Genomic DNA, 72,089 nt, shown 5'->3' on the forward strand with positions numbered 1-72,089 from the left:
TAATCTGAATATATTGATCGGAGTTTATACTGAATGTTTCATGGTCTGAATATATCGATAGGAGTTTACACTGAATGTTTCATGGTCTGAATATTTAGATACGGATTTTATACTGAATGATTCATGGTCTGAATATTCCGATAGGAGTTTGCACTGAATGTTTTATGGTCTGAAAATTTAGATACGGAGTTTACACTGAAACTTTCATGGTCTAAATATATTGATTAGAGTTTACACTGAATGTTTCATGGTCTGAATATTTTCATTGGAGTTTACACTGAATGTTTCATGGTCTGAATATTTAGATTAGGAGTTTACACTGAATGTTTCATGGTCTGAATATATCGATAGGAGTTTACACTGAATGTTGCATGGTCTGAATACAAAGATAAGTAGTTTCCACTGTACATTTCATGTTCTGAATATACAGATGGGAGTTTACACTGTATGTTTCACGGTCTGAATATTTCGATTAGGAGTTTGCACTGAATGTTTCATGGTCTGAATATTTCGATGGGAGTTTAGACTGAATGTTTCTTGGTCTGAATATATCGATTGGAGTTTACACTGAATGTTTCATGGTATGAATATTTCGATAGGAGTTTGCACTGAATGTTTCATGTTCTGAATATATTGATAGGGGTTTACCCTGAATGTTTCATGGTCTGAATATACAGATCGGAGTTTATACTCAATGTTTCATGGTCTGAATATATAGATGGGAGTTTAGACTGAATGTTTCTAGGTCTGAATATATCGATCGTAATTTACACTGAATGTTTCATGGTATGAATATTTCGATTGGAGTTTGCACTGAATGTTTCATGGTATGAATATTTCGATAGGAGTTTACACTGAATGTTTCATGGTCTGAATATTTTGATAAGGAGTTTACACTGAATGTTTCATCGTCTGAATGTATCGATAGGAGTTTGCACTGAATGTTTCATGGTCTGAATATATCGATCGGAGTTCACAGAAGGTTTCATGGTCTGAATATATCGATAGGAGTTTGCTCTGAAAGTTTCATGATCTGAATGTATCTATTGGAGTTTACACTGAAGTTTTCATGGTCTGAACACACAGATAGGAGTTTAATCTGAATGTTTCATGGTCTGAATATAGAGAAAAGTAGTTTACATTGAATGTTTAATGATCTGAATATGCAGATCCGAGTTTATACTGAATGTTTCATGGTCTGAATGTATAAATCGGAGTTTATACTGAATGTTTCATGGACTGAACATATCGACAGGAGCTCACACTGAAGTTTCATGGTCTGAGGATATCGAACGGAGTTGCACTGAATTTTTCATGGTCTGAACATATCGATAAGGAGTTTGCACTGAATGTTTCATGATCTGAATATACAGATAAGGAATTTGCACTGAATGAATCTTGATCTGAATACACAGATCGGAGTTTACACTGAATGTTTCATGATCTGAATATATAGATCCGAGTTTATACTGAATGTTTCATGGTCTGAATGTATAAATCGGAGTTTATACTGAATGTTTCGTGGACTGAACATATCGACAGGAGCTCACACTGAAGTTTCATGGTCTGAGGATATCGATCGGAGTTTACACTGAATGTTTCATGATCTGAAAACACAGATAAGGAGATTACACTGAATGTTTAATGATCTGAATAAGTTGATCGGAGTTTATACTGAATGTTTCTTGGTCTGAACATATCGATCGTAATTTACACTGAATGTTTCATGGTATGAATATATCGATAGGAGTTTACACTGAATGTTTCATGGTCTGAATATATCGAAAGGAGTTTACACTGAATGTTTCATGGTCTGAATATATCGATAGGAGTTCACACTGAATGTTTCATGGCCTGAATATATCGAAAGGAGTTTACACTGAATGTTTCATGGTCTGAATGTATCGATAGGAGTTTACACTGAATGTTTCATGGCCTGAATATATCGAAAGGAGTTTACACTGAATGTTTCAGGGTCTGATAGTCCAGATAGGAGTTCATACTGAATGTTTCATGTTCTGAATATATTGATCGGGGTTTACCCTGAATGTTTCATGGTCTGAATATACAGATCGGAGTTTATACTCAATGTTTCATGGTCTGAATATATGGATCAGGAGTTTACACTGAATGTTTGATGGTCTGAATATATCGAAAGGAGTTTACACTGAATGTTTCATGGTCTGAATTTATCGATAGGAGTTTACACTGAATGTTTCATGGTCTGAATATTTAGATTAGGAGTTTGCACTGAATGTTTCATGGTCTGAATGTATCGATAGGAGTTTGCACTGAATGTTTCATGGTCTGAATATATCGATAGGAGTTGACATTGAATGTTTCATGGTCTGAATATATCGATCGGAGTTTGCACTGAAGTTTTCATGGTCTGAACACACAGATAGGAGTTTACACTGAATGTTTAATGATCTGAATATATAGATCCGAGTTTACACTGAATGTTTAATGATCTGAATATATAGATCCGAGTTTATACTGAATGTTTCATGGACTGAACATATCCACAGGAGCTCACACTGAAGTTTCATGGTCTGAGGATATCGATCGGAGTTGCACTGAATTTTTCATGGTCTGAACATATCGATGAGGAGTTTGCACTGAACGTTTCATGGTCTGAATATTTTGATGAGGAGTTTGCACTGAATGTTTGATGGTCTGAATATGCAGGTCGGAGTTTACACTGAATGTTTCATGATCTGAAAACATAGATAAGGAGATTACACTGAATGTTTCATGGTCTGAAAAAATCGATAGGAGTTTACACTGAATGTTTCATGGTCTGAATATTTAGATTAGGAGTTTGCACTGAATGTTTCATGGTCTGAATATACAGATGGGAGTTTAGACTGAATGTTTCTTGGTCTGAATATATCGATCGTAATTTACACTGAATGTTTCATGGTTTGAATATTTCGATTGGAGTTTACACTGAATGTTTCATGGTATGAATATTTCGATTGGAGTTTACACTGAATGTTTCATGGTCTGAATATTTTGATAAGGAGTTTACACTGAATGTTTCATCGTCTGAATGTATCGATAGGAGTTTGCACTGAATGTTTCATGGTCTGAATATATCGATCGGAGTTCACAGAAGGTTTCATGGTCTGAATATATCGATAGGAGTTTACTCTGAAGGTTTCATGATCTGAATGTATCTATTGGAGTTTACACTGAAGTTTTCATGGTCTGAACACACAGAAAGGAGTTTAAACTGAATGTTTCATGGTCTGAATATAGAGAAAAGTAGTTTACACTGAATGTTTAATGATCTGAATATATAGATCAGGAGTTTACGCTGAATGTTTCATGGTCTGAATATTTTGATCAGGAGTTTACGCTGAATGTTTCATGGTCTGAATTTTGAGATCGGAGTTCACACTGAATGGTTCATGGTCTGAATATAGAGATAGGGGTTTACACTGAATGTTTCATGGTCTGAATATTTGGATGAGGAGTTTGCACTGAATGTTTCATGGTCTGAATACACAGATGGGAGTTTACACTGAATGTTTCATGGTCTGAATATTTAGATTAGAGGTTTGCACTGAATGTTGCATGGTCTGAATATATCGATAGGAGTTTACTCTGTAGGTTTCATGGTCTGTATGTATCTATTGGAGTTTACACTGAAGTTTTCATGGTTTTAACACATAGATAGGAGTTTAAACTGAATGTTTCATGGTCTGAATATACAGAAAAGTAGTTTACACTGAATGTTTAATAATCTGAATATATAGATCCGAGTTTATACTGAATGTTTCATGGTCTGAATATATTGATCGGAGTTTGCACTGAATGTTTCATGGTCTGAATATATCGATAGGAGTTTACACTGAATGTTTCATGGTCTGAATATTTAGATACGGATTTTATACTGAATGATTCATGGTCTGAATATTCCGATAGGAGTTTGCACTGAATGTTTTATGGTCTGAATATTTAGATACGGATTTTATACTGAATGATTCATGGTCAGAATATATCGATAGGAGTTTACACTGAATGTTTCATGGTCTGAATATTTCGATCAGGAGTATCGACTGAATGTTTCATGGTCTGAATGTATCGGTAGGAGTTTACACTGAATGTTTCATGGTCTGAATATATAGATTGGAGTTTATACTGCATGTTTCATAGTCTGAATATATCGATAGGAGTTTACACTGAATGTTTCATGGTCTGAATATATAGATTGGACTGTCGACTGAATGTTTCATGGTCTGAAGAATCGATAGGAGTTGACACTGAATGGTTCATGGTCAGAATACATAGATCGGAGTTTATACTGAATGTTTCATGGTCTGAATGTACAGATATGGAGTTTACACTGAATGTTGCATGGTCTGAACATCCAGATAATGAGATTGCACTGAATGTTTCATTGTCTGAATATATCGACATGGAGTTTACACTGAATGTTTCATGGTCTGAATATATCGATAAGGAGTTTGCACTGAATGTTTCATGGTCTGAATATGCAGATAAGGAGTTTACACTGAATGTTTCATGGTCTGAATTTTTTGATAAGGAGTTTCGACTGAAAGTTTCATAGTCTGAATATATAGATAGGAGTTTACACTGAATGTTTCATGATCTGAATTTACAGATTGGAGTTTACACTGAATGTTTCATGGTCTGAATATGCAGATAAGGAGTTTACACTGAATGTTTCATGGTCTGAATATACAGATAAGGAGTTCACACTGAATGTTTTATGATCTGAATTTATCGATCGGAGTTTCCACTGAATGTTTCACAGGCTGAATATATGGAGAGGAGTTTACACTGACTGTTTCATGGTCTGAATATATCGATAAGGAGTTTGCACTGAATGTTTCATGGTCTGAACACACAGATAAGGAGATTGCACTGAATGCTTCATGGTCTGAATATTTAGATGAATAGTTTACACTGAATCTTTCATGGTCTTAATATATAGATAAGGAGTTGACACTGAATGTTTCATGAACTGAATTTTTGGATTGAAGTTCATACTGAATGTTTCATGGTCTGAATGTATAGATTGGAGTTTATACTGCATGTTTCATAGTCTGAATATATCGATAGGAGTTTACACTGAATGTTTCATGGTCTGAATATATAGATTGGACTGTCGACTGAATGTTTCATGGTCTGAAGAATCGATAGGAGTTGACACTGAATGGTTCATGGTCAGAATACATAGATCGGAGTTTATACTGAATGTTTCATGGTCTGAATATACAGATATGGAGTTTACACTGAATGTTGCATGGTCTGAACATCCAGATAATGAGATTGCACTGAATGTTTCATTGTCTGAATATATCGATATGGAGTTTACACTGAATGTTTCATGGTCTGAATATATCGATTGGAGTTTACACTGAATGTTTCATGGTCTGAATATATAGATGGTAATTTACATTGAATGTTTCATGGTCTGAATATTTAGATTAGGAGTTTGCAGTGATTGTTTCATGGTCTGAGTATATCGTTCGGAGTTTACACTGAATGTTTGATGACCTGAATATACAGATCGGAGTTTACACTGAATGTTTCATGGTCTGAATATGTAGATAAGGAGTTTATACTCAATGTTTCATGGTCTGAATATATGGATCAGGAGTTTACACTGAATGTTTGATGGTCTGAATATATCGAAAGGAGTTTACACTGAATTTTTCATGGTCTGAATATATCGATCGGCGTCAACACGAAATGTTTCATCGTCTGAAGATATTGATGGGAGTTTGCACTGAATGTTTAAGGTCTCAATATTTCGATAGGAGTTTACACTGAATGTTTCATGGTCTGAATATTTTGATAAGGAGTTTACACTGAATGTTTCATGGTCTGAACGTATCGATAGGAGTTTGCACTGAATGTTTCATGGTCTGAATATATCGATAGGAGTTTGCACTGAATGTTTCATGGTCTGAATATATCGATAGGAGTTTACACTGAAGGTTTCATGGTCTGAATGTATCTATTGGAGTTTACACTGAAGTTTTCATGGTCTGAACACACAGATAGGAGTTTAAACTGAATGTTTCATGGTCTGAATACATAGAAAAGTAGTTTACACTGAATGTTTAATGATCTGAATGTATAGATCCGAGTTTATACTGAATGTTTCATGGTCTGAATGTATAAATCGGAGTTTATATTGAATATTTCATGGACTGAACATATCGACAGGAGCTCACACTGAAGTTTCATGGTCTGAGGATATCGATCGGAGTTGCACTGAATTTTTCATGGTCTGAACATATCGATAAGGAGTTTGCACTGAACGTTTCATGGTCTGAATATTTTGATGAGGAGTTTGCACTGAATGTTTGATGGTCTGAAAACACAGATAAGGAGATTACACTGAATGTTTCATGGTCTGAAAAAATCGATAGGTGTTTACAATGAATGTGTCATGGTCTGAATATTTAGATCAGTAGTTTGCGCTGAATGTTTCATGGTCTGAATAGAAAGATAGCAGTTCACACTGAATGTTTCATGGTCTGAATATAGAGATAGGGGTTTACACTGAATGTTTCATGAACTGAATTTCTCGATAGGCGTTTACACTGAAGGTTTCATGGTCTGAGTGAATCGATCGGAGTTTACACTGAATGTTTCATGGTCTGAATATATAGATCAGGAGTTTACACTGAAACTTTCATGGTCTAAATATGTTGATTCGAGTTTACACTGAATGTTTCATGGTCTGAATATATAAATTGGAGTTTACACTGAATGTTTCAAGGTCTGAATATTTAGATCAGGAGTTTACGCTGAATGTTTCATGGTCTGAATATGCAGATAGGAGTTTGCACTGAATGTTTCATGGTCTGAATGTATCGATTCGAGTTTACACTGAATGTTTCATGGTCTGAATATAGAGATAGGAGTTTACACTGAATGTTTCATGTTCTGAATATATCGATAGGAGTTTACACTGAATGTTTCATGGTTTGAATATATTGATCGGAGTTTACACTGAATGCTTCATGGTCTGAATATAGAGATTGGAATTTACACTGAACGTTTGACGGTCTGAATATCCAAATTGGGGTTGACACTGAATGTTTCATTGTCTGAATATTTAGATAAGGAGTATCGACTGAATGTTTAATAGTCTGAATATATCGATAGGAGTTTACATTGAATGTTTCATGGTCTTAATATATCGATAGGAGTTTACTCTGAAGGTTTCATGGTCTGAATGTATCTATTGGAGTTTACTCTGAAGTTTTCATGGTCTGAACACACAGATAGGAGTTTGCACTGAAGGTTTCATGGACTGAATGTATCGATTGGAGTTTACTCTGAAGTTTTCATGGTCTGAACACACAGATAGGAGTTTACACTGAATGTTTCATGGTCTGAATATGGAGATAGGGGTTTGCACTGAATGTGTCATGGTCTGAAAAGATCGATGGGAGTTTGCACTGAATGTTTCATGAACTGAATTTCTCGATAGGGGTTTACACTGAAGGTTTCATGGTCTGAGTGCATCGATCGGAGTTTACACTGAATGTTTCATGGTCTGAATATATAGATCAGGAGTTTACACTGAAACTTTCATGGTCTAAATATGATGATTAGAGTTTACACTGAATGTTTCATGGTCTGAATATATCGATAGGAGTATACACTGAATGTTTCATGGTCTGAATATTTAGATCAGGAGTTAACGCTGAATGTTTCATGGTCTGAATACAAGATAGGAGTTTGCACTGAATGTTTCATGGTCTGAATGTATCGATTCGAGTTTACACTGAATGTTTCATGGTCTGAATATATCGATAGGAGTTTACACTGAATGTTTAATGATCTGAATATATCGATCCGAGTTCTTCTGAATGTTTCATGGTCTGAATATATTGATCGGAGTTTACACTGAATGTTTCAAGGTCTGAATATATCGATAGGAGTTTACACTGAATGTTTCATGGTCTGAATATACCGATAGGAGTTTGCACTGAATGTTTCGTGGTCTGAATATATCGATAGGAGTTTACACTGAATGTTTCATGGTCTGAATATTTAGATAACGAGTATCGACTGAATGTTTAATGGTCTGAATATATCGGTAGGAGTTTACACTGAATATTTCATGGTCTGAATATTTAGATTAGGAGTTTATACTGCATGTTTCATCGTCTGAATAATCGATAGGAGTTGACACTGAATGTTTCATGGTCAGAATACATAGATCGGAGTTTATACTGAATGTTTCATGGTCTGAATATACAGATAATGAGATTGCACTGAATGTTTCATAGTCTGAATTTTTCGATTGGAGTGTCGACTGAATGTTTCATGATCTGAACAAAAAGAGAGGAGTTCACACTGATTGTTTCTTGCTCTGAAAATATTGATTGGAGATTACACTGAATGTTTCATGATCTGAATATGCAGATATGGAGTTCACACTGAATGTTTCATGGTCTGAGTATATCGATAGGAGTTCACACAGAAGGTTTCATGGTCTGAGTACATCGATAGGAGTTTGCACTGAATGTTTCATGGTCTGAATATTTATATCAGGAGTTTGCACTGAATGTTTCACAGTCTGAATATATAGATTGGAGTTTACACTGAATGTTTCATGGTCTGAAGAAACAGATAGGTGTTTACTCTGATCGTTTCATGGTCTGAATTTACAGATAGGAGTTGACTCTGATTGTTTCATGGTCTGAATTTCGAGAAAGGAGTTTACACTGAATGTTTCATGGTCTGAATATATCGATAGGAGTTTGCACTGAATGTTTCATGGTCTGAATATATAGATAAGAGTTTACACTGAATGTTTCATGGTCTGAATATATCGATAGGAGTTTACACTGAATGTTTCATGGTCTGAATATTTAGAAAAGGAGTTTCGACTGAATGTTTCATGCTCTGAATATATCGATTGGAGTTTATACTCAATATTTCATGCTCTGAATATATAGATCGGAGTTTACACTGAATGTTTCATGGAATCATAGAATCAAAGAAGTTACAACATGGAAACAGGCCGTTCGGCCCAACATGTCCATGTCGCCCAGTTTATACCACTAAGCTAGTCCCAATTGCCTGCACTTGGCCCATATCCCTCTATACCCATCTTACCCATGTAACTGTCCAAATGCTTTTTAAAAGACAAAATTGTACCCGACTCTACTACTGCCTCTGGCAGCTCGTTCCAGACACTCACCACCCTTTGAGTGAAAAAATTGCCCCTCTGGACCTATAGATCGGAGTTTCTACTGACTGTTTCATGGTCTGAATATATAGAGAGGAGTGCACACTGAATGTTTCATGGTCTGAATATATAGATGGGAATTTACACTGAATGTTTCATGGTCTGAATATTTAGATTAGGAGTTTGCAGTGATTGTTTCATGGTCTGAGTATATCGTTCGGAGTTTACACTGAATGTTTGATCGCCTGAATATACAGATCGGAGTTTACACTGAATGATTCATGGTCTGAATATGTCGATCAGGAGTTTACACTGAATGTTTAATGGTCTGAATATATCGAAAGGAGTTTACACTGAATTTTTCATGGTCTGAATATATCGATCGGCGTCAACACGAAATGTTTCATCGTCTGAAGATATTGATGGGAGTTTACACTGAATGTTTAATGGTCTCAATATATCGATAGGAGTTTACACTGAATGTTTCATGGTCTGAATATTTCGATAGGAGTTTACACTGAATGTTTCATGGTCTGAATATTTTGATAAGGAGTTTACACTGAATGTTTCATGGTCTGAATGTATCGATAGGAGTTTGCGCTGAATGTTTCATGGTCTGAATATATCGATAGGAGTTTACACTGAAGGTTTCATGGTCTGAATGTATCTATTGGAGTTTACACTGACGTTTTCATGGTCTGAACACACAGATAGGAGTTTAAACTGAATGTTTCATGGTCTGAATACATAGAAAAGTAGTTTACACTGAATGTTTAATGATCTGAATATACAGATCCGAGTTTATACTGAATGTTTCATGGTCTGAATGTGTCAATCGGAGTTTATACTGAATATTTCATGGACTGAACATATCGACAGGAGCTCACACTGAAGTTTCATGGTCTGAGGATATCGATCGGAGTTGCACTGAATTTTTCATGGTCTGAACATATCGATAAGGAGTTTGCACTGAACGTTTCATGGTCTGAATATTTTGATGAGGAGTTTGCACTGAATGTTTGATGGTCTGAAAACACAGATAAGGAGATTACACTGAATGTTTCATGGTCTGAAAAAATCGATAGGTGTTTACAATGAATGTGTCATGGTCTGAATATTTAGATCAGTAGTTTGCGCTGAATGTTTCATGGTCTGAATAGAAAGATAGGAGTTTGCACTGAATGTTTCATGGACTGAATGTATCGATTCGAGTTCACACTGAATGTTTCATGGTCTGAATATAGAGATTGGGGTTTACACTGAATGTTTCATGAACTGAATTTCTCGATAGGCGTTTACACTGAAGGTTTCATGGTCTGAGTGAATCGATCGGAGTTTACACTGAATGTTTCATGGTCTGAATATATACGTCAGGAGTTTACACTGAAACTTTCATGGTCTAAATATGTTGATTCGAGTTTACACTGAATGTTTCATGGTCTGAATATATACATTGGAGTTTACACTGAATGTTTCAAGGTCTGAATATTTAGATCAGGAGTTTACGCTGAATGTTTCATGGTCTGAATATGCAGATAGGAGTTTGCACTGAATGTTTCATGGTCTGAATGTATCGATTCGAGTTTACACTGAATGTTTCATGGTCTGAATATAGAGATAGGAGTTTACACTGAATGTTTCATGGTCTGAATATATCGATAGGAGTTTACACTGAATGTTTCATGGTTTGAATATATTGATCGGAGTTTACACTGAATGTTTCATGGTCTGAATATAGAGATTGGAATTTACACTGAACGTTTGACGGTCTGAATATCCAAAATGGGGTTGACACTGAATGTTTCATTGTCTGAATATTGAGATAAGGAGTATCGACTGAATGTTTAATAGTCTGAATATATCGATAGGAGTTTACATTGAATGTTTCTTGGTCTGAATATATCGATAGGAGTTTACTCTGAAGGTTTCATGGTCTGAATGTATCTATTGGAGTTTACTCTGAAGTTTTCATGGTCTGAACACACAGATTGGAGTTTGCACTGAAGGTTTCATGGACTGAATGTATCGATTCGAGTTCACACTGAATGTTTCATGGTCTGAATATGGAGATAAGGGTTTGCACTGAATGTGTCATGGTCTGAAAAGATCGATGGGAGTTTGCACTGAATGTTTCATGAACTGAATTTCTCGATAGGGGTTTACACTGAAGGTTTCATGGTCTGAGTGCATCGATCGGAGTTTACACTGAAACTTTCATGGTCTAAATATGTTGATTAGAGTTTACACTGAATGTTTCATGGTCTGAATATATCGATAGTAGTATACACTGAATGTTTCATGGTCTGAATATTTAGATCAGGAGTTTACGCTGAATGTTTCATGGTCTGAATACAAGATAGGAGTTTGCACTGAATGTTTCATGGTCTGAATGTATCGATTCGAGTTTACACTGAATGTTTCATGGTCTGAATATATCGATAGGAGTTTACACTGAATGTTTAATGATCTGAATATATCGATCCGAGTTCTTCTGAATGTTTCATGGTCTGAATATATTGATCGGAGTTTACACTGAATGTTTCTTGGTCTGAATGTATCGATTGGAGTTTACACTGAACGTTTCATGGTCTGAATATTGAGATAACGAGTATCGACTGAATGTTTAATGGTCTGAATATATCGGTAGGAGTTTACACTGAATATTTCATGGTCTGAATATTTAGATTAGGAGTTTATACTGCATGTTTCATGGTCTGAATAATCGATAGGAGTTTACACTGAATGTTTCATGGTCAGAATACATAGATCGGTGTTTATACTGAATGTTTCATGGTCTGAATATACAGATAATGAGATTGCACTGAATGTTTCATGGTCTGAATTTTTCGATTGGAGTGTCGACTGAATGTTTCATGATCTGAACAAAAAGAGAGGAGTTCACACAGAAGGTTTCATGGTCTGAGTACATCGATAGGAGTTTGCACTGAATGTTTCATGGTCTGAATATTTATATCAGGAGTTTGCACTGAATGTTTCACAGTCTGAATATATGGATTGGAGTTTACACTGAATGTTTCATGGTCTGAAAGTATAGATAAGTAATTTACACTGAATGTTTCATGGTCTGAAAGTATAGATAAGTAGTTTACACTGAATGTTTCATGGTCTGAATGTGCAGATAACAAGTTTACATTGAATGTTTGATGATCTGAATATATAGATCGGAGTTTCTACTGACTGTTTCATGGTCTGAATATATAGAGAGGAGTGCACACTGAATGTTTCATCGTCTGAATATATCGATAAGGAGTTTACACTGAATGTTTCATGGTCTGAATATATCGATAGGAGTTTACACTGAATGTTTCATGGTCTGAATATATCGATTGGAGTTTACACTGAATGTTTCATGGTCTGAATATTTAGAAAAGGAGTTTTGACTGAATGTTTCATGGTCTGAATATATCGATTGGAGTTTATACTCAATATTTCATGCTCTGAATATATAGATCGGAGTTTACACTGAATGTTTCATGGTCTGAATATATAGATGGGAATTTACACTGAATGTTTCATGGTCTGAATATTTAGATTAGGAGTTTGCAGTGATTGTTTCATGGTCTGAATATATCGATAGGAGTTTACACTGAATGATTCATGGTCTGAATATTTAGAAAAGGAGTTTCGACTGAATGTTTCATGCTCTGAATATATCGATTGGAGTTTATACTCAATATTTCATGCTCTGAATATATAGATCGGAGTTTACACTGAATGTTTCATGGTCTGAATATATAGATGGGAATTTACACTGAATGTTTCATGGTCTGAATATTTAGATTAGGAGTTTGCAGTGATTGTTTCATGGTCTGAGTATATCGTTCGGAGTTTACACTGAATGTTTGATGGCCTGAATATACAGATCGGAGTTTACACTGAATGTTTCATGGTCTGAATATGTAGATAAGGAGTTTACACTGAATGTTTAATGGTCTGAATATATCGAAAGGAGTTTACACTGAATTTTTCATGGTCTGAATATATCGATCGTCGTTAACACGAAATGTTTCATCGTCTGAAGATATTGATGGGAGTTTACACTGAATGTTTAATGGTCTCAATATATCGATAGGAGTTTACACTGAATGTTTAATGGTCTGAATATTTCGATAGGAGTTTACACTGAATGTTTTTATGGTCTGAATATTTTGATAAGGAGTTTACACTGAATGTTTCATGGTCTGAATGTATCGATAGGAGTTTGCACTGAATGTTTCATGGTCTGAATATATCGATAGGAGTTTACACTGAAGGTTTCATGGTCTGAATGTATCTATTGGAGTTTACACTGAAGTTTTCATGGTCTGAACACACAGATAGGAGTTTAAACTGAATGTTTCATGGTCTGAATACATAGAAAAGTAGTTTACACTGAATGTTTAATGATCTGAATACATAGATCCGAGTTTATACTGAATGTTTCATGGTCAGAATGTATAAATCGGAGTTTATACTCAATGTTTCATGGACTGAACATATCGACAGGAGCTCACACTGAAGTTTCATGGTCTGAGGATATCGATCGGAGTTGCACTGAATTTTTCATGCTCTGAACATATCGATAAGGAGTTTGCACTGAACGTTTCATGGTCTGAATATTTTGATGAGGAGTTTGCACTGAATGTTTGATGGTCTGAATATGCAGATCGGAGTTTACACTGAATGTTTCATGGTCTGAAAACACAGATAAGGAGATTACACTGAATGTTTCATGGTCTGAAAAAATCGATAGGTGTTTACAATGAATATGTCATGGTCTGAATATTTAGATCAGTAGTTTGCGCTGAATGTTTCATGGTCTGAATAGAAAGATAGGAGTTTGCACTGAATGTTTCATGGACTGAATGTATCGATTCGAGTTCACACTGAATGTTTCATGGTCTGAATATAGAGGTCGGGGTTTACACTGAATGTTTCATGAACTGAATTTCTCGATAGGAGTTTACACTGAAGGTTTCATGGTCTGAGTGAATCGATCGGAGTTTACACTGAATGTTTCATGGTCTGAATATATAGATCAGGAGTTCACACTGAAACTTTCATGGCATAAATATGTTGATTCGAGTTTACACTGAATGTTTCATGGTCTGAATATATACATTGGAGTTTACACTGAATGTTTCATGGTCTGAATATATCGATTCGAGTTCACACTGAATGTTTCATGGTCTGAATATTGAGATCAGGAGCTTACGCTGAATGTTTCATGATCCGAATATGCAGATAGGAGTTTGCACTGAATGTTTCATGGTCTGAATATAGAGATAGGAGTTTACACTGAATGTTTCATGGTCTGAATATATCGATAGGAGTTTACACTGAATGTTTCATGGTCTGAATATAGAGATTGGAATTTACACTGAACGTTTGACGGTCTGAATATCCAAATTGGGGTTGACACTGAATGTTTCATGGTCTGAATATATCGATAGGAGTTCACACTGAATATTTCTTGGTCTGAATATTTCGATCGGAGGTTACACTGTATGTGTCATGGTCTGAATATATAGATTCGGAGTTCACACTGAATGTTTCATGGTCTGAAAATATCGATCGGAGTTTACACTGAATGTTTCATGGTCTGAATATATCGATCGGAGTTTACACTGAATGTTTCATGGTTTGAATATTTAGATAAGGAGTATCGACTGAATGTTTAATGGTCTGAATATATCGATAGGAGTTTACATTGAATGTTTCATGGTCTGAATATATCGATAGGAGTTTACTCTGAAGGTTTCATGGTCTGAATATAGAGATCGGGGTTTACACTGAATGTTTCATGAACTGAATTTCTCGATAGGAGTTTACACTGAAGGTTTCATGGTCTGAGTGAATCGATCGGAGTTTACACTGAATGTTTCATGGTCTGAATATATAGATCAGGAGTTTGCACTGAAACTTTCATGGCCTAAATATGTTGATTCGAGTTTACACTGAATGTTTCATGGTCTGAATATATACATTGGAGTTTACACTGAATGTTTCATGGTCTGAATATATCGATAGGAGTTTACACTGAATGTTTCATGGTCTGAATATTTAGATCAGGAGCTTACGCTGAATGTTTCATGATCCGAATATGCAGATAGGAGTTTGCACTGAATGTTTCATGGTCTGAATATAGAGATAGGAGTTTACACTGAATGTTTCATGGTCTGAATATATCGATAGGAGTTTACACTGAATGTTTCATGTTCTGAATATAGAGATTGGAATTTACACTGAACGTTTGACGGTCTGAATATCCAAATTGGGGTTGACACTGAATGTTTCATGGTCTGAATATATCGATAGGAGTTTACACTGAATATTTCTTGGTCTGAATATTTCGATCGGAGGTTACACTGTATGTGTCATGGTCTGAATATATAGATTCGGAGTTCACACTTAATGTTTCATGGTCTGAAAATATCGATCGGAGTTTACACTGAATGTTTCATGGTCTGAATATATCGATCGGAGTTTACACTGAATGTTTCATGGTCTGAATATTTAGATAAGGAGTATCGACTGAATGTTTAATATTCTGAATATATCGATAGGAGTTTACATTGAATGTTTCATGATCTGAATGTATCGATAGGAGTTTACTCTGAAGGTTTCATGGTCTGAATGTATCCATTGGAGTTTACACTGAAGTTTTCATGGTCTGAACACACAGATCGGAGTTTGCACTGAAGGTTTCATGGTCTGAATGCAGAGATAGGAGTTTGCACTGAATGTTTCATGGACTGAATGTATCGATTCGAGTTCACACTGAATGTTTCATGGTCTGAATATGGAGATCGGGGTTTGCACTGAATGTGTCATGGTCTGAAAAGATCGATGGGAGTTTGCACTGAATGTTTCATGAACTGAATTTCTCGATAGGGGTTTGCACTGAAGGTTTCATGGTCTGAGTGCATCGATCGGAGTTTACACTGAATGTTTCATGGTCTGAATATATAGATCAGGAGTTTACACTGAAACTTTCATGGTCTAAATATGTTGATTAGAGTTTACACTGAAAGTGTCATGGTCTGAATATATCGATAGGAGTATACACTGAATGTTTCATGGTCTGAATATTTAGATCAGGAGTTTACGCTGAATGTTTCATGGTCTGAATACAAGATAGGAGTTTACACTGAATGTTTCATGGTCTGAATGTATCGATTCGAGTTTGCACTGAATGTTTCATGGTCTGAATATATCGATCGGAGTTTACACTGAATGTTTCATGGTCTGAATATTTAGATAAGGAGTATCGACTGAATGTTTTATGGTCTGAATATATCGATAGGAGTTTGCATTGAATGTTTCATGGTCTGAATATATCGATAGGAGTTTACTCTGAAGGTTTCATGGTCTGAATGTATCTATTGGAGTTTACACTGAAGTTTTCATGGTCTTAACACACAGATAGGAGTTTGCACTGAAGGTTTCATGGTCTGAATACAGAGATAGGAGTTTGCACTGAATGTTTCATGCACTGAATGTATCGATTCGAGTTCACACTGAATGTTTCATGGTCTGAGTATGGAAATAGGGGTTTGCACTGAATGTGTCATGGTCTGAAAAGATCGATGGGAGTTTGCACTGAATGTTTCATGAACTGAATTTCTCGATAGGGGTTTACACAGAAGGTTTCATGGTCTGAGTGCATCGATCGGAGTTTACACTGAATGTTTCATGGTCTGAATATATAGATCAGGAGTTTACACTGAAACTTTCATGGTCTAAATATGTTGATTAGAGTTTACACTGAATGTTTCTTGGTCTGAATATATCGATAGGAGTATACACTGAATGTTTCATGGTCTGAATATTTAGATCAGGAGTTTACGCTGAATGTTTCATGGTCTGAATGTATCGATTCGAGTTTACACTGAATGTTTCATGGTCTGAATATAGAGATAGGGGTTTACACTGAATGTTTCATGGTCTGAATATATCGATAGGAGTTCACCCTGAATGTTTTATGGTCTGAATATATCGATAGGAGTTTACACTGAATGTTTCATGGTCTGACTGTATCGATCCGAGTTTATACTGAATGTTTCATGGTCTGAATATATTGATCGGAGTTTATACTGAATGTTTCATGGTCTGAATATATTGATCGGAGTTTACACTGAATGTTTCTTGGTCTGAATGTATCGATTGGAGTTTACACTGAATGCTTCATGGTCTGAATATAGAGATTGGAGTTTACACTGAACGTTTCACAGTCTGAATATCCAAATTGGGGTTTACACTGAATGTTTAATGGTCTGAATATTTCGATAGGAGTTTACACTGAATGTTTCATGGTCTGAATATTTTGATAAGGAGTTTACACTGAATGATTCATGGTCTGAATGTATCGATAGGAGTTTGCACTGAATGTTTCATGGTCTGAATATATCGATAGGAGTTTACACTGAAGGTTTCATGGTCTGAATGTATCTATTGGAGTTTACACTGAAGTTTTCATGGTCTGAACACACAGATAGGAGTTTAAACTGAATGTTTCATGGTCTGAATACATAGAAAAGTAGTTTACACTGAATGTTTAATGATCTGAATATATAGATCCGAGTTTATACTGAATGTTTCATGGTCTGAATGTATAATCGGAGTTCATACTGAATATTTCATGGACTGAAGTTTCATGGTCTGAGGATATCGATCGGAGTTGCACTGAATTTTTCATGGTCTGAACATATCGATAAGGAGTTTGCACTGAACGTTTCATGGTCTGAATATTTTGATGAGGAGTTTGCACTGAATGTTTGATGGTCTGAAAACACAGATAAGGAGATTACACTGAATGTTTCATGGTCTGAAAAAATCGATAGGTGTTTACAATGAATGTGTCATGGTCTGAATATTTAGATCAGTAGTTTGCGCTGAATGTTTCATGGTCTGAATAGAAAGATAGGAGTTTGAACTGAATGTTTCATGGACTGAATGTATCGATTCGAGTTCACACTGAATGTTTCATGGTCTGAATATAGAGATCGGGGTTTACACTGAATGTTTCATGAACTGAATTTCTCGATAGGAGTTTACACTGAAGGTTTCATGGTCTGAGTGAATCGATCGGAGTTCACACTGAATGTTTCATGGTCTGAATATATCGATCAGGAGGTTACACTGAAACTTTCATGGTCTAAATATGTTGATTCGAGTTTACACTGAATGTTTCTTGGTCTGAATATATCGATAGGAGTATACACTGAATGTTTCATGGTCTGAATATTTAGATCAGGAGTTTACGCTGAATGTTTCATGGTATGAATACTAGATAGGAGTTTACACTGAATGTTTCATGGCCTGAATGTATCGATTCGAGTTTACACTGAATGTTTCATGGTCTGAATATAGAGATAGGGGTTTACACTGAATGTTTCATGGTCTGAATATATCGATAGGAGTTTACCCTGAATGTTTTATGGTCTGAATATATCGATAGGAGTTTACACTGAATGTTTCATGGTCTGACTGTATCGATCCGAGTTTATACTGAATGTTTCATGGTCTGAATATATTGATCGGAGTTTATACTGAATGTTTCATGGTCTGAATATATTGATCGGAGTTTACACTGAATGTTTCTTGGTCTGAATGTATCGATTGGAGTTTACACTGAATGCTTCATGGTCTGAATATAGAGATTGGAGTTTACACTGAACGTTTCACAGTCTGAATATCCAAATTGCGGTTTACACTAAATGTTTAATGGTCTGAATATTTCGATAGGAGTTTACACTGAATGTTTCATGGTCTGAATATTTTGATAAGGAGTTTACACTGAATGTTTCATGGTCTGAATGTATCGATAGGAGTTTGCACTGAATGTTTCATGGTCTGAATATATCGATAGGAGTTTACACTGAAGGTTTCATGGTCTGAATGTATCTATTGGAGTTTACACTGAAGTTTTCATGGTCTGAACACACAGATAGGAGTTTAAACTGAATGTTTCATGGTCTGAATACATAGAAAAGTAGTTTACACTGAATGTTTAATGATCTGAATATATAGATCCGAGTTTATACTGAATGTTTCATGGTCTGAATGTATCAATCGGAGTTTATACTGAATATTTCATGGACTGAACATATCGACAGGAGCTCACACTGAAGTTTCATGGTCTGAGGATATCGATCGGAGTTGCACTGAATTTTTCATGGTCTGAACATATCGATAAGGAGTTTGCACTGAACGTTTCATGGTCTGAATATTTTGATGAGGAGTTTGCACTGAATGTTTGATGGTCTGAAAACACAGATAAGGAGATTACACTGAATGTTTCATGGTCTGAAAAAATCGATAGCTGTTTACAATGAATGTGTCATGGTCTGAATATTTAGATCAGTAGTTTGCGCTGAATGTTTCATGGTCTGAATAGAAAGATAGGAGTTTGAACTGAATGTTTCATGGAATGAATGTATCGATTCGAGTTCACACTGAATGTTTCATGGTCTGAATATAGAGATCGGGTTTACACTGAATGTTTCATGAACTGAATTTCTCGATAGGAGTTTACACTGAAGGTTTCATGGTCTGAGTGAATCGATCGGAGTTTACACTGAATGTTTCATGGTCTGAATATATAGATCAGGAGTTTACACTGAAACTTTCATGGTCTAAATATGTTGATTCGAGTTTACACTGAATGTTTCATGGTCTGAATATATACATTGGAGTTTACACTGAATGTTTCAAGGTCTGAATATTTAGATCAGGAGTTTACGCTGAATGTTTCATGGTCTGAATATGCAGATAGGAGTTTGCACTGAATGTTTCATGGTCTGAATGTATCGATTCGAGTTTACACTGAATGTTTCATGGTCTGAATATAGAGATAGGAGTTTACACTGAATGTTTCATGGTCTGAATATATCGATAGGAGTTTACACTGAATGTTTCATGGTTTTGAATATATTGATCGGAGTTTACACTGAATGTTTCATGGTCTGAATATAGAGATTGGAATTTACACTGAACGTTTGACGGTCTGAATATCCAAAATGTGGTTGACACTGAATGTTTCATTGTCTGAATATTTAGATAAGGAGTATCGACTGAATGTTTAATAGTCTGAATATATCGATAGGAGTTTACATTGAATGTTTCTTGGTCTGAATATATCGATAGGAGTTTACTCTGAAGGTTTCATGGTCTGAATGAATCTATTGGAGTTTACTCTGAAGTTTTCATGGTCTGAACACACAGATAGGAGTTTGCACTGAAGGTTTCATGGACTGAATGTATCGATTCGAGTTCACACTGAATGTTTCATGGTCTGAATATAGAGATAGTGGTTTACACTGAATGTTTCATGAACTGAATTTCTCGATAGGAGTTTACACTGAAGGTTTCATGGTCTGAGTGAATCGACCGGAGTTTACACTGAATGTTTCATGGTCTGAATATTTTGATCAGGAGTTTACACTGAATGTTTCATGGTCCGAATATACAGATAGGAGTTTGCACTGAATGTTTCATGGTCTGAATGTATCGATTCGAGTTCACACTGAATGTTTCATGGTCTGAATATAGAGATAGGAGTTTACACTGAATGTTTCATGGTCTGAATATATCGATAGGAGTTTACACTGAATGTTTCATGGTCTGAATATATCGATAGGAGTTTACACTGAATGTTTCATGGTCTGAATATATCGATAGGAGTTTACACTGAATGTTTCATGGTCTGAATATAGAGATTGGAATTTACACTGAACGTTTGACGGTCTGAATATCCAAATTGGGTTTGACACTGAATGTTTCATGGTCTGAATATATCGATAGGAGTTTACACTGAATATTTCTTGGTCTGAATATTTCGATCGGAGGTTACACTGTATGTGTCATGGTCTGAATATATAGATTCGGAGTTCACACTGAATGTTTCATGGTCTGAAAATATCGATCGGAGTTTACACTGAATGTTTCATGGTCTGAATATATCGATCGGAGTTTACACTGAATGTTTCATGGTCTGAATATTTAGATAAGGAGTATCGACTGAATGTTTAATATTCTGAATATATCGATAGCAGTTTACATTGAATGTTTCATGGTCTGAATATATCGATAGGAGTTTACTCTGAAGGTTTCATGGTCTGAATGTATCTATTGGAGTTTACACTGAAGTTTTCATGGTCTGAACACACAGATAGGAGTTTGCACTGAAGGTTTCATGGTCTGAACGCAGAGATAGGAGTTTGCACTGAATGTTTCATGGACTGAATGTATCGATTCGAGTTCACACTGAATGTTTCATGGTCTGAATATGGAATTGGGGTTTGCACTGAATGTGTCATGGTCTGAAAAGATCGATGGGAGTTTGCACTGAATGTTTCATGGTCTGAATACAAGATAGGAGTTTACACTGAATGTTTCATGGCCTGAATGTATCGATTCGAGTTTACACTGAATGTTTCATGGTCTGAATATAGAGATAGGGGTTTACACTGAATGTTTCATGGTCTGAATATATCGATAGGAGTTTACCCTGAATGTTTTATGGTCTGAATATATCGGTAGGAGTTTACACTGAATGTTTCATGGTCTGACTGTATCGATCCGAGTTTATACTGAATGCTTCATGGTCTGAATATAGAGATTGGAGTTTACACTGAACGTTTCACAGTCTGAATATCCAAATTGGGGTTTGCACTGAATGTTTAATGGTCTGAATATTTCGATAGGAGTTTACACTGAATGTTTCATGGTCTGAATATTTTGATAAGGAGTTTACACTGAATGTTTCATGGTCTGAATGTATCGATAGGAGTTTGCACTGAATGTTTCATGGTCTGAATATATCGATAGGAGTTTACACTGAAGGTTTCATGGTCTGAATGTATCTATTGGAGTTTACACTGACGTTTTCATGGTCTGAACACACAGATAGGAGTTTAAACTGAATGTTTCATGGTCTGAATACATAGAAAAGTAGTTTACACTGAATGTTTAATGATCTGAATATATAGATCCGAGTTTATACTGAATGTTTCATGGTCTGAATGTATAAATAGGAGTTTATACTGAATATTTCATGGACTGAACATATCGACAGGAGCTCACACTGAAGTTTCATGGTCTGAGGATATCGATCGGAGTTGCACTGAATTTTTCATGGTCTGAACATATCGATAAGGAGTTTGCACTGAACGTTTCATGGTCTGAATATTTTGATGAGGAGTTTGCACTGAATGTTTGATGGTCTGAAAACACAGATAAGGAGATTACACTGAATGTTTCATGGTCTGAAAAAATCGATAGGTGTTTACAATGAATGTGTCATGGTCTGAATATTTAGATCAGTAGTTTGCGCTGAATGTTTCATGGTCTGAATAGAAAGATAGGAGTTTGCACTGAATGTTTCATGGACTGAATATAGAGATCGGGGTTTACACTGAATGTTTCATGAACTGAATTTCTCGATAGGAGTTTACACTGAAACTTTCATGGTCTAAATATGTTGATTAGAGTTTACACTGAATGTTTCATGGTCTGAATATATCGATAGGAGTATACACTGAATGTTTCATGGTCTGAATATTTAGATCAGGAGTTTACGCTGAATGTTTCATGGTCTGAATACAAGATCGGAGTTTACGCTGAATGTTTCATGGTCTGAATGTATCGATTCGAGTTTCCACTGAATGTTTCATGGTCTGAATAGAGAGATAGGGGTTTACACTGAATGTTTCATGGTCTGAATGTATCGATCCGAGTTTATACTGAATGTTTCATGGTCTGAATATATTGATCGGAGTTTATACTGAATGTTTCATGGTCTGAATATATTGATCGGAGTTTACACTGAATGTTTCTTGGTCTGAATGTATCGATTGGAGTTTACACTGAATGCTTCATGGTCTGAATATAGAGATTGGAGTTTACACTGAACGTTTCACAGTCTGAATATCCAAATTGGGGTTTACACTGAATGTTTCATGGTCTGAATATATCGATAGGAGTTCACACTGAATATTTCTTGGTCTGAATATTTCGATCGGAGGTTGCACTATATGTTTCATGGTCTGAATATATCGATTCGGAGTTTACACTGAATGTTTCATGGTCTGAAAATATCGATCGGAGTTTACACTGAATGTTTCATGGTCTGAAGATGGAGATAGGGGTTTGCACTGAATGTGTCATGGTCTGAAAAGATCGATGGGAGTTTGCACTGAATGTTTCATGAACTGAATTTCTCGATAGGGGTTTACACTGAAGGTTTCATGGTCTGAGTGCATCGATCGGAGTTTACACTGAATATTTCATGGTTTGAGTATTTAGATCAGGAGTTTACACTGAATGTTTCTTGGTCTGAATATATCGATAGGAGTATACACTGAATGTTTCATGGTCTGAATATTTAGATCAGGAGTTTGCGCTGAATGTTTCATGGTCTGAATAGAAAGATAGGAGTTTGCACTGAATGTTTCATGGACTGAATGTATCGATTCGAGTTCACACTGAATGTTTCATGGTCTGAATATAGAGATAGGAGTTTACACTGAATGTTTCATGAATTGAATTTCTCGATAGGAGTTTACACTGAAGGTTTCATGGTCTGAGTGAATCGATCGGAGTTTACACTGAATGTTTCATGGTCTGAATATATCGATCAGGAGTTTACACTGAAACTTTCATGGTCTAAACATGTTGATTCGAGTTTACACTGAATGTTTCATGGTCTGAATATATACATTGGAGTTTACACTGAATGTTTCAAGGTCTGAATATTTAGATCAGGAGTTTACGCTGAATGTTTCATGGTCTGAATATGCAGATAGGAGTTTGCACTGAATGTTTCATGGTCTGAATGTATCGATTCGAGTTTACACTGAATGTTTCATGGTCTGAATATAGAGATAGGAGTTTGCACTGAATGTTTCATGGTCTGAATATATCGATAGGAGTTTACACTGAATGTTTCATGGTCTGAATATATTGATCGGAGTTTACACTGAATGTTTCATGGTCTGAATATAGAGATTGGAACTTACACTGAACGTTTGACGGTCTGAATATCCAAAATGGGGTTGACACTGAATGTTTCATTGTCTGAATATTTAGATAAGGAGTATCGACTGAATGTTTAATAGTCTGAATATATCGATAGGAGTTTACATTGAATGTTTCTTGGTCTGAATATATCGATAGGAGTTTACTCTGAAGGTTTCATGGTCTGAATGAATCTATTGGAGTTTACTCTGAAGTTTTCATGGTCTGAACACACAGATAGGAGTTTGCACTGAAGGTTTCATGGACTGAATGTATCGATTCGAGTTCACACTGAATGTTTCATGGTCTGAATATGGAGATAGGGGTTTGCACTGAATGTGTCATGGTCTGAAAAGATCGATGGGAGTTTGCACTGAATGTTTCATGAACTGAATTTCTCGATAGTGGTTTGCACTGAAGGTTTCATGGTCTGAGTGCATCGATCGGAGTTTACACTGAATGTTTCATGGTCTGAATATATAGATCAGGAGTTTGCACTGAAACTTTCATGGTCTAAATATGTTGATTAGAGTTTACACTGAATGTTTCATGGTCTGAATATTTAGATCAGGAGTTTACGCTGAATGTTTCATGGTCTGAATACAAGATAGGAGTTTGCACTGAATGTTTCATGGTCTGAATGTATCGATTCGAGTTTACACTGAATGTTTCATGGTCTGAATATATCGATAGGAGTTTACACTGAATGTTTAATGATCTGAATATATCGATCCGAGTTCTTCTGAATATTTCATGGTCTGAATATTTAGATTAGGAGTTTATACTGCATGTTTCATGGTCTGAATAATCGATAGGAGTTGACACTGAATGTTTCATGGTCAGAATACATAGATCGGAGTTAATACTGAATGTTTCATGGTCTGAATATACAGATAATGAGATTGCACTGAATGTTTCATAGTCTGAATTTTTCGATTGGAGTGTCGACTGAATGTTTCATGATCTGAACAAAAAGAGAGGAGTTCACACTGATTGTTTCTTGCTCTGAAAATATTGATTGGAGATTACACTGAATGTTTCATGATCTGAATATGCAGATATGGAGTTCACACTGAATGTTTCATGGTCTGAGTATATCGATAGGAGTTCACACAGAAGGTTTCATGGTCTGAGTACATCGATAGGAGTTTGCACTGAATGTTTCATGGTCTGAATATTTATATCAGGAGTTTGCACTGAATGTTTCACAGTTTGAATATATAGATTGGAGTTTACACTGAATGTTTCATGGTCTGAAGAAACAGATAGGTGTTTACTCTGATCGTTTCATGGTCTGAATTTACATATAGGAGTTGACTCTGATTGTTTCATGGTCTGAATTTCGAGAAAGGAGTTTACACTGAATGTTTCATAGTCTGAATATATCGATAGGAGTTTGCACTGAATGTTTCATGGTCTGAATATATAGATAAGAGTTTACACTGAATGTTTCATGGTCTGAAAGTATAGATAAGTAGTTTACACTGAATGTTTCATGGTCTGAAAGTATAGATAAGTAGTTTACACTGAATGTTTCATGGTCTGAATGTGCAGATAACAAGTTTACATTGAATGTTTGATGATCTGAATATATAGATCGGAGTTTCTACTGACTGTTTCATGGTCTGAATATTTCGAGAGGAGTGCACACTGAATGTTTCATCGTCTGAATATATCGATAAGGAGATTACACTGAATGTTTCATGGTCTGAATATATCGATAGGAGTTTACACTGAATGTTTCATGGTCTGAATATATCGATTGGAGTTTATACTCAATATTTCATGCTCTGAATATATCGATCGGAGTTTACACTGAATGTTTCATGGTCTGAATATATAGATGGGAATTTACACTGAATGTTTCATGGTCTGAATATTTAGATTAGGAGTTTGCAGTGATTGTTTCATGGTCTGAGTATATCGTTCGGAGTTTACACTGAATGTTTGATGGCCTGAATATACAGATCGGAGTTTACACTGAATGTTTCATGGTCTGAATATGTAGATAAGGAGTTTACACTGAATGTTTAATGGTCTGAATATATCGAAAGGAGTTTACACTGAATTTTTCATGGTCTGAATATATCGATCGGCGTCAACACGAAATGTTTCATCGTCTGAAGATATTGATGGGAGTTTACACTGAATGTTTAATGGTCTCAATATATCGATAGGAGTTTACACTGAATGTTTAATGGTCTGAATATTTCGATAGGAGTTTACACTGAATGTTTCATGGTCTGAATATTTTGATAAGGAGTTCACACTGAATGTTTCATGGTCTGAATATAGAGATTGGAATTTGCACTGAACGTTTGACGGTCTGAATATCCAAATTGGGGTTGACACTGAATGTTTCATGGTCTGAATATAACGATAGGAGTTTACACTGAATATTTCTTGGTCTGAATATTTCGATCGGAGGTTACACTGTATGTGTCATGGTCTGAATATATAGATTCGGAGTTTACACTGAATGTTTCATGGTCTGAATATATCGATCGGAGTTTACACTGAATGTTTCATGGTCTGAATATTTAGATAAGGAGTATCGACTGAATGTTTAATATTCTGAATATATCGATAGGAGTTTACATTGAATGTTTCATGGTCTGAATATATCGATAGGAGTTTACTCTGAAGGTTTCATGGTCTGAATGTATCTATTGGAGTTTACACTGAAGTTTTCATGGTCTGAACACACAGATAGGAGATTGCACTGAAGGTTTCATGGTCTGAACACACAGATAGGAGTTTGCACTGAATGTTTCATGGACTGAATGTATCGATTCGAGTTCACACTGAATGTTTCATGGTCTGAATATGGAGATAGGGGTTTGCACTGAATGTGTCATGGTCTGAAAAGATCGATGGGAGTTTGCACTGAATGTTTCATGAACTGAATTTCTCGATAGGGGTTTACACTGAAGGTTTCATGGTCTGAGTGCATCGATCGGAGTTTACACTGAATGTTTCATGGTCTGAATATATAGATCAGGAGTTTGCACTGAAACTTTCATGGTCTAAATATGTTGATTAGAGTTTACACTGAAGGTTTCATGGTCTGAATATATCGATAGGAGTATACACTGAATGTTTCATGGTCTGAATATTTAGATCAGGAGTTTACGCTGAATGTTTCATGGTCTGAATGTATCGATTCGAGTTTACACTGAATGTTTCATGGTCTGAATATATCGATAGGAGTTTACACTGAATGTTTAATGATCTGAATATATCGATCCGAGTTCTTCTGAATATTTCATGGTCTGAATATTTAGATTAGGAGTTTATACTGCATGTTTCATGGTCTGAATTATCGATAGGAGTTGACACTGAATGTTTCATGGTCAGAATACATAGATCGGAGTTCATACTGAATGTTTCATGGTCTGAATATACAGATAATGAGATTGCACTGAATGTTTCATAGTCTGAATTTTTCGATTGGAGTGTCGACTGAATGTTTCATGATCTGAACAAAAAGAGAGGAGTTCACACTGATTGTTTCTTGCTCTGAAAATATTGATTGGAGATTACACTGAATGTTTCATGATCTGAATATGCAGATATGGAGTTCACACTGAATGTTTCATGGTCTGAGTTTATCGATAGGAGTTCACACAGAAGGTTTCATGGTCTGAGTACATCGATAGGAGTTTGCACTGAATGTTTCATGGTCTGAATATTTATATCAGGAGTTTGCACTGAATGTTTCACAGTCTGAATATATAGATTGGAGTTTACACTGAATGTTTCATGGTCTGAAGAAACAGATAGGTGTTTACTCTGATCGTTTCATGGTCTGAATTTACAGATAGGAGTTGACTCTTATTGTTTCATGGTCTGAATTTCGAGAAAGGAGTTTACGCTGAATGTTTCATAGTCTGAATATATCGATAGGAGTTTGCACTGAATGTTTCATGGTCTGAATATATAGATAAGAGTTTACACTGAATGTTTCATGGTCTGAAAGTATAGATAAGTAGTTTACACTGAATGTTTCATGGTCTGAATGTGCAGATAACAAGTTTACATTGAATGTTTGATGATCTGAATATATAGATCGGAGTTTCTACTGACTGTTTCATGGTCTTAATATATAGAGAGGAGTGCACACTGAATGTTTCATCGTCTGAATATATCGATAAGGAGTTTACACTGAATGTTTCATGGTCTGAATATATCGATAGGAGTTTACACTGAATGTTTCATGGTCTGAATATATCGATAGGAGTTTACACTGAATGTTTCATCGTCTGAATATATCGATTGGAGTTTATACTCAATATTTCATGCTCTGAATATATAGATCGGAGTTTACACTGAATGTTTCATGGTCTGAATATATAGATGGGAATTTACACTGAATGTTTCATGGTCTGAATATTTAGATGAGGAGTTTGCAGTGATTGTTTCATGGTCTGAGTATATCGTTCGGAGTTTACACTGAATGTTTGATGGCCTGAATATACAGATCGGAGTTTACACTGAATGTTTCATGGTCTGAATATGTAGATAAGGAGTTTACACTGAATGTTTAATGGTCTGAATATATCGAAAGGAGTTTACACTGAATTTTTCATGGTCTGAATATATCGATCGGCGTCAACACGAAATGTTTCATCGTCTGAAGATATTGATGGGAGTTTACACTGAATGTTTAATGGTCTCAATATATCGATAGGAGTTTACACTGAATGTTTAATGGTCTGAATATTTCGATAGGAGTTTACACTGAATGTTTCATGGTCTGAATATTTTGATAAGGAGTTCACACTGAATGTTTCATGGTCTGAATATGGAGATTGGAATTTACACTGAACGTTTGACGGTCTGAATATCCAAATTGGGGTTGACACTGAATGTTTCATGGTCTGAATATATCGATAGGAGTTTACACTGAATATTTCTTGGTCTGAATATTTCGATCGGAGGTTACACTGTATGTGTCATGGTCTGAATATATAGATTCGGAGTTTACACTGAATGTTTCATGGTCTGAATATATCGATCGGAGTTTACACTGAATGTTTCATGGTCTGAATATTTAGATAAGGAGTATCGACTGAATGTTTAATATTCTGAATATATCGATAGGAGTTTACATTGAATGTTTCATGGTCTGAATATATCGATAGGAGTTTACTCTGAAGGTTTCATGGTTTGAATGTATCTATTGGAGTTTACACTGAAGTTTTCATGGTCTGAACACACAGATAGGAGTTTGCACTGAAGGTTTCATGGTCTGAACACACAGATAGGAGTTTGCACTGAAGGTTTCATGGACTGAATGTATCGATTCGAGTTCACACTGAATGTTTCATGGTCTGAATATGGAGATAGGGGTTTGCACTGAATGTGTCATGGTCTGAAAAGATCGATGGGAGTTTGCACTGAATGTTTCATGAACTGAATTTCTCGATAGGGGTTTACACTGAAGGTTTCATGGTCTGAGTGCATCGATCGGAGTTTACACTGAATGTTTCATGGTCTGAATATATCGATCAGGAGTTTGCACTGAAACTTTCATGGTCTAAATATGTTGATTAGAGTTTACACTGAAGGTTTCATGGTCTGAATATATCGATAGGAGTATACACTGAATGTTTCATGGTCTGAATATTTAGATCAGGAGTTTACGCTGAATGTTTCATGGTCTGAATGTATCGATTCGAGTTTACACTGAATGTTTCATGGTCTGAATATATCGATAGGAGTTTACACTGAATGTTTAATGATCTGAATATATCGATCCGAGTTCTTCTGAATATTTCATGGTCTGAATATTTAGATTAGGAGTTTATACTGCATGTTTCATGGTCTGAATTATCGATAGGAGTTGACACTGAATGTTTCATGGTCAGAATACATAGATCGGAGTTCATACTGAATGTTTCATGGTCTGAATATACAGATAATGAGATTGCACTGAATGTTTCATAGTCTGAATTTTTCGATTGGAGTGTCGACTGAATGTTTCATGATCTGAACAAAAAGAGAGGAGTTCACACTGATTGTTTCTTGCTCTGAAAATATTGATTGGAGATTACACTGAATGTTTCATGATCTGAATATGCAGATATGGAGTTCACACTGAATGTTTCATGGTCTGAGTTTATCGATAGGAGTTCACACAGAAGGTTTCATGGTCTGAGTACATCGATAGGAGTTTGCACTGAATGTTTCATGGTCTGAATATTTATATCAGGAGTTTGCACTGAATGTTTCACAGTCTGAATATATAGATTGGAGTTTACACTGAATGTTTCATGGTCTGAAGAAACAGATAGGTGTTTACTCTGATCGTTTCATGGTCTGAATTTACAGATAGGAGTTGACTCTTATTGTTTCATGGTCTGAATTTCGAGAAAGGAGTTTACGCTGAATGTTTCATAGTCTGAATATATCGATAGGAGTTTGCACTGAATGTTTCATGGTCTGAATATATAGATAAGAGTTTACACTGAATGTTTCATGGTCTGAAAGTATAGATAAGTAGTTTACACTGAATGTTTCATGGTCTGAATGTGCAGATAACAAGTTTACATTGAATGTTTGATGATCTGAATATATAGATCGGAGTTTCTACTGACTGTTTCATGGTCTTAATATATAGAGAGGAGTGCACACTGAATGTTTCATCGTCTGAATATATCGATAAGGAGTTTACACTGAATGTTTCATGGTCTGAATATATCGATAGGAGTTTACACTGAATGTTTCATGGTCTGAATATATCGATAGGAGTTTACACTGAATGTTTCATCGTCTGAATATATCGATTGGAGTTTATACTCAATATTTCATGCTCTGAATATATAGATCGGAGTTTACACTGAATGTTTCATGGTCTGAATATATAGATGGGAATTTACACTGAATGTTTCATGGTCTGAATATTTAGATGAGGAGTTTGCAGTGATTGTTTCATGGTCTGAGTATATCGTTCGGAGTTTACACTGAATGTTTGATGGCCTGAATATACAGATCGGAGTTTACACTGAATGTTTCATGGTCTGAATATGTAGATAAGGAGTTTACACTGAATGTTTAATGGTCTGAATATATCGAAAGGAGTTTACACTGAATTTTTCATGGTCTGAATATATCGATCGGCGTCAACACGAAATGTTTCATCGTCTGAAGATATTGATGGGAGTTTACACTGAATGTTTAATGGTCTCAATATATCGATAGGAGTTTACACTGAATGTTTAATGGTCTGAATATTTCGATAGGAGTTTACACTGAATGTTTCATGGTCTGAATATTTTGATAAGGAGTTCACACTGAATGTTTCATGGTCTGAATATGGAGATTGGAATTTACACTGAACGTTTGACGGTCTGAATATCCAAATTGGGGTTGACACTGAATGTTTCATGGTCTGAATATATCGATAGGAGTTTACACTGAATATTTCTTGGTCTGAATATTTCGATCGGAGGTTACACTGTATGTGTCATGGTCTGAATATATAGATTCGGAGTTTACACTGAATGTTTCATGGTCTGAATATATCGATCGGAGTTTACACTGAATGTTTCATGGTCTGAATATTTAGATAAGGAGTATCGACTGAATGTTTAATATTCTGAATATATCGATAGGAGTTTACATTGAATGTTTCATGGTCTGAATATATCGATAGGAGTTTACTCTGAAGGTTTCATGGTTTGAATGTATCTATTGGAGTTTACACTGAAGTTTTCATGGTCTGAACACACAGATAGGAGTTTGCACTGAAGGTTTCATGGTCTGAACACACAGATAGGAGTTTGCACTGAAGGTTTCATGGACTGAATGTATCGATTCGAGTTCACACTGAATGTTTCATGGTCTGAATATGGAGATAGGGGTTTGCACTGAATGTGTCATGGTCTGAAAAGATCGATGGGAGTTTGCACTGAATGTTTCATGAACTGAATTTCTCGATAGGGGTTTACACTGAAGGTTTCATGGTCTGAGTGCATCGATCGGAGTTTACACTGAATGTTTCATGGTCTGAATATATCGATCAGGAGTTTGCACTGAAACTTTCATGGTCTAAATATGTTGATTAGAGTTTACACTGAAGGTTTCATGGTCTGAATATATCGATAGGAGTATACACTGAATGTTTCATGGTCTGAATATTTAGATCAGGAGTTTACGCTGAATGTTTCATGGTCTGAATGTATCGATTCGAGTTTACACTGAATGTTTCATGGTCTGAATATATCGATAGGAGTTTACACTGAATGTTTAATGATCTGAATATATCGATCCGAGTTCTTCTGAATATTTCATGGTCTGAATATTTAGATTAGGAGTTTATACTGCATGTTTCATGGTCTGAATTATCGATAGGAGTTGACACTGAATGTTTCATGGTCAGAATACATAGATCGGAGTTAATACTGAATGTTTCATGGTCTGAATATACAGATAATGAGATTGCACTGAATGTTTCATAGTCTGAATTTTTCGATTGGAGTGTCGACTGAATGTTTCATGATCGGAACAAAAAGAGAGGAGTTCACACTGATTGTTTCTTGCTCTGAAAATATTGATTGGAGATTACACTGAATGTTTCATGATCTGAATATGCAGATATGGAGTTCACACTGAATGTTTCATGGTCTGAGTACATCGATAGGAGTTTGCACTGAATGTTTCATGGTCTGAATATTTATATCAGGAGTTTGCACTGAATGTTTCACAGTCTGAATATATAGATTGGAGTTTACACTGAATGTTTCATGGTCTGAAGAAACAGATAGGTGTTTACTCTGATCGTTTCATGGTCTGAATTTACAGATAGGAGTTGACTCTTATTGTTTCATGGTCTGAATTTCGAGAAAGGAGTTTACACTGAATGTTTCATAGTCTGAATATATCGATAGGAGTTTGCACTGAATGTTTCATGGTCTGAATATACAGATAAGAGTTTACACTGAATGTTTCATGGTCTGAAAGTATAGATAAGTAGTTTACACTGAATGTTTCATGGTCTGAATGTGCAGATAACAAGTTTACATTGAATGTTTGATGATCTGAATATATAGATCGGAGTTTCTACTGACTGTTTCATGGTCTGAATATATAGAGAGGAGTGCACACTGAATGTTTCATCGTCTGAATATATCGATAAGGAGTTTACACTGAATGTTTCATGGTCTGAATATTTAGAAAAGGAGTTTCGACTGAATGTTTCATGCTTTGAATATATCGATTGGAGTTTACACTGAATGTTTCATGGTCTGAATATACAGATAAGGAGTTTATACTGAATGTTTCATGGTCTGAATATTTAGATAAGGAGTTCATACTGCATGTTTCATGGTCTGAATATATTGATAAGGAGTTTACACTGAATGTTTCATGATCTCAAAATCGAGATCGGAGTTGAGACTGAATGTTTCATGATCTGAATATACAGAGCGGAGTGCACACTGAAGGTTTCATGATCTGAAAATACAGATATGGAGTTTACACTGAATGTTTCATCGTCTGAACATATCGATAGGAGTTTCCACTGAAGGTTTCATGGTCTGAGTACATCGATAGGAGTTTGCACTGAATGTTTCATGGTCTGAAGATATGGTTCAGAGTTTGGACTGAATGTTTCATGGTCTGAACATGTCGATAAGGCGTTGACACTGAACGTTTCATGGTCTGAATTTTTTGATAAGGAGTTTATACTGAAGGTTTCATGGTCTGAATATTTATATCAGGAGTTTGCACTGAATGTTTCATGGTCTGAATATATCGATAGGAGTTTACACTGAATGTTTCATGGTCTGAATATATCGATAGGAGTTTACACTGAAGTTTTCATGGTCCGATTATATCGACAGGAGTTTACACTGAATGTTTCATGGTCTGAAAATATCGATAGGACTTTGCACTGAAGGTTTCATTGTCTGAATATATCGATAGAATTTTCAACTGTATGTTTCATGGTCTGAATATATCGATAGGAGTTTACACTGAATGTTTCCTGGTCTGAATATATCGATAGGAGTTTACACTGAATGTTTCATGGCCTGAATATATCGATAGGAGTTTATACTGAAGTTTTCATGGTCCGATTATATCGACAGGAGTTTACACTGAAAGTTTCATGGTCTGAAAATATCGATCGGACTTTGCACTGAAGGTTTTATTGTCTGAATATATCGATAGAATTTTCAACTGAATGTTTCATGGTCTGAATATATCGATAGAAGTTTCCACTGAAGTTTTCATGGTATGAATATATCGATCGGAGTTTACACTGAATGTTTCATGGTCTGAATATATAGATCGGAGTTCACACTGAATGTTTCTTGGTCTGAATATATCGATAGGAGTTTATACTGAAAGTTTCATGGTCTGAATATATAGATAGGAGTTTACATTGAATGTTTCATGACCTGAATATACAGATCGGAGTTTGCACTGAATGTTTGATGATGTGAATATTTTGATAAGGATTTTATCCTGAATGTTTCATGGTCTGAAGATATCGATAGGAGTTTACACTGAATGTTTCATGGTCTGAAGATATGGATCAGAGTTTAGACTGAATGTTTCATGGTCTGAACATGTCGATAAGGCGTGTACACTGAATGTTTCATGGTCTGAATTTTTTGATAAGGAGTTTATACTGAAGGTTTCATGGTCTGAATATATAGATAGGAGTTTACACTGAATGTTTCATGGTCCTAAAAATCGATAGGATTTTATTCTGAATGTTTCATGTTCGGAATATATCGATAGGAGTTCACACTGAATGTTTCATGGTCTGAATATTTCGAGATGGAGTTTCGACTGAATGTTTCATGGTCTGAATATATCGATCGCAGTTTACACTGAATGTTTCATGGTCCGAATATACAGATTGGAGTTTACACTGAATGTTTCATGGTCTGAATATATTGATAGAAGTTTACACTCAATGTTTCATGGTCTGAACATACAGATCGGAGTTTACACTGAATGTTTCGTGGTCTGAATATATTGATAAGGAGTTTACACTGAATGTTTCACGGTCTGAATTTACAGATCGGAGTTTACACTGAATGTTTAATAATCTGAATATATCGATCGGTGTTTGCACTCAATGTTTCATGGTCTGAATATATCGATAGGAGTTTACACTGAATGTTTCATGGTCTGAATATATCGATTGGAGTTTCTACTGAAAATTTCATGGTCCGAATTTACAGATCGGAGTTTACACTGATTGTTTAATAATCTGAATATATCGATCGGAGTTTGCACTGAATGTTTCATGGTCTGAATATATCGATAGGAGTTTACACTGAATATATCATGGTCTGAATATTGAGATAAGGAGTTTTACTGAATGTTTCACAGTCTGAATATATCGATAGGAGTTTACACTGAATGTTTCATGGTCTGAATATATCGATAGGAGTTCACACTGAATATTTCATGGTCTGATTATTTAGATAATGAGTTTATTCTGAATGTTTCACAGTCTGAATATATCGATAGGAGATTACATTGAATGTCTTATAGTCTGAATATATCGATCGGAGTTTACACTGTATGTTTCATGGTCTGAATATATCGATAGGAGTTTGCACTGAATGTTTCATGGACTGAATATGCAGATAAGGAGTTTACACTGAATGTTCCATGGTCTGAATATACAGATAGGAGTTTACACTGAATATTTCATGGACTGAATATGCAGATAAGGAGTTTGCACTGAATGTTTCATGGTCTGAATATATCGATTGGAGTTTACACTGAATGTTTCATGGTCTGAATATATCGATAGGAGTTTGCACTGAATGTTTCATGGACTGAATATGCAGATAAGGAGTTTACACTGAATGTTCCATGGTTTGAATATACAGATCGGAGTTTACACTGAATATTTCATGGTCTGAATATATCGATCGGAGTTTAGACTGAATGTTTCATGTTCTGAATATATCGATGGGAGTTTACACATAATGTTTCATGGTCTGAATATCCAGATTGGAAACACTGAATGTTTAATAATCTGAATATTTCGATAGGAGTTTACACTTAATGTTTCATGATCTGAATATCCAGATTGGAGTTCACAGTGAATGTTTCATGGTCTGAATATATCGAAAGGAGTTTGGACTGAATGTTCCATGGTCCGAATATACAGATTGGAGTTTACACTGAATGTTTCATGGTCTGAATATATTGATAGAAGTTTACACCCAATGTTTCATGGTCTGAATATACAGATAGGAGTTTACACTGAATGTTTCGTGGTCTGAATATATTGATAAGTAGTTTACACTGAATGTTTCACGGTCTGAATTTACAGATCGGAGTTTACACTGAATGTTTAATAATCTGAATGTATCGATCGTTGTTTTCACTGAATGTTTCATGGTCCGAATATATCGATAGGAGTTTACACTGAATGTTTCATGGTCTGAATATATAGATAGGAGTTTACACTGAATGTTTCATGGTCTGAATATATCGATTGGAGTTTCTACTGAAAGTTTCATGGTCTGAATATACAGATCGGAGTTTACACTGAATGTTTCATGGTCCCAAAATATCGATAGGAGTTTACACTGAATGTTTCATGGTCTGAATATATCGATAGGAATTTATACTGAATGTTTCATGGTCTGAATATGCAGACAAGGAGTTCACACTGAATGTTTCATGGTCTGAATATCCAGATTGGAGTTTGCACTGAATGTTTCATGGTCTGAATATATCGATTGGAGTTTGCACTGAATGTTTCATGGACTGAATATGCAGATAAGGAGTTTGCACTGAATGTTTCATGGTCTGAATATATCGATTGGAGTTTACACTGAATGTTTCATGGTCTGAATATCCAGATTTTAGTTTACACTGAATATTTCATGGTCTGAATATATCGATCGGAGTTTAGACTGAATGTTTCATGGTCTGAATATATCGATGGGAGTTTACACTTAATGTTTCATGGTCTGAATATCCAGATTGGAAACACTGAATGTTTAATAATCTGAATATATCGATAGGAGTTTACACTTAATGTTTCATGGTCTGAATATCCAGATTGGAGTTCACAGTGAATGTTTCATAGTCTGAATGTATCGAAAGGAGTTTGGACTGAATGTTTCATGGTCCGAATATACAGATTGGAGTTTACACTGAATGTTTCATGGTCTGAATACATTGATAGAAGTTTACACTCAATGTTTCATGGTCTGAATATACAGATCGGAGTTAACACTGAATGTTTCGTGGACTGAATATGCAGATAAGGATTTACACTGAATGTTTCATGGTCTGAATATATCGATAGGAGTTTACACTGAATATTTCATGGTCTGAATATTGAGATAAGGAGTTTTACTGAATGTTTCACAGTCTGAATATATCGATTGGAGTTTACACTGAATGTTTCATGGTCTGAATATAAAGATAGGAGTTTACACTGAATGTTTCATGGACTGAATATGCAGATAAGGATTTGCACTGAATGTTTCATGGTCTGAATATATCGATAGGAGTTCACACTGAATATTTCATGGTCTGATTGTTTAGATAATGAGTTTATTCTGAATGTTTCACAGTCTGAATATATCGATATTTGTTTACATTGAATGTCTTATAGTCTGAATATATCGATCGGAGTTTGCACTGAATGTTTCATGGACTGCATATGCAGATAGGAGTTTACACTGAATGTTTCATGGTCTGAATATCCAGATTTTAGTTTACACTGAATATTTCATGGTCTGAATATATCGATCGGAGTTTAGACTGAATGTTTCATGGTCTGAATATATCGATTGGAGTTTGCACTGAATGTTTCATGGTCTGAATATACAGATAGGAGTTTGCACTGAATGTTTCATGGTCTGAATATATCGATCGGAGTTTGCACTGAATGTTTCATGGTCTGAATATACAGATAGGAGTTTACACTGAATGTTTCATGGTGTGAATATCCAGATTTTAGTTTACACTGAATATTTCATGGTCTGAATATATCGATCGGAGTTTGGACTGAATGTTTCATGGTCTGAATATATCGATTGGAGTTTACACTGAATGTTTCATGGTCTGAATATACAGATAGGAGTTTGCACTGAATGTTTCATGGTCTGAATATATCGATTGGAGTTTACACTGAATGTTTCATGGTCTGAATATACAGATAGGAGTTTACACTGAATGTTTCATGGTCTGAATATCCAGATTTTAGTTTGGACTGAATGTTTCATGGTCTGAGTATATCGATAGGAGTTTACACTGAATGTTTCATGGTCTGAATATATCGAGATGAGTTAACACTGAATGTTTCATGGTCTGAATATATCGATCGGAGTATCGACTGAATGTTTCATGGTCTGAATATACCGATAGGAGTTTGCACTGAATGTTTCATGGTCTAAATATTGAGATAAGGAGTTTAGACTGAATGTTTCATGGTCTGAATATCTCGATAGGAGTTTGCACTGAAAGTTTCATGGTCTGAATATCAGGATAAGGAATTTAGACTGAATGTTTCATGGTCTGAATATATCGATAGGAGTTTGCACTGAAAGTTTCATGGTCTGAATATCAGGATAAGGAGTTTATACTGAATGTTTCATGCTCTGAATATGCAGATATGGAATTTACACTGAATGTTTCATGGTCTGAATATATCGATTGGAGTTTACACTGAATGTTTCATGGTCTGAATATACAGATTTTAGTTTAGACTGAATGTTTCATGGTCTGAGTATATCGATAGGAGTTTACACTGAATGTTTCATGGTCTGAATATATCGAGATGAGTTAACACTGAATGTTTCATGGTCTGAATATATCGATCGGAGTATCGACTGAATGTTTCATGGTCTGAATATACCGATAGGAGTTTGCACTGAATGTTTCATGGTCTAAATATTGAGATAAGGAGTTTAGACTGAATGTTTCATGGTCTGAATATCTCGATAGGAGTTTGCACTGAAAGTTTCATGGTCTGAATATCAGGATAAGGAATTTAGACTGAATGTTTCATGGTCTGAATATATCGATAGGAGTTTGCACTGAAAGTTTCATGGTCTGAATATCAGGATAAGGAGTTTATACTGAATGTTTCATGCTCTGAATATGCAGATATGGAATTTACACTGAATGTTTCATGGCCTGAATATTTCGATAGGAGTTCACACTGAATGTTTCATGGCCTGAAAAAACAGATCGGAGATCCAGCAGAGGAGACAGAGGGGCCGAGCCGAGCGGAGGGAGCGTCCGATTAAAGGCGGGATTTCAGAGCGCTGAGAACAGCTGAGAGGAGCCGAGCGGAGCGGAGGGAGCGTCCGATAAAAGGCGGGATTTCAGAGCGCTGAGAACAGCTGAGAGGAGCCGAGCCCAGCGGAGGGAGCGTCCGATTAAAGGCGGGATTTCAGAGCGCTGAGTGCAGCTGAGAGGAGCCGAGCCGAGCGGAGGGAGCGTCCGATAAAAGGCGGGATTTCAGAGCGCTGAGAGGAGCCGAGCCGAGCGGAGGGAGCGTCCGATAAAAGGCGGGATTTCAGAGCGCTGAGAGGAGCCGAGCGGAGCTGCGACGGAGTTCGAAGTGACGTCAGGAATCAGATCGGGACGCGACACAGGGGAGGCACCTGATTGGTGAGTAGGTTCAGGTGAGTATTTCTACTTGTTCACAGCAACTGAAGTCAAAAGAAAGGGAAGGTCTGCAGGTCTTATAGGAAGTAGCGTTTATTTTTTAGTGAATCAAGATCCCTAGTGTAGTTAACATTCTCTAAATTAAGAACAATTTAAAGGAGTAAACTCCTTAAAGGGAGTGGTAAGTAGTTTTTCTTTCCTTTTTTTTCTCTTGACATTGCAGTTGTTGTTAAGCGAACTTAAGGGTTAAGTCATGGCAGGAGATCCCAAAGCCGTTTCATGTTCCTCTTGTGGGATGTGGGAATGCAGGGATCCTTCCTGTATCCCTGATTCCTTCACCTGCGGGAAGTGTGTCCAGCTGCAGCTATTGTTTGACCGCTTGACGGCTCTGGAGCTGCAGATGGACTCACTTTGGAGAAAGTCGTGGATAGCACGTTCAGTGAGTTGGTCACACCGCAGATAAAAATTACTGAGGGAGATAGTGAATGGGTGACCAACAGACAGAGGAAGAGTAGGAAGGCAGTGCAGGGGTCCCCTGCGGTCATCTCCCTCCAAAACAGGGATACCGTTTTGGATACTGTTGGGGGAGATGGCTCACCAGGGGAAGGTGGCAGTGGCCAGGTTCATGGCACCGTGGCTGGCTCTGCTGCACAGGAGGGCAGGAAAAAGAGTGGCAGAGCTATAGTGATAGGGGACTCGATTGTAAGGGGAATAGACAGGCGTTTCTGCGGACGCAACCGAGACTCCAGGATGGTATGTTGCCTCCCTGGTGCAAGGGTCGAGGATGTCTTGGAGCGGCTGCAGGACATTCTGGAGGGGGAGGGTGAACAGCCAGTTGTCGTGGTGCATATAGGCACCAACGATATAGGTAAAAAACAGGATGAGGTCCTACAAGCTGAATTTAGGGAGTTAGGAGTTAAACTAAAGAGTAGGACCTCAAGGGTAGTAATCTCAGGATTGCGACCAGTGCCACGGGCTAGTCAGAGTAGGAATGACAGGATAGCTAGGCTGAATACATGGCTTGAGAGATGGTGCAAGAGGGAGGGATTCAAATTCCTGGGCCATTGGAACCGGTTCTGGGGGAGGTGGGACCAGTACAAATTGGATGGTCTGCATCTGGGCAGGACTGGAACCAATGTCCTAGGGGGAGTGTTTGCTAGTGCTGTTGGGGAGGGTTTAAACTAATATAAGATGGGAACCGATGCAGGAGGTCAGTGGGAAATAAAGTGGTGACAGAAACAAAAGGCAGTAAGGGAGAGTGTACAGAACATGACCGGACAGATGGTCTGAGAAAGCAGGGCAAAGACCAAGGGAAGTCTAGATTAAACTGCATTTATTTCAATGCAAGAAGTCTGATGGGCAAGGCAGATGAACTCAGGGCATGGATGGGTACATGGGACTGGGATGTTATAGCTATTACTGAAACATGGCTAAGGGAGGGGCATGACTGGCAGCTCAATGTTCCAGGGTACAGATGCTATAGGAAAGATAGAGCAGGAGGTAAGAGAGGAGGGCGAGTTGAGTTCTTGATTAGGGAGAACATCACGGCAGTAGTGAGAGGGGATATATCCGAGGGTTCGCCCACTGAGTCTATATGGGTAGAACTGAAAAATAAGAAGGGAGAGATCACTTTGATAGGATTGTACTACAGACCCCCAAATAGTCAACGGGAAATTGAGGAGCAAATATGTAAGGAGATTACAGACAGCTGCAAGAAAAATAGGGTGGTAATAGTAGGGGACTTTAACTTTCCCAACATTGACTGGGACAGCCACAGCATTACGGGCTTGGATGGAGAGAAATTTGTTGAGTGTATTCAGGAGGAATTTCTCATTCAGTATGTGGATGGCCCGACTAGAGAGGGGACAAAACTTGACCTCCTCTTGGGAAATAAGGAAGGGCAGGTGACAGAAGTGTTAGTGAGGGATCACTTTGGGACCAGTGATCATAATTCCATTAGTTTCAAGATAGCTATGGAGAAGGATAGGTCTGGCCCAAAAGTTAAAATTCTAAATTGGGGAAAGGCCAATTTTGATGGTATTAGACTGGAACTTTCAGAAGTTGATTGGGAGAGTCTGTTGGCAGGCAAAGGGACGTCTGGTAAGTGGGAGGCTTTCAAAAGTGTGTTAACCAGGGTTCAGGGTAAGCACATTCCTTATAAAGTGAAGGGCAAGGCTGGTAGAAGTAAGGAACCTTGGATGACTCGGGAGATCAATTGGATCCCTTGAAGAGTATAGAGATTGCTGGAGTCGAGTTAAGAGAGAAATCAGGAGGGCAAAAAGGGGACATGAGATTGCTTTGGCAGATAAGGCAAAGGAGAATCCAAAGAGCTTCTACAAATACATAAAGGGCAAAAGAGTAACTTGGGAGAGAGTAGGGCCTCTTAAGGATCAACAAGGTCATCTATGTGCGGAACCACAAGAGATGGGTGAGATTCTGAATGAATATTTCACATCGGTATTTACGGTTGAGAAAGGCATGGATGTTAGGGAACTTGGGGAAATAAATAGTGATGTCTTGAGGAGAGTACATATTACAGAGAGGGAGGTGCTGGAAGTCTTAATGCGCATCAAGGTAGATAAATCTCCGGGACCTGATGAAATGTATCCCAGGACGTTATGGGAGGTTAGGGAGGAAATTGCGGGTCCCCTAGCATAGATATTTGAATCATCCACCCCTGCAGGTGAGGTGCCTGAAGATTGGAGGGTAGCAAATGTTGTGCCTTTGATTAAGAAGGGCGGCAGGGAAAAGCCTGGGAACTACAGACCAGTGAGCCTGACATCTGTAGTCGGCAAGTTGTTAGAGGGTATTCTGAGAGACAGGATCTACAGGCATTTGGAGAGGCAGGGACTGATTAGGAACAGTCAGCATGGTTTTGTGAGAGGAAAATCATGTCTCACGAATTTGATTGAGTTTTTTGAAGGGGTAACCAAGAAGATAGATGAGGGCTGTGCAGTGGACGTGGTCTACATGGACTTTAGCAAAGCCTTTGACAAGGTACCGCATGGTAGGTTGTTACATAAGGTTAAATCTCACGGGATCCAAGGTGAGGTAGCCAATTGGATACAAAATTGGCTTGACGACAGAAGACATAAGAACATAAGAACATAAGAACATAAGAAATTGGAGCAGGAGTAGGCCAATCGGCCCCTCGAGCCTGCTCCGCCATTCAATAAGATCATGGCTGATCTGATCCCAACCACAAATCTAAAGAACACAAGAAGTCGGAGCAGGACCCGGCCACATAGCCCCTGGGCCCTCTCCGCCACCCACAGGGCATTGACCGATCCGAACTCAGCTTCATGTCCAATTTCCTGCCCGCTCCCCATAACCCCTAATTCCCTTTACTTCTAGGAAACTGTCTATTTCTGTTTTAAATTTATCTAATGATGTAGCTTCCACAGCTTCCTGGGGCAGCAAATTCCACAGACCTACCACCCTCTGAGTGAAGAAGTTTCTCCTCATCTCAGTTTTGAAAGAGCAGCCCCTTATTCTAAGATTATGCCCCCTAGTTCTAGTTTCACCCATCTTTGGGAACATCCTTACTGCATCCACCCGATCAAGACCCTTCACAATCTTATATGTTTCAATAAGATCGCCTCTCATTCTTCTGAACTCCAATGAGTAGAGTCCCAATCTACTCAACCTCTCCTCATATGTCCGCCCCCTCATCCCCGGGATTAACCGAGTGAACCTTCTTTGTACTGCCTCGAGAGCAAGTATGTCTTTTCTTAAGTATGGAGACCAAAACTGTATGCAGTATTCCAGGTGCGGTCTCACCAATACCTTATATAACTGCAGCAATACCTCCTTGTTTTTATATTCTATCCCCCTAGCAATAAAAGCCAACATTCCGTTGGCTTTCTTGATCACCTGCTGCACCTGCATACCAACTTTTTGATTTTCTTGCACTAGGACCCCCAGATCCCTTTGTACTGCAGTACTTTCCAGTCTCTCGCCATTAAGAAAATAACTTGCTCTCTGATTTTTCCTGCCAAAGTGCATAACCTCACATTTTCCAATATTATATTGCATCTGCCAAATCTCCGCCCACTCACCCAGCCTGTCTATATCCCCTTGCAGGTTTTTTATGTCCTCCTCACTCTCTACTTTCCCTCCCATCTTTGTATCATCTGCAAATTTTGATATGTTGCACTCGGTCCCCTCCTCCAAATCGTTAATATAGATTGTAAAGAGTTGGGGACCCAGCACCGACCCCTGTGGAACACCACTGGTTACTGGTTGCCAGTCCGAAAATGAACCAACTCTCTGCTTCCTGTTCGATAACCAATCCTCCACCCATGCCAGAATATTACCCCCAATCCCGTGATTTTTTATCTTAAGTAATAATCTTTTATGTGGCACCTTGTCGAATGCCTTCTGGAAGTCTAAATACACTACGTCCACTGGTTCCCCTTTATCCACCCTGTACGTTATATCCTCAAAGAACTCAAGCAAATTTGTCAGACATGACTTCCCCTTCATAAAGTCATGCTGACTTTGTCCTATTAAATTATGCTTATCTAAATGTTCCGTTACTGTCTCCTTAATAATAGACTCCAAAATTTTACCCACCACAGATGTTAAGCTAACTGGCCTATAATTTCCAGCCTTCTGCCTACTACCCTTTTTAAATAACGGTGTTACATTAGCAGTTTTCCAATCTGCCGGGACCTCTCCTGAGTCCAGGGAATTTTGGAAAACTATCACCAAAGCATCCACAATCCCTACTGCCACTTCCCTCAAGACCCTAGGATGGAAGCCATCAGGTCCAGGGGATTTATCCGCCTTGAGTCCCATTATTTTACTGAGTACCATCTCCTGAGTGATTTTAATCGTATTTAGCTCCTCCCCCCCGAGAGTCCCCTGTTTGTCCAGTGTTGGGATATTCTTAGTGTCCTCTACTGTAAAGACTGAAACAAAATATTTGTTCAGCATTTTTGCCATCTCCATGTTTCCCACCATTAATTTCCCGGTCTCATCCTCTAAGGGACCTATGTTTGCCTTAGCCACCCTTTTTCTTTTTATATAACTATAGAAACTCTTGCTATCTGTTTTTATATTTTTTGCTAATTTCTTTTCATAATCTAACTTCCCTTTCTTAATCAATCCTTTAGTTACTTTTTGCTGTCTTTTGAAGAATTCCCAATCTTCTATCCTCCCACTAAGTTTTGCTACCTTATATGTACTTGTTTTTAGTCGGATACTATCCTTGATTTCTTTACTTAGCCACGGATGGCTGTCATTTCTTTTACACCCTTTTTTCCTCAGTGGAATATATTTATTTTGAAAGTTGTAAAATAACTCCCTAAATGAACACCACTGCTCATGTACCGTCTTACCCTTTAATCTATTTTCCCAGTCCACTTTAATCAATTCCGCTCTCATACCATCATAGTCTCCTTTATTCAAGCTCAGTACGCTTGTTTGAGAATCAACCTTCTCACCCTCTAATTGGATATGGAATTCAACCATGTTGTGGTCGCTCGTTCCAAGGGGATCCTTAACTAGGACATTATTAATTAATCCTGACTCATTACACAGGACCAGGTCCAAGGTTGCCTGCCCCCTTGTAGGATCAGTTACATACTGCTCAAGAAATCCATCCCTGATGCACTCAATGAACTCGTCCTCAAGGCTGCTCTGCCCAATTTGATTTGTCCAGTTAATATGATAATTAAAATCCCCCATAATTATGGCTGTTCCCTTATTACATGCCCCGACTATCTCCTGATTAATACTTCTTCCAGCAGAGTTGCAACTATTAGGAGGCCTATATACTACGCCCACTAATGTTTTTTTTCCCTTATTATTCCTTATCTCCACCCAAACTGTTTCATTATCTTGATGCTTTGTCCCAATATCATTTCTCTGTATTACAGTGATTCCTTCCTTTATTAACATAGCCACCCCACCTCCTCTTCCTTCCTGCCTGTCCTTCCTGATTGTTAAATACCCTGGCATATTTAATTCCCAGTCGTTGTCACCCTGCAGCCATGTTTCTGTAATGGCCACAAGATCATACCCATACGTAGTTATTTGTGCCGTTAACTCGTCCATTTTATTACGAATGCTACGTGCATTCAGATAAAGAACTTTCAAATCTGTTTTGTGACGCTTAGTTCCTGCTTTTTCCTTTTTTAACACTTTACCTATTACTGCATACCTTCTGTCACTTCCTGTTACGCTTTCCTCTCTCTCCCTGTTCAGGTTCCCAACCCCCTGCCACTTTAGTTTAAACCCTCCCCAACAGCACTAGCAAACACTCCTCCTAAGACAGAGGGTGGTTGTAGAGGGTTGTTTTTCAAACTGGATGCGTGTCCAGCGGTGTGCCTCAGGGATCGCTGCTGGGTCCGCTGTTATTTGTTATTTTTATTAATGATTTGGATGAGAATTTAGGAGGCATGGTGAGTAAGTTTGCAGATGACACCAAGATTGGTGGCATTGTGGACAGTGAAGAAGGTTATCTAGGATTGCAACGGGATCTTGATAAATTGGGCCAGTGGGCCGATGAATGGCAGATGGAGTTTAATTTAGATAAATGTGAGGTGATGCATTTTGGTAGATCGAATCGGGCCAGGACCTACTCCGTTAATGGTAGGGCGTTGGGGAGAGTTATAGAACAAAGAGATCGAGGAGTACAGGTTCATAGCTCCTTGAAAGTGGAGTCACGGGTGGATAGGGTGGTGAAGAAGGCATTCAGCATGCTTGGTTTCATTGGTCAGAACATTGAATACAGGAGTTGGGATGTCTTGTTGAAGTTGTACAAGACATTAGTAAGGCCACACTTGGAATACTGTGTAATGTTCTGGTCACCCTATTATAGAAAGGATATTATTAAACTAGAAAGAGTGCAGAAAAGATTTACTAGGATGCTACCGGGACTTGATGGTTTGACTTATAGGGAGAGGTTGGATGGACTGAGACTTTTTTCCCTGGAGAGTAGGAGGTTAAGGGGTGATCTTATAGAAGTCTATAAAATAATGAGGGGCATCGATAAGGTAGAGTGTCAAAATCTTTTCCCAAAGGTAGGGGAGTCTATAACGAGGGGGCATAGATTTAAGGTGAGAGGGGAGAGATACAAAAGGGTCCAGAGGGGCAATTTTTTCACTCAAAGGGTGGTGAGTGTCTGGAACGAGCTGCCAGAGGCAGTAGTGGAGGCGGGTACAATTTTGTCTTTTAAAAAGCATTTGGACAGTTACATGGGTATGATGGGTGCAGAGGGATATGGGCCAAGTGCGGGGAATTGGGACAAGCTTTGTGGTATAAACTGGGCGACATGGACATGTTGGCCGAAGGGCCTGTTTCCATGTTGTAAACTTCTATGATTCTATGATTCCATTATACTGAATGTTTCATGGTCTGCATATATAGATAGGAGTTTACACTGAATGTTTCATGGTCTGAATATATTGATAAGAAGTTTACATTGAATGTTTCATGATCTGAATATATCGATAGGAGTTGACACTGAATGTTTCATGGTCTGAACATATAGATTGGAGTTTACACTGAAGGCTTCATGGTCTGAATGTATCGATGGGAGTTTGCACTGAATGTTTCATGGTCTGAATATATCGATAGGAGTTTACACTGAATGTTTGATGGTCTGAAAATACAGATCGGAGTTTGCACTGAAAGTTTCATGATCTGAATAAAAAGATCGGAGTTTCCACTGAATGTTTCATGGTCTGAATATATGGATCAGGAGTTTACACTGAATGTTTCATGGTCTGAATATATGGATCAGGAGTTTACACTGAATGTTTTATGGTCTGAATATACAGATGAGGAGTTTCCACTGAATGTTTCATGGTCTGAATGTATAGATAGGAGTTCAGTCTGAATGTTTCATGGTATGAATATATAAATATGAGTTTTCACTGAATGTTTCATGGTGTGAAAATATCGAAAGGAGTTTACACTGAATGTTTCATGGTCTGAATATTTTGATAAGGAGTTTACACTGAATGTTTCATGGTCTGAATATGCAGATAAGAAGTTTACACTGAAGGTTTCATGGTCTGAGTATATCGATCGGAGTTTGCACTGAACGTTTCATGGTCTGAGTATATCGATAGGAGTTTGCACTGAATGTTTCATGCTCTGAATATTTATATCATGTGTTTGCACTGAATGTTTCATGGTCTGAATATATCGATAGGAGTTTACACTGAATGTTTCATGGTCTGAATATCTCGATAGGAGTTTGCACTGAAGTTTGCATGGTCTCAATATATCGACAGGAATTTGCACTGAATGTTTCATGGTCTGAATATATCGATCGTAATTTACACTGAATGTTTCATTGTCTGAATACATCGATTGGAGTTTAAACTGAAGGTTTCATTGTCTGAACATACAGATAGGAGTTTATACTGAATGTTTCATGATCTGAATATATCGATTGGAGTTGAGGCTGAATGTTTCATGGTCTGAATATATCGATAGGAGTTTACACTGAATGTTTCATGGTCTGAATACATCGAAAAGAGTTTGCACTGAATGTTTCATGGTCTGAATATATAGATAAGGAGTTTACACTGAATGATTCATGGTCTGAATATACAGATATGTAGTTTTTACTGAATGTTTCATGGTCTGAATATATCGATAGGATTTCACACTGAATATTTAATGGTCTGAATGTTGAGATAAGGAGTTTGCACTGAATGCTTGATGGTCTGAATATATCGATAGGAGTTTACACTGAATGTTTCATGGTCTGAAAAGATCGATTGGAGTTTACATTGAATGTTTCATGGTCTGAATAGATAGACAAGGAGTTTGCACTGAATGTTTCATGGTCTGAATATGCAGATAAGAAGTTTTCACTGAAGGTTTGATGGTTTGAGTAAATCGATTGGAGTTTACACTGAAGGTTTGATGGTCTGAGTATATCGATAGGAGTTTGTACTGAATGTTTCATAGTCTGAATATTTATATCATGTGTTTGCACTGAATGTTTCATGGTCTTAATATATCGATAGGAGTTTACACTGAATGTTTCATGGTCTGAATATTTAGATCAGGAGTTTACACTGAATGTTTCATGGTCTTAATATATCGATTGGAGTTTACACTGAATGTTTCATGGTCTGAATATGTCAATAGGAGTTTACACTGAAGTTTTCATGGTCTGAAGAAATCGATAGGTGTTTGCACTGAAGGTTTCATTGTCTGGATATATCGATTCGAGTTCACACTGAAAGTTTTATGGTCTGAATATATTGATAGGAGTTCACACTGAATATTTCATGGTCTGAATTTTTCGATAGGAGTTTACACTGAATGTTTCATGGTCTGAATTTTTCGATCGGAGTTTGCATTCAAAGTTTCATGATCTGAATAAAAAGATCGGAGTTTCCACTGAATGTTTCATGGTCTGAATATATGGATCAGGAGATTACACTGAATGTTTGATGGTCTGAATATATCGATAGGAGTTTGCACTGAATGTTTCATGGTCTGAGCATATCGATCGGTGTTCACACAGAATGTTTCATGGTCTGAATATATAGATTGGAGTTTGCACTGAATGCTTCATTGTCTGAATGTATAGATGAGGAGTTTACACTGAATGTTTCATGATCTGAATATATCGATCGGAGCTAAGACTGAATGTTTCATGGTCTGAATTTTTCGATCGGAGTTTACACTGAATGTTTTAAGGTCTGAATATTTCGATAAGGAGTTTGCACTGAATGTTTCATGGTCTGAATGTGTTGATAAGGAGTTTACACTGAATGTTTCATGGTCTGAATGCACAGATCAGGAGTTTGCACTGAATGTTTCATGATCTGAATTTCTCGAAAGGAGTTCACACTGAATGTTTCATGGTCTGAATATATCGATAGGAGTTTACACTGAATGTTTCATCGTGTGAACATATGGATACGTGTTCACACTGAATGTTTCATGGTCTGAATCTCCAGATAAGGAGTTTACACTGAATGTTTCATGGTGTGAATATATGGATCGGTGTTCACACTGAATGGTTCATGGTCTGAATGTATCGATAGGAGTTTGCACTGAAAGTTTCACAGTCTGAACATATTGATAGGAGTTTACACTGAATGTTTCATGGTCCGAATATATCGATAGTAGTTTACACTGAATGTTTCATGGTCTGAACATATCCAAAGGAGTTTACACTGAATGTTTCGTGGTCTGAATATATCGATTGGAGTTCACACTGAATGTTTTATGGTCTGAATGTATCGATGCGAGTTTGCACTGAAGTTTTCACGGTTTGAATTTATCGACAGGAGTTCACACTAACGGTTTCATGGTCCGAGTCTATCGAAAGGAGTTCACACTGAAGGTTTCATGGTCTGAATTTTCAGATTGGAGTTTACACTGAATGTTTGATGGTCTGAATATGTCGATAGGAGTTTACACTGAATGTTTCATGGTCTGAATATACAGATAAGGAGTTTGCACTGAATGTTTCATGGTCTGAATATATCGATAGGCGTTTACACTGCATGCTTCATGGTCTGAATATAAGGATAAGGAGTTTACACTGAATCTTTCATGGTCCGAATATTTTGATAAGGAATTTACACTGAATCTTTCATGGTCTGAATTGATAGATGAGGAGTTTACACTGAATGTTTCATGGTCTGAGGATATCGATAGGAGTTTGCACTGAATGTTTCATGCTCTGAATATTTATATCATGTGTTTGCACTGAATGTTTCATCGCCTGAATATATCGATAGGAGTTTACACTGAAGGTTTCATCGTCTGAGCATATCGATAGGAGTTTGCACTGAATGTTTCATGCTCTGAATATTTATATCATGTGTTTGCACTGAATGTTTCATCGCCTGAATATATGGATAGGAGTTTACACTGAAGGTTTCATCGTCTGAGCATATCGATAGGAGTTTACACTGAATGTTTGATGGTCTGAAGATACAGATAGGAGTTTGCATTGAATGTTTCATGGTCTGAATATATCAAATGGAGTTTACACTGAAGGTTTCATTGTCTGAATATACAGATAGGAGTTCATACTGAATGTTTCATGGTCTGAATATATCGATAGGAGTTTAGACTGAATGTTTCATGGTCTGAATATGTCGATAGGAGTTTGCACTGAATGTTTTATGGTCTGAATATACAGATGAGGAGTTTCCACTGAATGTTTCATGGTCTGAATGTATAGATAGGAGTTCAGTCTGAATGTTTCATGGTATGAATATATAAATATGAGTTTTCACTGAATGTTTCATGGTGTGAAAATATCGAAAGGAGTTTGCACTGAATGTTTCATGCTCTGAATATTTCAAATGGAGTTTACACTGAAGGTTTCATTGTCTGAATATACAGATAGGAGTTCATACTGAATGTTTCATGGTCTGAATATATCGATAGGAGTTTAGACTGAATGTTTCATGGTCTGAATATATCAATCGGAGTTTACACTTAATGTTTCATGGTCTGAATACATCGATAAGGAGTTAACACTGAATATTTAATGGTCTGAATGTTGAGATATGGAGTTTGCACTGAATGTTTCATGGTCTGAATATATAGATAAAGAGTTTACACTGAATGTTTCAAGGTCTGAATATATCGATAGGAGTTTCGACTGAAGGTTTCATGGTCTCAGAATATCGATAGGAGTTTACACTGAATGTTGCATGGTCTAAATATTTATATCAGGAGTTTGCACTGAATGTTTCATGGTCTGAATATAAAGATAGGAGTTTACACTGAATGTTTCATGGTCTGAATATTTCGATGAGGAGTTTTCACTGAATGTTTCATGATCTGAATATTTAGATCAGGAATTTCCACTGAATGTTTCATGGTCTGAATTTCTCGATAGGAGTTTACACTGAATGTTTCATGGTCTGAATACATAGTTAGGAATTGACACTGAAGTTTTCATGGTCTGAAAATATCGATAGGAGTTTACACTGAATGTTTCATGATCTGAATAAAAAGATTGGAGTTTACACTGAATGTTTTATGGTCTGAATATATTGACAGGAGATTACACTGAATGTTTCAAAGTCTGAATCTCCAGATAAGGAGTTTACACTGAATGTTTCATGGTCTGAATTTTCAGATTGGAGTTTGCACTTAATGTTTCATGGTCTGAATATATCGATAGGAGTTTACACTGAATGTTTGATGGTCTGAATATATCGATAGGAGTTTACACTGAATGTTTGATGGTCTGAATATATCGATTGGAGTTTACACTGAATGTTTCATGGTCTGAATATATTGATAGAATTTTACACTGAATGTTTCATGGTCAGAATATATAGATAGGAGTTTAAACTGAATGTTTCATGGTCTGAATATTTTGATCAGGAGTTTACACTGAATGTTTCATGGTCTGAATGGATAGATAAGGAGTTTACACTGAATGTTTCATGGTCTGAATATGCAGATAAGAAGTTTACACTGAAGGTTTCATGGTCTGAGTATATCGATAGGAGTTTACACTGAATGTTTCATCGTCTGAATACATCGATTGGAGTTTACACTGAATGTTTCATGGTCTGAATATATAGATAAGGAGTTTACACGGAATGATTCATGGTCTGAATATATCGATAGGAGTTTACACTGAATGTTTCATGGTCTGAATGCATCGAAAGGAGTTGACACTGAATGTTTCATGGTCTGAATATATAGATAAGGAGTTTACACGGAATGATTCATGGTCTGAATATACAGATATGTAGTTTTTACTGAATGTTTCATGGTCTGAATATATCGATAGGATTTCACACTGAATATTTAATGGTCTGAATGTTTAGATATGGAGTTTGCACTGAATGTTTCATGGTCTGAATATATAGATAAGGAGTTTGCACTGAATGATTCATAGTCTGAATATCTCGATAGGAGTTTACACTGAATGTTTCATGGTCTGAATGCATCGAAAGGAGTTGACACTGAATGTTTCATGGTCTGAATATATAGATAAGGAGTTTACACGGAATGATTCATGGTCTGTATATACAGATATGTAGTTTTTACTGAATGTTTCATGGTCTGAATATATCGATAGGATTTCACACTGAATATTTAATGGTCTGAATGTTTAGATATGGAGTTTGCACTGAATGTTTCATGGTCTGAATATACAGATAAGGAGTTTGCACTGAATGATTCATAGTCTGAATATCTCGATAGGAGTTTATACTGAATGTTTCATGGTCTGAAAAGATCGATTGGAGTTTCCACTGAATGTTTCATGGTCTGAATATTGAGATGAGGAGTTGACACTGAAAGTTTCATGGTCTGAATATTTAGATCAGGAATTTCCACTGAATGTTTCATGGTCTGAATATCTCGATAGGAGTTTGCACTGAAAGCTGCATGGTCTGAATACATAGATAGGAGTTTACACTGAAGTTTTCATGGTCTGAAAATATCGATAGGAGTTTGCACTGAAGGTTTCATGGTCTGAATATATCGATAGAATTTTGCACTGAATATTTCATGATCTGAATAAAAAGATTGGAGTTTACACAGAATGTTTTATGGTCTGAATATATGGATAAGGAGTTTACACTGAATGTTTGATGGACTGAATATATAGATAGGAGTTTGCACTGAATGTTTCATGGTCTGAATACATAGATCGGAGTTCACACTGAATGTTTCATGGTCTGAATATATTGACAGGAGTTTACACTGAATGTTTCATCGTCTGAATCTCCAGATAAGGAGTTTACACTGAGTGTTTCATGGTCTGAATTTTCAGATTAGGAGTTTACACTGAATGTTTCATGGTCTGAATTTTCAGGTTGGAGTTTGCACTTAATGTTTCATGGTCTGAATATATCGATAGGAGTTTACACTGAATGTTTGATGGTCTGAATATATCGATAGGAGTTTACACTGAATGTTTCATGATATGAATATCCAGATAAGGAGATTGCACTGAATGTTTCATGGCATGAATATATCGATAGAATTTTACACTGAATGTTTCATGGTCAGAATATATCGATAGGAGTTTAAACTGAATGTGTCATGGTCTGAATTTTCGAGAGAAGTTTACACTGAAGTTTTCATGATCTCAATAGATCGATAGGAGTTTACACTGAATGTTTGATGGTCTGAAGATAGATAGGAGTTTGCATTTGACTGACCCGCTCTATCTTGCACATTCACTCCTTTTCTCTTTGCCTGACCCTCTCGATCTTTCTCATTCAATCCTTCTCACTTCATCTGCCCCTGTCTATCTTTCATAATCACTCCCTTTCCCTTTGTCTGACGCCCTCTATCTTTCACATTCATTCCTTTTCTCTTTGTCTGACGCTCTCTATCTTTCACATTCGCTCCTGTTCTCTTTGTCTGACCATCTCTATATTTCACATTCACTCCTTATCTCTTTGTCTGGCTCTCTATCTTTCACATTCACTTCGATTCTCTTTGTCTGACCCTTTCTCTCCTTCACATTCACTCCTTTTCTCTTTGCCTGACCCCCTCTATCTTTCACTTTCACTCCTGTTCTCTTGGTCTGGCTCTCTCTATCTTTCACAGTCACTCCTTTTCTCTTTGACTGACCCTCTCTATCTTGCACATTCACTAATTTTCTCTTTGTCTGACCCCCTCTATCTTTGACATTCTCTCCTTTTCTCTTTCTTTAACCCTCTCTATCTTACACATTCACTCCTTTTCTCTTTGTCTGACCCCCTCTATCTTTGACATTCTCTCCTTTTCTCTTTCTTTAACCCTCTCTATCTTTCACAATCACTCCTTTTCTCTTTGTCTGACCCTGTATCTTTCACATTCACTCCTTTTCTCATTGTCTGACACCCTCCATCTTTCATATTCACTGCTTTTCCCTTTTTCTGACCGTCTATCTTTCACATTCACTCCTTTTCGCTTTGCCTAACATTCTAGATCTTTCACAGGCACTCCTTTTCTCTCTGTCTGACCCTCTCTATCTTTCACATTCACTCCATTACACGTTGTCCGACCCTCTCTATCTTTCACATTCATTCCTTTTCTCTTTGTCTGACGCTCTCTATTTTTCACATTCACTCCTTTTCTCTTTGTCTGACCCCCTCTATCTTTCACATTCGCTCCTGTTCTCTTTGTCTGACCATCTCTATATTTCACATTCACTCCTTTTCTCTTTGTCTGGCTCTCTATCTTACACATTCGCTCATTTTCTCTTTGTCGGACCATCTCTATCTTTCACATTCACTCCTTATCTCTTTGTCTGGCTCTCTATCTTACACATTCGCTCATTTTCTCTTTGTCTGACCCTGTCTATCCTTCACGTTCACTCATTTTCTCTTTGACCCTCTCTATCTTTCACATTCACTCTTTTTCCCTTTGACCCTCTCTGTCTTTCACATTCATTCCTTTTCACATTGTCTGATCCTATCAATCTGTCACATTCACCCCTTTTCTCTTCGACTGACCCTCTCCATCTTTCACATTCACTCCTTCTCTCTTCATCTGACCCTCTCTTTCATATTCACTCCTTTTCCCTTTGTCTGGCCGTCTATCTTCCACATTCACTCCTTTTCCCTTTGTCAGACCCTCTCTATCTTTCACATTCACTCCTTTCCCTTTGTCAGACCCTCTATCTTCCACAGTCACTCCTTTTCTCTTTGCCTGACATTCTCTATCTTTCATATTCACTTATTTTCTCTTTGTCTGACCCTATCGAACTTCCACCTTGACTCCTTTTCTCTTCGTCTGACCCTCTATCTTTCACATTAATTACTTTTCTCTTCGTCTGACCTTCTCTATCTATCACATACACTCCTCTTCACTTTGTCTGACCCTCTCTAACTTTTACATTCACCCCTCTCTTTGTCTAACTCTCTCAATCTTAAACATTCACCCCTTTTCTCTTTGTCTGACTCTCTCAACCTTTCACATTCACCCCTTTTCTCTTTGTCTGACCGTCTGTATCTTTCACATTCACTCCTTTTCTCTTTGTCTGACCCTCTCTATCTTTCACATTCACACGTTTTCTCTTTGTCTGACCCTCTCTATCTTTCACATTCACTCGTTTTCTCTTTGTCTGACCCTCTCTATCTTTCACATTCACTCGTTTTCTCTTTGTCTGACCCTCTCTATCTTTCACAGTCATTCCTTTTCTCTTTGTCTGACACTCTCTATTTTTCACATTCACTCCTTTTCTCTTTGTCTGACCCCCTCTATCTTTCACATTCGCTCCTGTTCTCTTTGTCTGACCATCTCTATCTTTCACATTCACTCCTTATCTCTTTGTCTTACTCTCTATCTTACACATTCACTCATTTTCTCTTTGTCTGACCCTCTCTATCTTTCACATTCAGTCCTTTTCTCTTCGTCTGACCCTCGATATCTTTCACATTCAGTCCTTTTCTCTTAGTCTGACCCTGTCCATCTTTCACATTCAGTACCTTTCTCTTCGTCTGACCCTCACTATCTTTCACATTCTCTCCTTCTCTCTTCATCTGACCCTCTCTTTCATATTCACTCCTTTTCTCTTTGACTGACACCCTCTATCTTTCATATTCACTCCTTTTCTCTTTGACTGACGCGCTCTATCTTTCACATTCACTCCTTCACTCTTCATCTGACCCTCCCTTTCATATTCACTCCTTTTCTCTTTGTCTGACACCCTCTATCTTTCATTTTCACTACTTTTCTCTTTGACTGACCCGCTCGATCTTGCACATTCACTCCTTTTCTCTTTGCCTGACCCTCTCGATCTTTCTCATTCACTCCTTCTCACTTCTTCTGACCCTGTCTATCTTTCATATTCACTCCTTTTCTCTTTGACTGACACCCTCTATCTTTCACATTCACTCCTTCTCTCTTCATCTGACCCTCTCTTTCATATTCACTCCTTTTCTCTTTGACTGACACCCTCTATCTTTCATATTCACTCCTTTTCTCTTTGACTGACCCGCTCTATCTTTCACATTCACTCCTTCACTCTTCATCTGACCCTCCCTTTCATATTCACTCCTTTTCTCTTTGTCTGACACCCTCTATCTTTCATTTTCACTCCTTTTCTCTTTGACTGACCCGCTCTATATTTCACATTCACTGCTTATCTCTTTGTCTGGCTCTCTATCTTTCACATTCACTTCGATTCTCTTTGTCTGACCCTTTCTCTCCTTCACATTCACTCCTTTTCTCTTTGCCTGACCCCCTCTATCTTTCACTTTCACTCCTGTTCTCTTGGTCTGGCTCTCTCTATCTTTCACAGTCACTCCTTTTCTCTTTGACTAACCCTCTCTATCTTGCACATTCACCAATTTTCTCTTTGTCTGACCCCCTCTATCTTTGACATTCTCTCCTTTTCTCTTTCTTTAACCCTCTCTATCTTTCACATTCACTCCTTTTCTCTTTGTCTTGCTCTCTATCTTTCACATTCACTCCTTTTCTCTTTGTCTGACCCTGTATCTTTCACATTCACTCCTTTTCTCATTGTCTGACACCCTCTACCTTTCATATTCACTGCTTTTCCCTTTTTCTGACCGTCTATCTTTCACATTCACTCCTTTTCGCTTTGCCTAACATTCTCGATCTTTCACAGGCACTCCTTTTCTCTCTGTCTTGCTCTCTATCTTTCACATTCACTCCTTTTCTCTTTGTATGACCCTGTATCTTTCACATTCACTCCTTTTCTCATTGTCTGACACCCTCTACCTTTCATATTCACTCCTTCTCTCTTCATCTGACCCTCTCTTTCATATTCACTCCTTTTCTCTTTGACTGACCCGCTCTATCTTTCACATTCACTCCTTCACTCTTTATCTGACCCTCCCTTTCATATTCACTCCTTTTCTCTTTCTCTGACACCCACTATCTTTCATTTTCACTCCTTATCTCTTTGTCTGGCTCTCGATCTTACTCTTTCGCTCCGGTTCTCTTTGTCTGACCATCTCTGTCTTTCACATTCACTCCTTATCTCTTTGTCTGGCTCTCTATCTTACACATTCACTCATTTTCTCTTTGTCTGACCCTCTCTATCTTTCACATTCAGTCCTTTTCTCTTCGTCTGACCCTCGATATCTTTCACATTCAGTCCTTTTCTCTTCGTCTGACCCTCACTATCTTTCACATTCACTCCTTCTCTCTTCATCTGACCCTCTCTTTCATATTCACTCCTTGTCTTTTTGACTGACACCCTCTATCTTTCATATTCACTCCTTTTCTCTTTGACTGACCCGCTCTATCTTTCACATTCACTACTTCACTCTTCATCTGACCCTCCCTTTCATATTCACTCCTTTTCTCTTTGTCTGACACCCTCTATCTTTCATTTTCACTCCTTTTCTCTTTGACTGACCCGCTCTATCTTGCACATTCACGCCTTTTCTCTTTGCCTGACCCTCTCGATCTTTCTCATTCACTCCTTCTCTCTTCATCTGACACTGTCTATCTTTCATATTCACTCCCTTTCCCTTTGTCTGACGCCCTCTATCTTTCACATTAATTCCTTTTCTCTTTGTCTGACCCCCTCTCTCTTTCACATTCGCTCCTGTTCTCTTTGTCTGACCATCTCTATCTTTCACATTCACTCTTTATCTCTTTGTCTGGCTCTCTATCTTTCACATTCACTTCGATTCTCTTTGTCTGACCCTTTCTCTCCTTCATATTCACTCCTCTTCTCTTTGCCTGACCCCCTCTATCTTTCACTTTCACTCCTGTTCTCTTGGTCTGGCTCTCTCTATCTTTCACAGTCACTCCTTTTCTCTTTGACTAACCCTCTCTATCTTGCACATTCACTAATTTTCTCTTTGTCTGACCCCCTCTATCTTTGACATTCTCTCCTTTTCTATTTCTTTAAACCTCTCTGTCTGACACATTCACTCCTTTTCTCTTTGTCTGACCCCCTCTATCTTTGACATTCTCTCCTTTTCTCTTTCTTTAACCCTCTCTATCTTTCACATTCACTCCTTTTCTCTTTGTCTTGCTCTCTATCTTTCACATTCACTCCTTTTCTCTTTGTCTGACCCTGTATCTTTCACATTCACTCCTTTTCTCATTGTCTGACACCCTCCACCTTTCATATTCACTGCTTTTCCCTTTTTCTGACCGTCTATCTTTCACATTCACTCCTTTTCGTTTTGCCTAACATTCTGGATCTTTCACAGGCACTCCTTTTCTCTCTGTCTGACCCTCTCTATTTTTCACATTCACTCCATTGCACGTTGTCCGACCCTCTCTATCTTTCACATTCATTCCTTTTCTCTTTGTCTGACCCCCTCTATCTTTCACATTCGCTCCTGTTCTCTTTGTCTGACCATCTCTATATTTCACATTCACTCCTTTTCTCTTTGTCTGACCATCTCTATCTTTCACATTCACTCCTTATCTCTTTGTCTGGCTCTCGATCTTACACATTCGCTCCTTCTCTCTTCATCTGACCCTCTCTTTCACATTCTCTCATTTTCTTTGTCTGACCTTCTCTATCTATCACAGTCACTCCTTTTCTCTTTGCCTGACATTCCTTTTCTCTTTGTGAATGTGAAAGATAGAGAGGGTCAAAGAGAAAATGAGTGAATGTGAAAGACAGACACGGTCACTTTGTCTGACCCTCTCTAACTTTCACATTCATTCCTTTTCTCTTTGTTTGACTATCTGAATATTTTACATTCTCTCCTCTTTTTCTCCAACCCTTTAAATCTTCCACATTCACTACTTTTGACATTGTCTGATCCCATCTATCTTTCACATTCACTCGTTTTCTCTTTGTCTGACCCTCTCTATCTTTCACATTCACACGTTTTCTCTTTGTCTGACCCTCTCTGTCTTTCACATTCACTCGATTTCTCTTTGTCTGACCCTCTCTATCTTTCACATTCACTCCTTTCCCGTTGTCAGACCCTCTATCTTCCACAGTCACTCCTTTTCTCTTTGCCTGACATTCTCTATCTTTCATATTCACTTCTTTTTTCTTTGTCTGACCCTATCGATCTTCCACCTTGACTCCTTTTCTCTTCGTCTGACCCTCTATCTTTCACATTCATTACTTTTCTCTTCGTCTGACCTTCTCTATCTATCACATACACTCCTCTTCACTTTGTCTGACCCTCTCTAACTTTTACATTCACCCCTCTCTTTGTCGAACTCTCTCAATCTTAAACATTCACCCCTTTTCTCTTTGTCTGACCCTCTCAATCTTTCACATTCACTCCTTTTGACATTGTCTGATCGATCTATCTTTCACATTCACTCCATTTCTCTTTGTCTGACCCTCTACATCTTTCACATTCTCTCATTTTCTTTGTCTGACCTTCTCTATCTATCACAGTCACTCCTTTTCTCTTTGCCTGACATTCCTTTTCTCTTTGTGAATGTTAAAGATAGAGAGGGTCAAAGAGAAAATGAGTGAATGTGAAAGACAGACAGGGTCACTTTGTCTGACCCTCTCTAACTTTCACATTCATTCATTTTCTCTTTGTTTGACTATCTGAATATTTTACATTCTCTCCTCTTTTTCTCCAACCCTCTCAATCTTCCACATTCACTACTTTTGACATTGTCTGATCCCATCTATCTTTCACATTCACACGTTTTCTCTTTGTCTGACCCTCTCTATCTTTCACATTCACTCGTTTTCTCTTTGTCTGACCCTCTCTATCTTTCACATTCACACGTTTTCTCTTTGTCTGACCCTCTCTATCTTTCACATTCACTCGTTTTCTCTTTGTCTGACCCTCTCTATCTTTCACATTCACTCGTTTTCTCTTTGTCTGACCCTCTCTATCTTTCACAGTCATTCCTTTTCTCTTTGTCTGACACTCTCTATTTTTCACATTCACTCCTTTTCTCTTTGTCTGACCCCCTCTATCCTTCACATTCGCTCCTGTTCTCTTTGTCTGACCATCTCTATCTTTCACATTCACTCCTTATCTCTTTGTCTGGCTCTCTATCTTACACATTCACTCATTTTCTCTTTGTCTGACCCTCTCTTTCATATTCACTCCTTTTCTCTTTGACTGACACCCTCTATCTTTCATATTCACTCCTTTTCTCTTTGACTGACCCGCTCTATCTTTCACATTCAGTCCTTTTCTCTTCGTCTGACCCTCGATATCTTTCACATTCAGTCCTTTTCTCTTCGTCTGACCCTCTCCATCTTTCACATTCAGTACCTTTCTCTTCGTCTGACCCTCACTATCTTTCACATTCACTCCTTCTCTCTTCATCTGACCCTCTCTTTTATATTCACTCCTTTTCTCTTTGACTGACACCCTCTATCTTTCATATTCACCCCTTTGTCAGAACCTCTATCTTCCACAGTCACTCCTTTTCTCTTTGCCTGACATTCTCTATCTTTCACATTCACTCGTTTTCTCTTTGTCTGACCCTCTCTATCTTTCACAGTCATTCCTTTTCTCTTTGTCTGACCATCTCTATCTTTAACATTCACTCCTTATCTCTTTGTCTTGCTCTCTATCTTTCACATTCGCTCCTGTTCTCTTTGTCTGACCCTCTCTATCTTTCACATTCAGTCCTTTTCTCTTCGTCTCACCCTCGATATCTTTCACATTCAGTACCTTTCTCTTCGTCTGACCCTCACTATCTTTCAAATTCACTCCTTCTCTCTTCATCTGACCGTCTCTTTCATATTCACTCCTTTTCTCTTTGACTGACACCCTCTATCTTTCATTTTCACTCCTTTTCTCTTTGACTGACCCGCTCTATCTTTCATATTCACTCCTTGTCTCTTTGAGTGACCCGCTCTATCTTTCACATTCACTCCTTCACTCTTCATCTGACCCTCCCTTTCATATTCACTCCTTTTCTCTTTGTCTGACACCCTCTATCTTTCATTTTCACTCCTTTTCTCTTTGACTGACCCTGTCTATCTTTCATATTCACGCCCTTTCCCTTTGTCTGACGCCCTCTATCTTTCACATTCATTCCTTTTCTCTTTGTCTGACGCTCTCGATCTTTCACATTCACTCCTTTTCTCTTTGTCTGACCCCCTCTATCTTTCACATTCGCTCCTGTTCTCTTTGTCTGACCATCTCTATATTTCACATTCACTCCTTATCTCTTTGTCTGGCTCTCTATCTTTCACATTCACTTCGATTCTCTTTGTCTGACCCTTTCTCTCCTTCACATTCACTCCTTTTCTCTTTGCCTGACCCCCTCTATCTTTCACTTTCACTCCTGTTCTCTTGGTCTGGCTCTCTCTATCTTTCACAGTCACTCCTTTTCTCTTTGACTAACCCTCTCTATCTTGCACATTCACTAATTTTCTCTTTGTCTGACCCCCTCTATCTTTGACATTCTCTCCTTTTCTCTTTCTTTAACCCTCTCTATCTTACACATTCACTCCTTTTCTCTTTGTCTGACCCCCTCTATCTTTGACATTCTCTCCTTTTCTCTTTGTCTTGCTCTCTATCTTTCACATTCACTCCTTTTCTCTTTGTCTGACCCTGTATCTTTCACATTCACTCCTTTTCTCTTTGTCTGACCCTGTATCTTTCACATTCACTCCTTTTCTCATTGTCTGACACCCTCCACCTTTCATATTCACTGCTTTTCCCTTTTTCTGACCGTCTATCTTTCACATTCACTCCTTTTCTCATTGTCTGACACCCTCCACCTTTCATATTCACTGCTTTTCCCTTTTTCTGACCGTCTATCTTTCACATTCACTCCTTATCGCTTTGCCTAACATTCTCGATCTTTCACAGGCACTCCTTTTCTCTCTGTCTGACCCTCTCTATCTTTCACATTCGCTCCATTACACGTTGTCCGACCCTCTCTATCTTTCACATTCATTCCTTTTCTCTTTGTCTGACCCCCTCTATCTTTCACATTCGCTCCTGTTCTCTTTGTCTGACCATCTCTATATTTCACATTCACTCCTTATCTCTTTGTCTGGCTCTCTATCTTACACATTCGCTCATTTTCTCTTTTTCTGACCATCTCTATCCTTCACATTCACTCCTTATCTCTTTGTCTGGCTCTCTATCTTACACATTCGCTCATTTTCTCTTTGTCTGACCCTGTCTATCCTTCACATTCACTCATTTTCTCTTTGACCCTCTCTATCTTTCACATTCACACTTTTTCCCTTTGACCCTCTCTGTCTTTCACATTCACTCCTTTTCACATTGTCTGATCCCATTAATCTGTCACATTCACTCCTTTTCTCTTCGACTGACCCTCTCCATCTTTCACATTCACTCCTTCTCTCTTCATCTGACCCTCTCTTTCACATTCTCTCATTTTCTTTGTCTGACCTTCTCTATCTATCACAGTCACTCCTTTTCTCTTTGCCTGACATTCCTTTTCTCTTTTTGAATGTGAAAGATAGAGAGGGTCAAAGAGAAAATGAGTGAATGTGAAAGACAGACAGGGTCACTTTATCTGACCCTCTCTAACTTTCACATTCATTCCTTTTCTCTTTGTTTTACTATCTGAATATTCTACATTCTCTCCTCTTTTTCTCCAACCCTCTCAATCTTCCACATTCACTACTTTTGACATTGTCTGATCCCATCTATCTTTCACATTCACACGTTTTCTCTTTGTCTGACCCTCTCTATCTTTCACATTCACTCGTTTTCTCTTTGTCTGACCCTCTCTATCTTTCACATTCACACGTTTTCTCTTTGTCTGACCCTCTCTATCTTTCACATTCACTCGTTTTCTCTTTGTCTGACCCTCTCTATCTTTCACATTCACTCGTTTTCTCTTTGTCTGACCCTCTCTATCTTTCACAGTCATTCCTTTTCTCTTTGTCTGACACTCTCTATTTTTCACATTCACTCCTTTTCTCTTTGTCTGACCCCCTCTATCCTTCACATTCGCTCCTGTTCTCTTTGTCCGACCATCTCTATCTTTCACATTCACTCCTTATCTCTTTGTCTGGCTCTCTATCTTACACATTCACTCATTTTCTCTTTGTCTGACCCTCTCTTTCATATTCACTCCTTTTCTCTTTGACTGACACCCTCTATCTTTCATATTCACTCCTTTTCTCTTTGACTGACCCGCTCTATCTTTCACATTCAGTCCTTTTCTCTTCGTCTGACCCTCGATATCTTTCACATTCAGTCCTTTTCTCTTCGTCTGACCCTCTCCATCTTTCACATTCAGTACCTTTCTCTTCGTCTGACCCTCACTATCTTTCACATTCACTCCTTCTCTCTTCATCTGACCCTCTCTTTCATATTCACTCCTTTTCTCTTTGACTGACACCCTCTATCTTTCATATTCACCCCTTTGTCAGAACCTCTATCTTCCACAGTCACTCCTTTTCTCTTTGCCTGACATTCTCTATCTTTCACATTCACTTATTTTCTCTTTGTCTGACCCTATCGAACTTCCACCTTGACTCCTTTTCTCTTCGTCTGACCCTCTATCTTTCACATTCATTACTTTTCTCTTCGTCTGACCTTCTCTATCGATCACATACACTCCTCTTCACTTTGTCTGACCCTCTCTAACTTTTACATTCACCCCTCTCTTTGTCTAACTCTCTCAATCTTAAACATTCACCCCTTTTCTCTTTGTCTGACTCTCTCAATCTTTCACATTCACCCCTTTTCTCTTTGTCTGACCCTCTCAATCTTTCACATTCACTCCTTTTGACATTGTCTGATCGATCTATCTTTCACATTCACTCCATTTCTCTTTGTCTGACCCTCTACATTTTTCACATTCTCTCATTTTTTTTGTCTGACCTTCTCTATCTATCACAGTCACTCCTTTTCTCTTTGCCTGACATTCCTTTTCTCTTTGTGAATGTGAAAGATAGAGAGGGTCAAAGAGAAAATGAGTGAATGTGAAAGACAGACAGGGTCACTTTGTCTGACCCTCTCTAACTTTCACATTCATTCATTTTCTCTTTGTTTGACTATCTGAATATTTTACATTCTCTCCTCTTTTTCTCCAACCCTCTCAATCTTCCACATTCACTACTTTTGACATTGTCTGATCCCATCCATCTTTCACATTCACACGTTTTCTCTTTGTCTGACCCTCTCTATCTTTCACATTCACTCGTTTTCTCTTTGTCTGACCCTCTCTATCTTTCACATTCACACGTTTTCTCTTTGTCTGACCCTCTCTATCTTTCACATTCACTCGTTTTCTCTTTGTCTGACCCTCTCTATCTTTCACATTCATTCGTTTTCTCTTTGTCTGACCCTCTCTATCTTTCACAGTCATTCCTTTTCTCTTTGTCTGACCATCTCTATCTTTAACATTCACTCCTTATCTCTTTGTCTTGCTCTCTATCTTTCACATTCACTCGATTTCTCTTTGTCTGACCCTCTCTATCTTTCACATTCACTCCTTTCCCGTTGTCAGACCCTCTATCTTCCACAGTCACTCCTTTTCTCTTTGCCTGACATTCTCTATCTTTCATATTCACTTCTTTTTTCTTTGTCTGACCCTATCGATCTTCCACCTTGACTCCTTTTCTCTTCGTCTGACCCTCTATCTTTCACATTCATTACTTTTCTCTTCGTCTGACCTTCTCTATCTATCACATACACTCCTCTTCACTTTGTCTGACCCTCTCTAACTTTTACATTCACCCCTCTCTTTGTCGAACTCTCTCAATCGTAAACATTCACCCCTTTTCTCTTTGTCTGACCCTCTCAATCTTTCACATTTACTCCTTTTGACATTGTCTGATCGATCTATCTTTCACATTCACTCCATTTCTCTTTGTCTGACCCTCTATATCTTTCACATTCTCTCATTTTCTTTGTCTGACCTTCTCTATCTATCACAGTCACTCCTTTTCTCTTTGCCTGACATTCCTTTTCTCTTTGTGAATGTTAAAGATAGAGAGGGTCAAAGAGAAAATGAGTGAATGTGAAAGACAGACAGGGTCACTTTGTCTGACCCTCTCTAACTTTCACATTCATTCATTTTCTCTTTGTTTGACTATCTGAATATTTTACATTCTCTCCTCTTTTTCTCCAACCCTCTCAATCTTCCACATTCACTACTTTTGACATTGTCTGATCCCATCTATCTTTCACATTCACACGTTTTCTCTTTGTCTGACCCTCTCTATCTTTCACATTCGCTCGTTTTCTCTTTGTCTGACCCTCTCTATCTTTCACATTCACACGTTTTCTCTTTGTCTGACCCTCTCTATCTTTCACATTCACTCGTTTTCTCTTTGTCTGACCCTCTCTATCTTTCACATTCACTCGTTTTCTCTTTGTCTGACCCTCTCTATCTTTCACAGTCATTCCTTTTCTCTTTGTCTGACACTCTCTATTTTTCACATTCACTCCTTTTCTCTTTGTCTGACCCCCTCTATCCTTCACATTCGCTCCTGTTCTCTTTGTCTGACCATCTCTATCTTTCACATTCACTCCTTATCTCTTTGTCTGGCTCTCTATCTTACACATTCACTCATTTTCTCTTTGTCTGACCCTCTCTTTCATATTCACTCCTTTTCTCTTTGACTGACACCCTCTATCTTTCATATTCACTCCTTTTCTCTTTGACTGACCCGCTCTATCTTTCACATTCAGTCCATTTCTCTTCGTCTGACCCTCTCCATCTTTCACATTCAGTACCTTTCTCTTCGTCTGACCCTCACTATCTTTCACATTCACTCCTTCTCTCTTCATCTGACCCTCTCTTTCATATTCACTCCTTTTCTCTTTGACTGACACCCTCTATCTTTCATATTCACCCCTTTGTCAGAACCTCTATCTTCCACAGTCACTCCTTTTCTCTTTGCCTGACATTCTCTATCTTTCACATTCACTTATTTTCTCTTTGTCTGACCCTATCGAACTTCCACCTTGACTCCTTTTCTCTTCGTCTGACCCTCTATCTTTCACATTCATTACTTTTCTCTTCGTCTGACCTTCTCTATCGATCACATACACTCCTCTTCACTTTGTCTGACCCTCTCTAACTTTTACATTCACCCCTCTCTTTGTCTAACTCTCTCAATCTTAAACATTCACCCCTTTTCTCTTTGTCTGACTCTCTCAATCTTTCACATTCACACCTTTTCTCTTTGTCTGACCCTCTCAATCTTTCACATTCACTCCTTTTGACATTGTCTGATCGATCTATCTTTCACATTCACACGTTTTCTCTTTGTCTGACCCTCTCTATCTTTCACATTCACTCGTTTTCTCTTTGTCTGACCCTCTCTATCTTTCACATTCACACGTTTTCTCTTTGTCTGACCCTCTCTATCTTTCACATTCACTCGTTTTCTCTTTGTCTGACCCTCTCTATCTTTCACATTCACTCGTTTTCTCTTTGTCTGACCCTCTCTATCTTTCACAGTCATTCCTTTTCTCTTTGTCTGACCATCTCTATCTTTAACATTCACTCCTTATCTCTTTGTCTTGCTCTCTATCTTTCACATTCGCTCCTGTTCTCTTTGTCTGACCCTCTCTATCTTTCACATTCAGTCCTTTTCTCTTCGTCTCACCCTCGATATCTTTCACATTCAGTACCTTTCTCTTCGTCTGACCCTCACTATCTTTCAAATTCACTCCTTCTCTCTTCATCTGACCGTCTCTTTCATATTCACTCCTTTTCTCTTTGACTGACACCCTCTATCTTTCATTTTCACTCCTTTTCTCTTTGACTGACCCGCTCTATCTTTCATATTCACTCCTTGTCTCTTTGAGTGACCCGCTCTATCTTTCACATTCACTCCTTCACTCTTCATCTGACCCTCCCTTTCATATTCACTCCTTTTCTCTTTGTCTGACACCCTCTATCTTTCATTTTCACTCCTTTTCTCTTTGACTGACCCTGTCTATCTTTCATATTCACGCCCTTTCCCTTTGTCTGACGCCCTCTATCTTTCACATTCATTCCTTTTCTCTTTGTCTGACGCTCTCGATCTTTCACATTCACTCCTTTTCTCTTTGTCTGACCCCCTCTATCTTTCACATTCGCTCCTGTTCTCTTTGTCTGACCATCTCTATATTTCACATTCACTCCTTATCTCTTTGTCTGGCTCTCTATCTTTCACATTCACTTCGATTCTCTTTGTCTGACCCTTTCTCTCCTTCACATTCACTCCTTTTCTCTTTGCCTGACCCCCTCTATCTTTCACTTTCACTCCTGTTCTCTTGGTCTGGCTCTCTCTATCTTTCACAGTCACTCCTTTTCTCTTTGACTAACCCTCTCTATCTTGCACATTCACTAATTTTCTCTTTGTCTGACCCCCTCTATCTTTGACATTCTCTCCTTTTCTCTTTCTTTAACCCTCTCTATCTTACACATTCACTCCTTTTCTCTTTGTCTGACCCCCTCTATCTTTGACATTCTCTCCTTTTCTCTTTGTCTTGCTCTCTATCTTTCACATTCACTCCTTTTCTCTTTGTCTGACCCTGTATCTTTCACATTCACTCCTTTTCTCTTTGTCTGACCCTGTATCTTTCACATTCACTCCTTTTCTCATTGTCTGACACCCTCCACCTTTCATATTCACTGCTTTTCCCTTTTTCTGACCGTCTATCTTTCACATTCACTCCTTTTCTCATTGTCTGACACCCTCCACCTTTCATATTCACTGCTTTTCCCTTTTTCTGACCGTCTATCTTTCACATTCACTCCTTATCGCTTTGCCTAACATTCTCGATCTTTCACAGGCACTCCTTTTCTCTCTGTCTGACCCTCTCTATCTTTCACATTCGCTCCATTACACGTTGTCCGACCCTCTCTATCTTTCACATTCATTCCTTTTCTCTTTGTCTGACCCCCTCTATCTTTCACATTCGCTCCTGTTCTCTTTGTCTGACCATCTCTATATTTCACATTCACTCCTTATCTCTTTGTCTGGCTCTCTATCTTACACATTCGCTCATTTTCTCTTTTTCTGACCATCTCTATCCTTCACATTCACTCCTTATCTCTTTGTCTGGCTCTCTATCTTACACATTCGCTCATTTTCTCTTTGTCTGACCCTGTCTATCCTTCACATTCACTCATTTTCTCTTTGACCCTCTCTATCTTTCACATTCACACTTTTTCCCTTTGACCCTCTCTGTCTTTCACATTCACTCCTTTTCACATTGTCTGATCCCATTAATCTGTCACATTCACTCCTTTTCTCTTCGACTGACCCTCTCCATCTTTCACATTCACTCCTTCTCTCTTCATCTGACCCTCTCTTTCACATTCTCTCATTTTCTTTGTCTGACCTTCTCTATCTATCACAGTCACTCCTTTTCTCTTTGCCTGACATTCCTTTTCTCTTTTTGAATGTGAAAGATAGAGAGGGTCAAAGAGAAAATGAGTGAATGTGAAAGACAGACAGGGTCACTTTGTCTGACCCTCTCTAACTTTCACATTCATTCCTTTTCTCTTTGTTTTACTATCTGAATATTTTACATTCTCTCCTCTTTTTCTCCAACCCTCTCAATCTTCCACATTCACGACTTTTGACATTGTCTGATCCCATCTATCTTTCACATTCACACGTTTTCTCTTTGTCTGACCCTCTCTATCTTTCACATTCACTCGTTTTCTCTTTGTCTGACCCTCTCTATCTTTCACATTCACACGTTTTCTCTTTGTCTGACCCTCTCTATCTTTCACATTCACTCGTTTTCTCTTTGTCTGACCCTCTCTATCTTTCACATTCACTCGTTTTCTCTTTGTCTGACCCTCTCTATCTTTCACAGTCATTCCTTTTCTCTTTGTCTGACACTCTCTATTTTTCACATTCACTCCTTTTCTCTTTGTCTGACCCCCTCTATCCTTCACATTCGCTCCTGTTCTCTTTGTCTGACCATCTCTATCTTTCACATTCACTCCTTATCTCTTTGTCTGGCTCTCTATCTTACACATTCACTCATTTTCTCTTTGTCTGACCCTCTCTTTCATATTCACTCCTTTTCTCTTTGACTGACACCCTCTATCTTTCATATTCACTCCTTTTCTCTTTGACTGACCCGCTCTATCTTTCACATTCAGTCCTTTTCTCTTCGTCTGACCCTCGATATCTTTCACATTCAGTCCTTTTCTCTTCGTCTGACCCTCTCCATCTTTCACATTCAGTACCTTTCTCTTCGTCTGACCCTCACTATCTTTCACATTCACTCCTTCTCTCTTCATCTGACCCTCTCTTTCATATTCACTCCTTTTCTCTTTGACTGACACCCTCTATCTTTCATATTCACCCCTTTGTCAGAACCTCTATCTTCCACAGTCACTCCTTTTCTCTTTGCCTGACATTCTCTATCTTTCACATTCACTTATTTTCTCTTTGTCTGACCCTATCGAACTTCCACCTTGACTCCTTTTCTCTTCGTCTGACCCTCTATCTTTCACATTCATTACTTTTCTCTTCGTCTGACCTTCTCTATCGATCACATACACTCCTCTTCACTTTGTCTGACCCTCTCTAACTTTTACATTCACCCCTCTCTTTGTCTAACTCTCTCAATCTTAAACATTCACCCCTTTTCTCTTTGTCTGACTCTCTCAATCTTTCACATTCACCCCTTTTCTCTTTGTCTGACCCTCTCAATCTTTCACATTCACTCCTTTTGACATTGTCTGATCGATCTATCTTTCACATTCACTCCATTTCTCTTTGTCTGACCCTCTACATCTTTCACATTCTCTCATTTTTTTTGTCTGACCTTCTCTATCTATCACAGTCACTCCTTTTCTCTTTGCCTGACATTCCTTTTCTCTTTGTGAATGTGAAAGATAGGGAGGGTCAAAGAGAAAATGAGTGAATGTGAAAGACAGACAGGGTCACTTTGTCTGACCCTCTCTAACTTTCACATTCATTCCTTTTCTCTTTGTTTGACTATCTGAATATTTTACATTCTCTCCTCTTTTTCTCCAACCCTCTCAATCTTCCACATTCACTACTTTTGACATTGTCTGATCCCATCTATCTTTCACATTCACACGTTTTCTCTTTGTCTGACCCTCTCTATCTTTCACATTCACTCGTTTTCTCTTTGTCTGACCCTCTCTATCTTTCACAGTCATTCCTTTTCTCTTTGTCTGACCATCTCTATCTTTAACATTCACTCCTTATCTCTTTGTCTTGCTCTCTATCTTTCACATTCGCTCCTGTTCTCTTTGTCTGACCCTCTCTATCTTTCACATTCAGTCCTTTTCTCTTCGTCTCACCCTCGATATCTTTCACATTCAGTCCTTTTCTCTTCGTCTGACCCTCACTATCTTTCAAATTCACTCCTTCTCTCTTCATCTGACCGTCTCTTTCATATTCACTCCTTTTCTCTTTGACTGACACCCTCTATCTTTCATTTTCACTCCTTTTCTCTTTGACTGACCCGCTCTATCTTTCATATTCACTCCTTGTCTCTTTGACTGACCCGCTCTATCTTTCACATTCACTCCTTCACTCTTCATCTGACCCTCCCTTTCATATTCACTCCTTTTCTCTTTGTCTGACACCCTCTATCTTTCATTTTCACTCCTTTTCTCTTTGACTGACCCTGTCTATCTTTCATATTCACTCCCTTTCCCTTTGTCTGACGCCCTCTATCTTTCACATTCATTCCTTTTCTCTTTGTCTGACGCTCTCGATCTTTCACATTCACTCCTTTTCTCTTTGTCTGACCCCCTCTATCTTTCACATTCACTTCGATTCTCTTTGTCTGACCCTTTCTCTCCTTCACATTCACTCCTTTTCTCTTTGCCTGACCCCCTCTATCTTTCACTTTCACTCCTGTTCTCTTGGTCTGGCTCTCTCTATCTTTCACAGTCACTCCTTTTCTCTTTGACTAACCCTCTCTATCTTGCACATTCACTAATTTTCTCTTTGTCTGACCCCCTCTATCTTTGACATTCTCTCCTTTTCTCTTTCTTTAACCCTCTCTATCTTACACATTCACTCCTTTTCTCTTTGTCTGACCCCCTCTATCTTTGACATTCTCTCCTTTTCTCTTTGTCTGACCCTGTATCTTTCACATTCACTCCTTTTCTCATTGTCTGACACCCTCCACCTTTCATATTCACTGCTTTTCCCTTTTTCTGACCGTCTATCTTTCACATTCACTCCTTATCGCTTTGCCTAACATTCTCGATCTTTCACAGGCACTCCTTTTCTCTCTGTCTGACCCTCTCTATCTTTCACATTCGCTCCATTACACGTTGTCCGACCCTCTCTATCTTTCACATTCATTCCTTTTCTCTTTGTCTGACCCCCTCTATCTTTCACATTCGCTCCTGTTCTCTTTGTCTGACCATCTCTATATTTCACATTCACTCCTTATCTCTTTGTCTGGCTCTCTATCTTACACATTCGCTCATTTTCTCTTTTTCTGACCATCTCTATCCTTCACATTCACTCCTTATCTCTTTGTCTGGC

Source organism: Heptranchias perlo, unplaced genomic scaffold (genome assembly GCF_035084215.1).
Source record: "Heptranchias perlo isolate sHepPer1 unplaced genomic scaffold, sHepPer1.hap1 HAP1_SCAFFOLD_98, whole genome shotgun sequence".
NCBI classification, from domain to species: domain Eukaryota; kingdom Metazoa; phylum Chordata; class Chondrichthyes; order Hexanchiformes; family Hexanchidae; genus Heptranchias; species Heptranchias perlo.